The 71,875-nt window shown below is 43.4% G+C and overlaps 5 non-coding genes across 5 annotated transcripts; all 5 read right to left on the reverse strand.

The window, feature by feature from the left end:
- Positions 1-15,173: 15,173 nt before the first annotated feature.
- TRNAI-AAU (transfer RNA isoleucine (anticodon AAU)) lies at positions 15,174-15,247 on the reverse strand. Its single transcript has one exon. It is a non-coding gene; the product is annotated as a tRNA-Ile (tRNA).
- Positions 15,248-22,503: 7,256 nt separating this feature from the next.
- Positions 22,504-22,577, reverse strand: TRNAI-AAU (transfer RNA isoleucine (anticodon AAU)). Its single transcript has one exon. It is a non-coding gene; the product is annotated as a tRNA-Ile (tRNA).
- A 10,921-nt stretch (positions 22,578-33,498) lies between these two features.
- On the reverse strand, positions 33,499-33,572 carry TRNAI-AAU (transfer RNA isoleucine (anticodon AAU)). Its single transcript has one exon. It is a non-coding gene; the product is annotated as a tRNA-Ile (tRNA).
- A 7,255-nt stretch (positions 33,573-40,827) lies between these two features.
- On the reverse strand, positions 40,828-40,901 carry TRNAT-AGU (transfer RNA threonine (anticodon AGU)). The gene has a single exon. It is a non-coding gene; the product is annotated as a tRNA-Thr (tRNA).
- Positions 40,902-49,967: 9,066 nt separating this feature from the next.
- TRNAT-AGU (transfer RNA threonine (anticodon AGU)) lies at positions 49,968-50,041 on the reverse strand. The gene has a single exon. It is a non-coding gene; the product is annotated as a tRNA-Thr (tRNA).
- Between the last annotated feature and the right edge of the window lie 21,834 nt (positions 50,042-71,875).

Here is a 71,875-nt window from a genome sequence, read left to right on the forward strand (position 1 = left end):
GCCTTGTCTTTTGCTCAATTTGCCTTTGTGAGTTTTCTCTCAATCACTGTCGACTTCCTTTGATCTTTCTTTCTTCTTTCACTTCACCTTCGCCTTCAGTGTATCTTTCAGCCCTATTAAGAAACACACCCCCTTGTAGCGACTTCTATACTTCTGTCACCTAATTATTTTCCTATCCTTTGCCCTGTAACGTTGCTGATCCTAGCTATAGCATCACTATCCAGAATCTGTTCACCTGAGTTATGTTCCTCTTATCCCCACGCATCTAATAATCAGCTCTTGGTCTCCCTCCACCTCTCACGAGACATAGTCTGAGGCAGTGTCTCCATCTTGGAGAGACAATCCCTTGCACTTGTGTTGTTCTACTGGCGCTGCCGGCTTGAGCTTTGGTCAGCAGGCAGTGGCAAAAGAAGGACTAATGGAAAGTGAACGTATACTGGAGCAACAGAGTGTATAGATTTATAAGAGCGTGATTAAATGAGAAAAAAAGAGTTTAGTTGAGAGAAAAAATGCAACCTGGCACGTACGGGGATCGAACCCACGACCTTGGCGTCATTAGCACCACCCTCTAACCAACTGAGCTAACCGGCCATGAGTACTAAATATATCCTTTTTCCATGTAATGCAGATAGATAGAAGAGTTGGTCTCACTATCGCAATTCCTTCATACTTTTCTCCTTCCGCCCCCTGTCTGGATTACAATAACAAGAGCTGTGGAGTGCTGCACGCCAGCCTCAGTGCCTCTTCTTTCACTCAATCTCACTGTGTGCTGTGATATCTTTGTAACATCGCTTGTAGCCGGAAAAAAAGGAAAGGATGGATAGTATTTTTATTCTTTTACAACAAAACCCAAAATGCATCGGCTTGCTTGCTCATTAAGTTTACAAGGCCAGCTGCTTTTGAGATATTATAATTATAGTGGTTATTCGGCGTTGGAGGTAAGAGAGTTTTTTTTAGGTCTGGCCGTTCCTTCTGCTTCAAATTACTTGAGCTCATGTCAACAAAGTAACAACAAAACATAGCCAACGGTTCGTTGCTCAAGCCTTCCCTACTGCGCCTTCCCATGTCTCTCCTGCCGACCACAGTGCAGGAAATCTGAGTTTGCATTTGCGCGAAGAGACGTACAACACAAGAAGGTGCGCTTTCGTGCACCGGGCACCACCCGGCCTGTGCATTCCTCACTGTCGTGAGATCAGTTTACTCAGCAGAGCATGACGCTGCAATTGGTTAGTAGGGCAGGCCTGACCAGAATAGTATATTTGGGGTCATGTATTTGATTGCATTTTTAAAACAGTAACAGAACTTAACTGCAATGTTTAAATAGGTCTAGACATATTTAAACAGTGTCAATTTAATAGAAGAATTGTGGACAATTCAGAGGGGAGGCACCAATGTTTTTTTTTCCCATTGGGTGGATGCGACATTAAAGAGTTTGAAGACCACTGGTCTAAGTGGACACTAATATACCTGGATGCTCCTGAATTCCTCGCAACAGATGCCAGCAAACCTGGCTGGAGAGCTACTGTGTTGGACTGATCCTGTCGATTCAAGTGGTCTTTCCTAGAGAGTCGGAGGTCATGGAAATAGATGGAGTTGATGGTAATCTTCAGGGCTTTGAAGTTTTCCCATCATCATCTGTCTCAAAAAAATGTGCTAGTAAAGACAGATAATAAGGTAGCTGTCTTTTACATTAACCAACAGTGAAGCATGCATTCAAAATCCCTCAATGCAATAGCAGAACAATTGGGTTATTGGGCAGAGATCCACCTGTTGCACACGTCGGCAGTACACATCAAGGGCACCGACAATGTGATGGCAGACAGCTGGAGGTTTCCAAATTTGCTGGAGTTGACGTTATCCAGGTCGTTGTTTTGAGAGATATGCTGAGAGTTTGTGAAACCCTTTCTGGATCTCTTTTCAAACAAGGACAATGCTCATCTTTGTCGATTCTGATCCAGGCTTCCGGAACAAGGAGCCTAGGTAGTGGACGTATTGGTGATAAAGTGGCTGAGAAGTCTCCTTTATACATTCCCCCACTTTTTATTGATCCAGATGGTTCTCTTCAAGTCTCAGCAGGGGCGAGGGAACTTTATTCTTGTGGGCCCTTATTGGCCAGAGATGTCATGGTTTCCTCTTCTGAACCCTGGCTCTTCTACCTCATTGGGTACTGCTCAAGTGTGTCTCTCTCAGAACGTCGTCCCTGACCTTCTTGCTCCAACTCACTCTATCGCTTTGGAGGTTGAGAAGTCTGGACTGCTAGCAAAGGGTCTTTCCTCTTCCTTAGTGGAGTTAATTCAGCACTCCAGCAGGCCTTCTACTTCGAAGTCTTACTCAAAGAACTGGAAGTCTTTTGAGACGTGATGTTCTGCTCATGATCTTTTGGCACCTACCTGTAGTTTGTCTGCTATTTTGCATTTTCTTCTGAATGGGTTTCACTTGAATCTCTTTCCACTCTGAAAGCTCATTGCTTTGCGATACAGGTTTTTAGGGACTTTTCTGTACCTTCGAAGATGTTACAATCTTTGGTGTCTAGACTGTTCTGATCTTTTGTCAATTGTAAGACCAGTTGAAAAATCCCTTTTCTCCAACTCAGAATCTTCCTACTCTTTTATAGGCTTTGCAATTTTATCTCTTTGAGGATCTGGATACTGTACACATAAAGATTGTTTCCTATAAAGTTATTTTCCTATTTCCTATCACCTTGCTGAGAACAATTGGGGAGCTGGGAGCCTTAAAATGCTGTCCTCTCTTCATTTGATACTTTGGAAGATGGGGTAACTTTAAGGCCTAGCCTTACCTTTGCTGCAAAGGTTAAGTCTATTTTTGATAGATCTTAGGAAATAATTCTTCCTTCTTTCATTCCCTCTCCTTCCTCTCCGGAGGAACATTTGCTGAATACACTTGATGTTTAAAGAGCTCTTTTCATTTATGTCACCAGGCCTCTGCAGTTCAGGAAAACCAACTCCTTGTTTGTGACTTTTGGACAGCCTGGAAAAGACAAGAAGGTGACTTTTATGACTCTGAGTAGGTGGATTAAGTTGTCAATTTTTCTGGCTTTGCAAGGCTTTTTAGAATATCTTCCAGTTCAGGGATGGTCTACGAGAGGAATGGCCACCTCCTGGGTTGAATTCCAGTGGGTAACAATCTAGGAAATTCCTAGGGTGGCTACTTGGTCCTCAGAGCATACATTTGTCAAGCATTATGGCTTAATAATTTTTCTGTTTTGCATTTGAGTACCAATGTTTTGAACTCTACATTCCCCTTAGTCCATCTTGTCTTTGTCACAAACATTACATCCTGCCCACCTTCCCATCAGTCCTTTGGCAAGGGCTTGGCACCCTGGTTGGGTGCATGGGGCTAGCATTTAAGGATCTTCCTGTTCTTTCTTCCTGTTGGAAGGTGACATCACCTTACTTTGTAATGACTGTCACAAGGACGCAATGGACTAAGGCTAATGAAGATTACCAATAAGTAACCAACGCTTCACCACTCTTTCTGAATGTGCGTGGCTCATTCCGCAGGACTTCTTCTTTGTATAATTCCTGGATTTTCAGAAGCCCTTTGATGGCAGCACCCCCACACTGAAAATTGTTTCAGCACCACTGTACAAGGGTCAGTTGTCATGCTCATCTGCGGCCAAAATTTGCATTGAAGTAGTCTAACTCCCCAGGCCTTGCTTTTGCTCAATTTGCCTTTGTGAGTTTTCTCTCAATCACTGTCGACTTCCTTTGATCTTTCTTTCTTCTTTCACTTCACCTTCGCCTTCAGTGTATCTTTCGTACCCTTAAGAGACACACCCCCTTGTAGCCACTTCTATACTTCTGTCACCTAATTATTTTCCTATCCTTTGCCCTGTAACGTTGCTCATCCTAGCTATAGCATCACTATCCAGAATCTGTTCACCTGAGTTATGTTCCTCTTATCCCCACGCATCTAATAATCAGCTCTTGGTCTCCCTCCACCTCTCACGAGACATAGTCTGAGGCAGTGTCTCCATCTTGGAGAGACAATCCCTTGCACTTGTGTTGTTCTACTGGCGCTGCCGGCTTGAGCTTTGGTCAGCAGTGGCAAAAGAAGGACTAATGGAAAGTGAACGTATACTGGAGCAACAGAGTGTATGGATTTATAAGAGCTTGATTAAATGAGAAAAAAAGAGTTTAGTTGAGAGAAAAAATGCAACCTGGCCCGTACGGGGATCGAACCAGCGACCTTGGCGTTATTAGCAGCACGCTCTAACCAATTGAGCTAACCAGCCAGGAGTACTAATTATATCCTTTTTCCATGTAATGCAGATAGATAGAAGAGTTGGTCTCACTATCCCATTTCCTTCATACTTTTCTCCTTCCGCCCCCTGTCTGGATTACAATAACAAGAGCTGTGGAGTGCTGCACGCCAGCCTCAGTGTCTCTTCTTTCACTCAATCTCACTGTGTGCTGTGATATCTTTGTAACATCGCTTGTTGCCAGAAAAAAAGGAAAGGATGGATAGTATTTTTATTCTTTTACAACAAAACCCAAAATGCATCGGCTTGCTTGCTCATTAAGTTTACAAGGCCAGCTGCTTTTGAGATATTATAATTATAGTGGTTATTCGGCGTTGGAGGTAAGAGAGCTTTTTTTAGGTCTGGCCGTTCCTTCTGCTTCAAATTACTTGAGCTCATGTCAACAAAGTAACAACAAAACATAGCCAACGGTTCGTTGCTCAAGCCTTCCCTACTGCGCCTTCCCATGTCTCTCCTGCCGACCACAGTGCAGGAAATCTGAGTTTGCATTTGCGCGAAGAGACGTACAACACAAGAATGCGCGCTTTCGTGCGCTGGGCACCACCCGGCCTGTGCATTCCTCACTGTCGTGAGATCAGTTTACTCAGCAGAGCATGACGCTGCAATTGGTTAGTAGGGCAGGCCTGACCAGAATAGTATATTTGGGGTCATGTATTTGATTGCATTTTTAAAACAGTAATAGAACTTAACTGCAATGTTTAAATAGGTCTAGACATATTTAAACAGTGTCAATTTAATAGAAGAATTGTGGACAATTCAGAGGGGAGGCACCAATGTTTTTTTTCCCATTGGGTGGATGCGGCATTAAAGAGTTTGAAGACCACTGGTCTAAGTGGACACTAATACACCTGGATGCTCCTGAATTCCTCGCAACAGATGCCAGCAAACCTGGCTGGAGAGCTACTGTGTTGGACTGATCCTGTCGATTCAAGTGGTCTTTCCTAGAGAGTCGGAGGTCATGGAAATAGATGGAGTTGATGGTAATCTTCAAGTCTTTGAAGTTTTCCCATCATCATCTGTCTCAAGAAAATGTGCTAGCAAAGACAGAGAATAAGGTAGCTGTCTTTTACATTAACCAACAGTGAAGCATGCATTCAAAATCCCTCAATGCAATAGCAGAAGAATTGGGTTATTGGGCAGAGATCAACCTGTTGCACACGTCGACAGTACACATCAAGGGCACCGACAATGTGATGGCAGACAGCTGGAGGTTTCCAAATTTGCTGGAGTTGACGTTATCCAGGTCGTTGTTTTGAGAGATATGCCGAGAGTTTGTGAAACCCTTTCTGGATCTCTTTTCAAACAAGGACAATGCTCATCTTTGTCGATTCTGATCCAGGCTTCCGGAACAAGGAGCCTAGGTAGTGGACGTATTGGTGATAAAGTGGCTAAGAAGTCTCCTTTATACATTCCCCCACTTTTTATTGATCCAGATGGTTCTCTTCAAGTCTCAGCAGGGGGAGGGAACTTTATTCTTGTGGGCCCTTATTGGCCAGAGATGTCATGGTTTCCTCTTCTGAACCCCTGGCTCTTCTACCTCCTTGGGTACTGCTCAAGTGTGTCTCTCTCAGAACGTCGTCCCTGACCTTCTTGCTCCAACTCACTCTATCGCTTTGGAAGTTGAGAAGTCTGGACTGCTAGCAAAGGGTCTTTCATTTTCCTTAGTGGAGTTAATTCAGCACTCCAGCAGGCCTTCTACTTCGAAGTCTTACTCAAAGAACTGGAAGTCTTTTGAGACGTTATGTTGTGCTCATGATCTTTTGGCACCTACCTGTAGTTTGTCTGCTATTTTGCATTTTCTTCTGAATGGGTTTCACTTGAATCTCTTTCCACTCTGAAAGCTCATTGCTTTGCGATAAAGGTTTTTAGGGACTTTTCTGTACCTTCGTCGATGTTACAGTCTTTGGTGTCTAGACTGTTCTGATCTTTTGTCAATTGTAAGACCAGTTGAAAAATCCCTTTCTCCAACTCAGAATCTTCCTACTCTTTTATAGGCTTTGCAATTTTATCTCTTTGAGGATCTGGATACTGTAGACATAAAGATTGTTTCCTATAAAGTTATTTTCCTATTTCCTATCACCTTGCTGAGAACAATTGGTGAGCTGGGAGCCTTAAAATGCTGTCCTCTCTTCATTTGATACTTTGGAAGATGGGGTAACTTTAAGGCCTAGCCTTACCTTTGCTGCAAAGGTTAAGTCTATTTTTGATAGATCTTAGGAAATAATTCTTCCCTCTTTCATTCCCTCTCCTTCCTCTCCGGAGGAACATTTTCTGAATACACTTGATGTTTAAAGAGCTCTTTTCATTTATGTCACCAGGCCTCTGCAGTTCAGGAAAACCGACTCCTTGTTTGTGACTTTTGGACAGCCTGGAAAAGACAAGAAGGTGACTTTTATGACTCTGAGTAGGTGGATTAAGTTGTCAATTTTTCTGGCTTTGCAAGGCTTTTTAGAATATCTTCCAGTTCAGGGATGGTCTACGAGAGGAATGGCCACCTCCTGGGTTGAATTCCAGTGAGTAACAATCTAGGAAATTCCTAGGGTGGCTACTTGGTCCTCAGATCATACGTTTGTCAAGCATTAGGGCTTAATAATTTTTCTGTTTTGCATTTGAGTACCAATGTTTTGAACTCTGCATTACCCTTAGTCCATCTTGTCTTTGTCACAAACATTACATCCTGCCCACCCTCCCATCAGTCCTTTGGCAAGGGCTTGGCACCCAGGTTGGGTGCATGGGGCTAGCATTTAAGGATCCTCCTGTTCTTTCTTCCTGTTGGAAGGTGACATCACCTTACTTTGTAATGACTGTCACAAGGACGCAATGGACTAAGGCTAATGAAGATTACCAATAAGTAACCAACGCATCACCATTCTTTCTGAATGTGCGTGGCTCATTCCGCAGGACTTGTTCTTTGTATGATTCCTGGATTTTCAGAAGCCCTTTGATGGCAGCACCCCCACACTGAAAATTGTTTCAGCACCACTGTACAAGGGTCAGTTGTCATGCTCATCTGCGGAGTAAATTTGCATTGAAGTAGTCTAACTCCCCAGGCCTTGCCTTTTGCTCAATTTGCCTTTGTGAGTTTTCTCTCAATCACTGTCGACTTCCTTTGATCTTTCTTTCTTCTTTTACTTCACCTTCGCCTTCAGTGTATCTTTCGGCCCTCTTAAGAGACACACCCCTTGTAGCCACTTCTATACTTCTGTCACCTAATTATTTTCCTATCCTTTGCCCTGAAACGTTGCTGATCCTAGCTATAGCATCACTATCCAGAATCTGTTCACCTGAGTTATGTTCCTCTTATCCCCACGCATCTAATAATCAGCTCTTGGTCTCCCTCCACCTCTCACGAGACATTGTCTGAGGCAGTGTCTCCATCTTGGAGAGACAATCCCTTGCACTTGTGTTGTTCTACTGGCGCTGCCGGCTTGAGGTTTGGTCAGCAGTGGCAAAAGAAGGACTAATGGAAAGTGAACGTATACTGGAGCAACAGAGTGTATGGATTTATAAGAGCTTGATTAAATGAGAAAAAAAGAGATTAGTTGAGAGAAAAAATGCAACCTGGCCGGTATGGGGATGGAACCCGCGACCTTGGCGTTATTAGCACCACGCTCTAACCAACTGAGCTAATCAGCCATGAGTACTAAATGTATCCTTTTTCCATGTAATGCAGATAGATAGAAGAGTTGGTCTCACTATCGCAATTCCTTCATACTTTTCTCCTTCCGCCCCCTGTCTGGATTACAATAACAAGAGCTGTGGAGTGCTGCACGCCCGCCTCAGTGCCTCTTCTTTCACTCAATCTCACTGTGTGCTGTGATATCTTTGTAACATCGCTTGTTGCCGGAAAAAAAGGAAAGGATGGATAGTATTTTTATTCTTTTACAACAAAACCCAAAATGCATCGGCTTGCTTGCTCATTAAGTTTACAAGGCCAGCTGCTTTTGAGATATTATAATTATAGTGGTTATTCGGCGTTGGAGATAAGAGAGTTTTTTTTAGGTCTGGTCGTTCCTTCTGCTTCAAATTACTTGAGCTCATGTCAACAAAGTAACAACAAAACATAGCCAACGGTTCGTTGCTCAAGCCTTCTCCACTGCGCCTTCCCATGTCTCTCCTGCCGACCACAGTGCAGGAAATCTGAGTTTGCATTTGCGCGAAGAGACGTACAACACAAGAAGGCGCGCTTTCATGCGCCGGGCACCACCCGGCCTGTGCATTCCTCACTGTCGTGAGACCAGTTTACTCAGCAGAGCATGACGCTGCAATTGGTTAGTAGGGCAGGCCTGACCAGAATAGTATATTTGGGGTCATGTATTTGATTGCATTTTTAAAACAGTAACAGAACTTAACTGCAATGTTTAAATAGGTCTAGACATATTTAAACAGTTTCAAATTAATAGAAGAATTGTGGACAATTCAGAGGGGAGGCACCAATGTTTTTTTTCCCATTGGGTGGATGCGGCATTAAAGAGTTTGAAGACCACTGGTCTAAGTGGACACTAATACACCTGGATGCTCCTGAATTCCTCGCACCAGATGCCAGCAAACCTGGCTGGAGAGCTACTGTGTTGGACTGATCCTGTCGATTCAAGTGGTCTTTCCTAGAGAGTCGGAGGTCATGGAAATAGATGGAGTTGATGGTAATCTTCAAGGCTTTGAAGTTTTCCCATCATCATCTGTCTCAAAAAAATGTGCTAGTAAAGACAGAGAATAAGGTAGCTGTCTTTTACATTAACCAACAGTGAAGCATGCATTCAAAATCCCTCAATGCAATAGCAGAACAATTGGGTTATTGGGCAGAGATCAACCTGTTGCACACGTCGACAGTACACATCAAGGGCACCGACAATGTGATGGCAGACAGCTGGAGGTTTCCACATTTGCTGGAGTTGACGTTATCCAGGTCGTTGTTTTGAGAGATATGCCGAGAGTTTGTGAAACCCTTTCTGGATCTCTTTTCAAACAAGGACAATGCTCATCTTTGTCGATTCTGATCCAGGCTTCCGGAACAAGGAGCCTAGGTAGTGGACGTATTGGTGATAAAGTGGCTGAGAAGTCTCCTTTATACATTCCCCCACTTTTTATTGATCCAGATGGCTCTCTTCAAGTCTCAGCAGGGGCGAGGGAACTTTATTCTTGTGGGCCCTTATTGGCCAGAGATGTCATGGTTTCCTCTTCTGAACCCTGGCTCTTCTACCTCATTGGGTACTGCTCAAGTGTGTCTCTCTCAGAACGTCGTCCCTGACCTTCTTGCTCCAACTCACTCTATCGCTTTGGAGGTTGAGAAGTCTGGACTGCTAGCAAAGGGTCTTTCCTCTTCCTTAGTGGAGTTAATTCAGCACTCCAGCAGGCCTTCTACTTCGAAGTCTTACTCAAAGAACTGGAAGTCTTTTGAGACGTGATGTTCTGCTCATGATCTTTTGGCACCTACCTGTAGTTTGTCTGCTATTTTGCATTTTCTTCAAATGGGTTTCACTTCAATCTCTTTCCACTCTGAAAGCTCATTGCTTTGCGATAAAGGTTTTTAGGGACTTTTCTGTACCTTCGAAGATGTTACAATCTTTGGTGTCTAGACTGTTCTGATCTTTTGTCAATTGTAAGACCAGTTGAAAAATCCCTTTTCTCCAACTCAGAATCTTCCTACTCTTTTATAGGCTTTGCAATTTTATCTCTTTGAGGATCTGGATACTGTAGACATAAAGATTGTTTCCTATAAAGTTATTTTCCTATTTCCTATCACCTTGCTGAGAACAATTGGGGAGCTGGGAGCCTTAAAATGCTATCCTCTCTTCATTTGATTCTTAGGAAGATGGGGTAACTTTAAGGCCTAGCCTTACCTTTGCTGCAAAGGTTAAGTCTATTTTTGATAGATCTTAGGAAATAATTCTTCCTTCTTTCATTCCCTCTCCTTCCTCTCCGGAGGAACATTTGCTGAATACACTTGATGTTTAAAGAGCTCTTTTCATTTATGTCACCAGGCCTCTGCAGGTCAGGAAAACCGACTCCTTGTTTGTGACTTTTGGACAGCCTGGAAAAGACAAGAAGGTGACTTTTATGACTCTGAGTAGGTGGATTAAGTTGTAAATTTTTCTGGCTTTGCAAGGCTTTTTAGAATATCTTCCAGTTCAGGGATGGTCTACGAGAGGAATGGCCACCTCCTGGGTTGAATTCCAGTGAGTAACAACCTAGGAAATTCCTAGGGTGGCTACTTTGTCCTCAGAGCATACATTTGTCAAGCATTATGGCTTAATAATTTTTCTGTTTTGCATTTGAGTACCAATGTTTTGAACTCTGCATTACCCTTAGTCCATATTGTCTTTGTCACAAACATTACATCCTGCCCACCTTCCATTCAGTCCTTTGGCAAGGGCTTGGCACCCAGGTTGGGTGCATGGGGCTAGCATTTAAGGATCTTCCTGTTCTTTCTTCCTGTTGGAAGGTGACATAACCTTACTTTGTAATGACTGTCAAAAGGACGCAATGGACTAAGGCTAATGAAGATTACCAATAAGTAACCAACGCATCACCACTCTTTCTGAATGTGCGTGGCTCATTCCGCAGGACTTGTTCTTTGTATAATTCCTGGATTTTCAGAAGCCCTTTGATGGCAGCACCCCCACACTGAAAATTGTTTCAGCACCACTGTACAAGGGTCAGTTGTCATGCTCATCTGCGGCGTAAATTTGCATTGAAGTAGTCTAACTCCCCAGGCCTTGTCTTTTGCTCAATTTGCCTTTGTGAGTTTTCTCTCAATCACTGTCGACTTCCTTTGATCTTTCTTTCTTCTTTCACTTCACCTTCGCCTTCAGTGTATCTTTCGGCCCTCTTAAGAGACACACCCCCTTGTAGCCACTTCTATACTTCTGTCACCTAATTATTTTCCTATCCTTTGCCCTGTAACGTTGCTGATCCTAGCTATAGCATCACTATCCAGAATCTGTTCACCTGAGTTATGTTCCTCTTATCCCCACGCATCTAATAATCAGCTCTTGGTCTCCCTCCACCTCTCACGAGACATAGTCTGAGGCAGTGTCTCCATCTTGGAGAGACAATCCCTTGCACTTGTGTTGTTCTACTGGCGCTGCCGGCTTGAGCTTTGGTCAGCAGTGGCAAAAGAAGGACTAATGGAAAGTGAACGTATACTGGAGCAACAGAGTGTATGGATTTATAAGAGCTTTATTGAATGAGAAAAAAAGAGTTTAGTTGAGAGAAAAAATGCAACCTGGCCCATACGGGGATCGAACCCGCGACCTTGGCATTGATTAGCACCACGCTCTAACCAACTGAGCTAACCTGCCAGGAGTACTAAATATATCCTTTTTCCATGTAATGCAGATAGATAGAAGAGTTGGTCTCACTATCGCATTTCCTTCATACTTTTCTCCTTCCGCCCCCTGTCTGGATTACAATAACAAGAGCTGTGGAGTGCTGCACGCCAGCCTCAGTGCCTCTTCTTTCACTCAATCTCACTGTGTGCTGTGATATCTTTGTAACATCGCTTGTTGCCGGAAAAAAAGGAAAGGATGGATAGTATTTTTATTCTTTTACAACAAAACCCAAAATGCATCGGCTTGCTTGCTCATTAGGTTTACAAGGCCAGCTGCTTTTGAGATATTATAATTATAGTGGTTATTCGGCGTTGGAGGTAGGAGAGTTTTTTTTAGGTCTGGCCGATCCTTCTGCTTCAAATTACTTGAGCTCATGTCAACAAAGTAACAACAAAACATAGCCAACGGTTCGTTGCTCAAGCCTTCCCTACTGCGCCTTCCCATGTCTCTCCTGCCGACCACAGTGCAGGAAATCTGAGTTTGCATTTGCGCGAAGAGACGTACAACACAAGAAGGCACGCTTTCGTGCGCCGGGCACCACCCGGCCTGTGCATTCCTCACTGTCGTGAGATCAGTTTACTCAGCAGAGCATGACGCTGCAATTGGTTAGTAGGGCAGGCCTGACCAGAATAGTATATTTGGGGTCATGTATTTGATTGCTTTTTTAAAACAGTAACAGAACTTAACTGCAATGTTTAAATAGGTCTAGACATATTTAAACAGTGTCAATTTAATAGAAGAATTGTGAACAATTCAGAGGGGAGGCACCAATGTTTTTTTTCCCATTGGGTGGATGCGGCATTAAAGAGTTTGAAGACCACTGGTCTAAGTGGACACTAATACACCTGGATGCTCCTGAATTCCTCGCAACAGATGCCAGCAAACCTGGCTGGAGAGCTACTGTGTTGGACTGATCCTGTCGATTCAAGTGGTCTTTCCTAGAGAGTCGGAGGTCATGGAAATAGATGGAGTTGATGGTAATCTTCAAGGCTTTGAAGTTTTCCCATCATCATCTGTCTCAAAAAAATGTGCTAGTAAAGACAGAGAATAAGGTAGCTGTCTTTTACATTAACCAACAGTGAAGCATGCATTCAAAATCCCTCAATGCAATAGCAGAACAATTGGGTTATTGGGCAGAGATCAACCTGTTGCACACGTCGGCAGTACACATCAAGGGCACCGACAATGTGATGGCAGACAGCTGGAGGTTTCCAAATTTGCTGGAGTTGACGTTATCCAGGTCGTTGTTTTGAGAGATATGCCGAGAGTTTGTGAAACCCTTTCTGGATCTCTTTTCAAACAAGGACAATGCTCATCTTTGTCGATTCTGATCCAGGCTTCCGGAACAAGGAGCCTAGGTAGTGGACGTATTGGTGATAAAGTGGCTGAGAAGTCTCCTTTATACATTCCCCTACTTTTTATTGATCCAGATGGTTCTCTTCAAGTCTCAGCAGGGGCGAGGGAACTTTATTCTTGTGGGCCCTTATTGGCCAGAGATGTCATGGTTTCCTCTTCTGAACCCTGGCTCTTCTACCTCATTGGGTACTGCTCAAGTGTGTCTCTCTCAGAATGTCGTCCCTGACCTTCTTGCTCCAACTCACTCTATCGCTTTGGAGGTTGAGAAGTCTGGACTGCTAGCAAAGGGTCTTTCCTCTTCCTTAGTGGAGTTAATTCAGCACTCCAGCAGGCCTTCTACTTCGAAGTCTTACTCAAAGAACTGGAAGTCTTTTGAGACGTGATGTTCTGCTTATGATCTTTTGGCACCTACCTGTAGTTTGTCTGCTATTTTGCATTTTCTTCAAATGGGTTTCACTTCAATCTCTTTCCACTCTGAAAGCTCATTGCTTTGCGATAAAGGTTTTTAGGGACTTTTCTGTACCTTCGAAGATGTTACAATCTTTGGTGTCTAGACTGTTCTGATCTTTTGTCAATTGTAAGACCAGTTGAAAAATCCCTTTTCTCCAACTCAGAATCTTCCTACTCTTTTATAGGCTTTGCAATTTTATCTCTTTGAGGATCTGGATACTGTAGACATAAAGATTGTTTCCTATAAAGTTATTTTCCTATTTCCTATCACCTTGCTGAGAACAATAGGGGAGCTGGGAGCCTTAAAATGCTGTCCTCTCTTCATTTGATACTTTGGAAGATGGGGTAACTTTAAGGCCTAGCCTTACCTTTGCTGCAAAGGTTAAGTCTATTTTTGATAGATCTTAGGAAATAATTCTTCCTTCTTTCATTCCCTCTCCTTCCTCTCCGGAGGAACATTTGCTGAATACACTTGATGTTTAAAGAGCTCTTTTCATTTATGTCACCAGGCCTCTGCAGTTCAGGAAAACCGACTCCTTGTTTGTGACTTTTGGACAGCCTGGAAAAGACAAGAAGGTGACTTTTATGACTCTGAGTAGGTGGATTAAGTTGTCAATTTTTCTGGCTTTGCAAGGCTTTTTAGAATATCTTCCAGTTCAGGGATGGTCAACGAGAGGAATGGCCACCTCCTGGGTTGAATTCCAGTGAGTAACAATCTAGGAAATTCCTAGGGTGGCTACTTGGTCCTCAGAGCATACATTTGTCAAGCATTATGGCTTAATAATTTTTCTGTTTTGCATTTGAGTACCAATGTTTTGAACTCTGCATTACCCTTAGTCCATCTTGTCTTTGTCACAAACATTACATCCTGCCCACCTTCCCATCAGTCCTTTGGCAAGGGCTTGGCACCCAGGTTGGGTGCATGGGGCTAGAATTTAAGGATCTTCCTGTTTTTTCTTCCTGTTGGAAGGTGACATAACCTTACTTTGTAATGACTGTCAAAAGGACGCAATGGACTAAGGCTAATGAAGATTACCAATAAGTAACCAACGCATCACCACTCTTTCTGAATGTGCGTGGCTCATTCCGCAGGACTTGTTCTTTGTATAATTCCTGGATTTTCAGAAGCCCTTTGATGGCAGCACCCCCACACTGAAAATTGTTTCAGCACCACTGTACAAGGGTCAGTTGTCATGCTCATCTGCGGCGTAAATTTGCATTGAAGTAGTCTAACTCCCCAGGCCTTGTCTTTTGCTCAATTTGCCTTTGTGAGTTTTCTCTCAATCACTGTCGACTTCCTTTGATCTTTCTTTCTTCTTTCACTTCACCTTCGCCTTCAGTGTATCTTTCGGCCCTCTTAAGAGACACACCCCCTTGTAGCCACTTCTATACTTCTGTCACCTAATTATTTTCCTATCCTTTGCCCTGTAACGTTGCTGATCCTAGCTATAGCATCACTATCCAGAATCTGTTCACCTTAGTTATGTTCCTCTTATCCCCACGCATCTAATAATCAGCTCTTGGTCTCCCTCCACCTCTCACGAGACATAGTCTGAGGCAGTGTCTCCATCTTGGAGAGACAATCCCTTGCACTTGTGTTGTTCTACTGGCGCTGCCGGCTTGAGCTTTGGTCAGCAGTGGAAAAAGAAGGACTAATGGAAAGTGAACGTATACTGGAGCAACAGAGTGTATGGATTTATAAGAGCTTTATTAAATGAGAAAAAAAGAGTTTAGTTGAGAGAAAAAATGCAACCTGGCCCGTACGGGGATCGAACCCGCGACCTTGGCGTTATTAGCACCATGCTCTAACCAACTGAGCTAACCGGCCAGGAGTACTAAATATATCCTTTTTCCATGTAATGCAGATAGATAGAAGAGTTGGTCTCACTATCGCATTTCCTTCATACTTTTCTCCTTCCGCCCCCTGTCTGGATTACAATAACAAGAGCTGTGGAGTGCTGCACGCCAGCCTCAGTGCCTCTTCTTTCACTCAATCTCACTGTGTGCTGTGATATCTTTGTAACATCGCTTGTTGCCGGAAAAAAAGGAAAGGATGGATAGTATTTTTATTCTTTTACAACAAAACCCAAAATACATCGGCTTGCTTGCTCATTAAGTTTACAAGGCCAGCTGCTTTTGAGATATTATAATTATAGTGGTTATTCGGCGTTGGAGGTAAGAGAGTTTTTTTTAGGTCTGGCCGTTCCTTCTGCTTCAAATTACTTGAGCTCATGTCAACAAAGTAACAACAAAACATAGCCAACGGTTCGTTGCTCAAGCCTTCCCTACTGCACCTTCCCATGTCTCTCCTGCCGACCACAGTGCAGGAAATCTGAGTTTGCATTTGCGCGAAGAGACGTACAACACAAGAAGGCACGCTTTCGTGCGCCGGGCACCACCCGGCCTGTGCATTCCTCACTGTTGTGAGATCAGTTTACTCAGCAGAGCATGACGCTGCAATTGGTTAGTAGGGCAGGCCTGACCCGAATAGTATATTTGGGGTCATGTATTTGATTGCATTTTTAAAACAGTAACAGAACTTAACTGCAATGTTTAAATAGGTCCAGACATATTTAAACAGTGTCAATTTAATAGAAGAATTGTGGACAATTCAGAGGGGAGGCACCAATGCTTTTTTTTCCCATTGGGTGGATGCGGCATTAAAGAGTTTGAAGACCACTGGTCTAAGTGGACACTAATACACCTGGATGCTCCTGAATTACTCGCAACAGATGCCAGCAAACCTGGCTGGAGAGCTACTGTGTTGGACTGATCCTGTCGATTCAAGTGGTCTTTCCTAGAGAGTCGGAGGTCATGCAAATAGATGGAGTTGATGGTAATCTTCAAGGCTTTGAAGTTTTCCCATCATCATCTGTCTCAAAAAAATGTGCTAGTAAAGACAGAGAATAAGGTAGCTGTCTTTTACATTAACCAACAGTGAAGCATGCATTCAAAATCCCTCAATGCAATAGGAGAACAATTGGGTTATTGGGCAGAGATCAACCTGTTGCACACGTCGGCAGTACACATCAAGGGCACCGACAATGTGATGGCAGACAGCTGGAGGTTTCCAAATTTGCTGGAGTTGACGTTATCCAGGTCGTTGTTTTGAGAGATATGCCGAGAGTTTGTGAAACCCTTTCTGGATCTCTTTTCAAACAAGGACAATGCTCATCTTTGTCGATTCTGATCCAGGCTTCCGGAACAAGGAGCCTAGGTAGTGGACGTATTGGTGATAAAGTGGCTGAGAAGTCTCCTTTATACATTCCCCTACTTTTTATTGATCCAGATGGTTCTCTTCAAGTCTCAGCAGGGGCGAGGGAACTTTATTCTTGTGGGCCCTTATTGGCCAGAGATGTCATGGTTTCCTCTTCTGAACCCTGGCTCTTCTACCTCATTGGGTACTGCTCAAGTGTGTCTCTCTCAGAATGTCGTCCCTGACCTTCTTGCTCCAACTCACTCTATCGCTTTGGAGGTTGAGAAGTCTGGACTGCTAGCAAAGGGTCTTTCCTCTTCCTTAGTGGAGTTAATTCAGCACTCCAGCAGGCCTTCTACTTCGAAGTCTTACTCAAAGAACTGGAAGTCTTTTGAGACGTGATGTTCTGCTCATGATCTTTTGGCACCTACCTGTAGTTTGGCTGCTATTTTGCATTTTCTTCAAATGGGTTTCACTTCAATCTCTTTCCACTCTGAAAGCTCATTGCTTTGAGATAAAGGTTTTTAGGGACTTTTCTGTACCTTCGAAGATGTTACAATCTTTGGTGTCTAGACTGTTCTGATCTTTTGTCAATTGTAAGACCAGTTGAAAAATCCCTTTTCTCCAACTCAGAATCTTCCTACTCTTTTATAGGCTTTGCAATTTTATCTCTTTGAGGATCTGGATACTGTAGACATAAAGATTGTTTCCTATAAAGTTATTTTCCTATTTCCTATCACCTTGCTGAGAACAATTGGGGAGCTGGGAGCCTTAAAATGCTGTCCTCTCTTCATTTGATACTTTGGAAGATGGGGTAACTTTAAGGCCTAGCCTTACCTTTGCTGCAAAGGTTAAGTCTATTTTTGATAGATCTTAGGAAATAATTCTTCCTTCTTTCATTCCCTCTCCTTCCTCTCCGGAGGAACATTTGCTGAATACACTTGATGTTTAAAGAGCTCTTTTCATTTATGTCACCAGGCCTCTGCAGTTCAGGAAAACCGACTCCTTGTTTGTGACTTTTGGACAGCCTGGAAAAGACAAGAAGGTGACTTTTATGACTCTGAGTAGGTGGATTAAGTTGTCAATTTTTCTGGCTTTGCAAGGCTTTTTAGAATATCTTCCAGTTCAGGGATGGTCTACGAGAGGAATGGCCACCTCCTGGGTTGAATTCCAGTGAGTAACAATCTAGGAAATTCCTAGGGTGGCTACTTGGTCCTGAGAGCATACATTTGTCAAGCATTATGGCTTAATAATTTTTCTGTTTTGCATTTGAGTACCAATGTTTTGAACTCTGCATTACCCTTAGTCCATCTTGTCTTTGTCACAAACATTACATCCTGCCCACCTTCCCATCAGTCCTTTGGCAAGGGCTTGGCACCCAGGTTGGGTGCATGGGGCTAGCATTTAAGGATCTTCCTGTTCTTTCTTCCTGTTGGAAGGTGACATAACCTTACTTTGTAATGACTGTCAAAAGGACGCAATGGACTAAGGCTAATGAAGATTACCAATAAGTAACCAACGCATCACCACTCTTTCTGAATGTGCGTGGCTCATTCCGCAGGACTTGTTCTTTGTATAATTCCTGGATTTTCAGAAGCCCTTTGATGGCAGCACCCCCACACTGAAAATTGTTTCAGCACCACTGTACAAGGGTCAGTTGTCATGCTCATCTGCGGCGTAAATTTGCATTGAAGTAGTCTAACTCCCCAGGCCTTGTCTTTTGCTCAATTTGCCTTTGTGAGTTTTCTCTCAATCACTGTCGACTTCCTTTGATCTTTCTTTCTTCTTTCACTTCACCTTCGCCTTCAGTGTATCTTTCGGCCCTCTTAAGAGACACACCCCCTTGTAGCCACTTCTATACTTCTGTCACCTAATTATTTTCCTATCCTTTGCCCTGTAACGTTGCTGATCCTAGCTATAGCATCACTATCCAGAATCTGTTCACCTGAGTTATGTTCCTCTTATCCCCACGCATCTAATAATCAGCTCTTGGTCTCCCTCCACCTCTCACGAGACATAGTCTGAGGCAGTGTCTCCATCTTGGAGAGACAATCCCTTGCACTTGTGTTGTTCTACTGGCGCTGCCGGCTTGAGCTTTGGTCAGCAGTGGCAAAAGAAGGACTAATGGAAAGTGAACGTATACTGGAGCAACAGAGTGTATGGATTTATAAGAGCTTTATTGAATGAGAAAAAAAGAGTTTAGTTGAGAGAAAAAATGCAACCTGGCCCATACGGGGATCGAACCCGCGACCTTGGCATTGATTAGCACCACGCTCTAACCAACTGAGCTAACCTGCCAGGAGTACTAAATATATCCTTTTTCCATGTAATGCAGATAGATAGAAGAGTTGGTCTCACTATCGCATTTCCTTCATACTTTTCTCCTTCCTCCCCCTGTCTGGATTACAATAACAAGAGCTGTGGAGTGCTGCACGCCAGCCTCAGTGCCTCTTCTTTCACTCAATCTCACTGTGTGCTGTGATATCTTTGTAACATCGCTTGTTGCCGGAAAAAAAGGAAAGGATGGATAGTATTTTTATTCTTTTACAACAAAACCCAAAATGCATCGGCTTGCTTGCTCATTAGGTTTACAAGGCCAGCTGCTTTTGAGATATTATAATTATAGTGGTTATTCGGCGTTGGAGGTAGGAGAGTTTTTTTTAGGTCTGGCCGTTCCTTCTGCTTCAAATTACTTGAGCTCATGTCAACAAAGTAACAACAAAACATAGCCAACGGTTCGTTGCTCAAGCCTTCCCTACTGCGCCTTCCCATGTCTCTCCTGCCGACCACAGTGCAGGAAATCTGAGTTTGCATTTGCGCGAAGAGACGTACAACACAAGAAGGCACGCTTTCGTGCGCCGGGCACCACCCGGCCTGTGCATTCCTCACTGTCGTGAGATCAGTTTACTCAGCAGAGCATGACGCTGCAATTGGTTAGTAGGGCAGGCCTGACCAGAATAGTATATTTGGGGTCATGTATTTGATTGCTTTTTTAAAACAGTAACAGAACTTAACTGCAATGTTTAAATAGGTCTAGACATATTTAAACAGTGTCAATTTAATAGAAGAATTGTGAACAATTCAGAGGGGAGGCACCAATGTTTTTTTTCCCATTGGGTGGATGCGGCATTAAAGAGTTTGAAGACCACTGGTCTAAGTGGACACTAATACACCTGGATGCTCCTGAATTCCTCGCAACAGATGCCAGCAAACCTGGCTGGAGAGCTACTGTGTTGGACTGATCCTGTCGATTCAAGTGGTCTTTCCTAGAGAGTCGGAGGTCATGGAAATAGATGGAGTTGATAGTAATCTTCAAGGCTTTGAAGTTTTCCCATCATCATCTGTCTCAAAAAAATGTGCTAGTAAAGACAGAGAATAAGGTAGCTGTCTTTTACATTAACCAACAGTGAAGCATGCATTCAAAATCCCTCAATGCAATAGCAGAACAATTGGGTTATTGGGCAGAGATCAACCTGTTGCACACGTCGGCAGTACACATCAAGGGCACCGACAATGTGATGGCAGACAGCTGGAGGTTTCCAAATTTGCTGGAGTTGACGTTATCCAGGTCGTTGTTTTGAGAGATATGCCGAGAGTTTGTGAAACCCTTTCTGGATCTCTTTTCAAACAAGGACAATGCTCATCTTTGTCGATTCTGATCCAGGCTTCCGGAACAAGGAGCCTAGGTAGTGGACGTATTGGTGATAAAGTGGCTGAGAAGTCTCCTTTATACATTCCCCTACTTTTTATTGATCCAGATGGTTCTCTTCAAGTCTCAGCAGGGGCGAGGGAACTTTATTCTTGTGGGCCCTTATTGGCCAGAGATGTCATGGTTTCCTCTTCTGAACCCTGGCTCTTCTACCTCATTTGGTACTGCTCAAGTGTGTCTCTCTCAGAATGTCGTCCCTGACCTTCTTGCTCCAACTCACTCTATCGCTTTGGAGGTTGAGAAGTCTGGACTGCTAGCAAAGGGTCTTTCCTCTTCCTTAGTGGAGTTAATTCAGCACTCCAGCAGGCCTTCTACTTCGAAGTCTTACTCAAAGAACTGGAAGTCTTTTGAGACGTGATGTTCTGCTTATGATCTTTTGGCACCTACCTGTAGTTTGTCTGCTATTTTGCATTTTCTTCAAATGGGTTTCACTTCAATCTCTTTCCACTCTGAAAGCTCATTGCTTTGCGATAAAGGTTTTTAGGGACTTTTCTGTACCTTCGAAGATGTTACAATCTTTGGTGTCTAGACTGTTCTGATCTTTTGTCAATTGTAAGACCAGTTGAAAAATCCCTTTTCTCCAACTCAGAATCTTCCTACTCTTTTATAGGCTTTGCAATTTTATCTCTTTGAGGATCTGGATACTGTAGACATAAAGATTGTTTCCTATAAAGTTATTTTCCTATTTCCTATCACCTTGCTGAGAACAATAGGGGAGCTGGGAGCCTTAAAATGCTGTCCTCTCTTCATTTGATACTTTGGAAGATGGGGTAACTTTAAGGCCTAGCCTTACCTTTGCTGCAAAGGTTAAGTCTATTTTTGATAGATCTTAGGAAATAATTCTTCCTTCTTTCATTCCCTCTCCTTCCTCTCCGGAGGAACATTTGCTGAATACACTTGATGTTTAAAGAGCTCTTTTCATTTATGTCACCAGGCCTCTGCAGTTCAGGAAAACCGACTCCTTGTTTGTGACTTTTGGACAGCCTGGAAAAGACAAGAAGGTGACTTTTATGACTCTGAGTAGGTGGATTAAGTTGTCAATTTTTCTGGCTTTGCAAGGCTTTTTAGAATATCTTCCAGTTCAGGGATGGTCTACGAGAGGAATGGCCACCTCCTGGGTTGAATTCCAGTGAGTAACAATCTAGGAAATTCCTAGGGTGGCTACTTGGTCCTCAGAGCATACATTTGTCAAGCATTATGGCTTAATAATTTTTCTGTTTTGCATTTGAGTACCAATGTTTTGAACTCTGCATTACCCTTAGTCCATCTTGTCTTTGTCACAAACATTACATCCTGCCCACCTTCCCATCAGTCCTTTGGCAAGGGCTTGGCACCCAGGTTGGGTGCATGGGGCTAGCATTTAAGGATCTTCCTGTTCTTTCTTCCTGTTGGAAGGTGACATAACCTTACTTTGTAATGACTGTCAAAAGGACGCAATGGACTAAGGCTAATGAAGATTACCAATAAGTAACCAACGCATCACCACTCTTTCTGAATGTGCGTGGCTCATTCCGCAGGACTTGTTCTTTGTATAATTCCTGGATTTTCAGAAGCCCTTTGATGGCAGCACCCCCACACTGAAAATTGTTTCAGCACCACTGTACAAGGGTCAGTTGTCATGCTCATCTGCGGCGTAAATTTGCATTGAAGTAGTCTAACTCCCCAGGCCTTGTCTTTTGCTCAATTTGCCTTTGTGAGTTTTCTCTCAATCACTGTCGACTTCCTTTGATCTTTCTTTCTTCTTTCACTTCACCTTCGCCTTCAGTGTATCTTTCGGCCCTCTTAAGAGACACACCCCCTTGTAGCCACTTCTATACTTCTGTCACCTAATTATTTTCCTATCCTTTGCCCTGTAACGTTGCTGATCCTAGCTATAGCATCACTATCCAGAATCTGTTCACCTGAGTTATGTTCCTCTTATCCCCACGCATCTAATAATCAGCTCTTGGTCTCCCTCCACCTCTCACGAGACATAGTCTGAGGCAGTGTCTCCATCTTGGAGAGACAATCCCTTGCACTTGTGTTGTTCTACTGGCGCTGCCGGCTTGAGCTTTGGTCAGCAGTGGAAAAAGAAGGACTAATGGAAAGTGAACGTATACTGGAGCAACAGAGTGTATGGATTTATAAGAGCTTTATTGAATGAGAAAAAAAGAGTTTAGTTGAGAGAAAAAATGCAACCTGGCCCGTACGGGGATCGAACCCGCGACCTTGGCGTTATTAGCACCATGCTCTAACCAACTGAGCTAACCGGCCAGGAGTACTAAATATATCCTTTTTCCATGTAATGCAGATAGATAGAAGAGTTGGTCTCACTAGCGCATTTCCTTCATACTTTTCTCCTTCCGCCCCCTGTCTGGATTACAATAACAAGAGCTGTGGAGTGCTGCACGCCAGCCTCAGTGCCTCTTCTTTCACTCAATCTCACTGTGTGCTGTGATATCTTTGTAACATCGCTTGTTGCCGGAAAAAAAGGAAAGGATGGATAGTATTTTTATTCTTTTACAACAAAACCCAAAATGCATCGGCTTGCTTGCTCATTAAGTTTACAAGGCCAGCTGCTTTTGAGATATTATAATTATAGTGGTTATTCGGCGTTGGAGGTAAGAGAGTTTTTTTTAGGTCTGGCCGTTCCTTCTGCTTCAAATTACTTGAGCTCATGTCAACAAAGTAACAACAAAACATAGCCAACGGTTCGTTGCTCAAGCCTTCCCTACTGCACCTTCCCATGTCTCTCCTGCCGACCACAGTGCAGGAAATCTGAGTTTGCATTTGCGCGAAGAGACGTACAACACAAGAAGGCACGCTTTCGTGCGCCGGGCACCACCCGGCCTGTGCATTCCTCACTGTTGTGAGATCAGTTTACTCAGCAGAGCATGACGCTGCAATTGGTTAGTAGGGCAGGCCTGACCAGAATAGTATATTTGGGGTCATGTATTTGATTGCATTTTTAAAACAGTAACAGAACTTAACTGCAATGTTTAAATAGGTCCAGACATATTTAAACAGTGTCAATTTAATAGAAGAATTGTGGACAATTCAGAGGGGAGGCACCAATGCTTTTTTTTCCCATTGGGTGGATGCGGCATTAAAGAGTTTGAAGACCACTGGTCTAAGTGGACACTAATACACCTGGATGCTCCTGAATTACTCGCAACAGATGCCAGCAAACCTGGCTGGAGAGCTACTGTGTTGGACTGATCCTGTCGATTCAAGTGGTCTTTCCTAGAGAGTCGGAGGTCATGCAAATAGATGGAGTTGATGGTAATCTTCAAGGCTTTGAAGTTTTCCCATCATCATCTGTCTCAAAAAAATGTGCTAGTAAAGACAGAGAATAAGGTAGCTGTCTTTTACATTAACCAACAGTGAAGCATGCATTCAAAATCCCTCAATGCAATAGGAGAACAATTGGGTTATTGGGCAGAGATCAACCTGTTGCACACGTCGGCAGTACACATCAAGGGCACCGACAATGTGATGGCAGACAGCTGGAGGTTTCCAAATTTGCTGGAGTTGACGTTATCCAGGTCGTTGTTTTGAGAGATATGCCGAGAGTTTGTGAAACCCTTTCTGGATCTCTTTTCAAACAAGGACAATGCTCATCTTTGTCGACTCTGATCCAGGCTTCCGGAACAAGGAGCCTAGGTAGTGGACGTATTGGTGATAAAGTGGCTGAGAAGTCTCCTTTATACATTCCCCTACTTTTTATTGATCCAGATGGTTCTCTTCAAGTCTCAGCAGGGGCGAGGGAACTTTATTCTTGTGGGCCCTTATTGGCCAGAGATGTCATGGTTTCCTCTTCTGAACCCTGGCTCTTCTACCTCATTGGGTACTGCTCAAGTGTGTCTCTCTCAGAATGTCGTCCCTGACCTTCTTGCTCCAACTCACTCTATCGCTTTGGAGGTTGAGAAGTCTGGACTGCTAGCAAAGGGTCTTTCCTCTTCCTTAGTGGAGTTAATTCAGCACTCCAGCAGGCCTTCTACTTCGAAGTCTTACTCAAAGAACTGGAAGTCTTTTGAGACGTGATGTTCTGCTCATGATCTTTTGGCACCTACCTGTAGTTTGGCTGCTATTTTGCATTTTCTTCAAATGGGTTTCACTTCAATCTCTTTCCACTCTGAAAGCTCATTGCTTTGAGATAAAGGTTTTTAGGGACTTTTCTGTACCTTCGAAGATGTTACAATCTTTGGTGTCTAGACTGTTCTGATCTTTTGTCAATTGTAAGACCAGTTGAAAAATCCCTTTTCTCCAACTCAGAATCTTCCTACTCTTTTATAGGCTTTGCAATTTTATCTCTTTGAGGATCTGGATACTGTAGACATAAAGATTGTTTCCTATAAAGTTATTTTCCTATTTCCTATCACCTTGCTGAGAACAATTGGGGAGCTGGGAGCCTTAAAATGCTGTCCTCTCTTCATTTGATACTTTGGAAGATGGAGTAACTTGAAGGCCTAGCCTTACCTTTGCTGCAAAGGTTAAGTCTATTTTTGATAGATCTTAGGAAATAATTCTTCCTTCTTTCATTCCCTCTCCTTCCTCTCCGGAGGAACATTTGCTGAATACACTTGATGTTTAAAGAGCTCTTTTCATTTATGTCACCAGGCCTCTGCAGTTCAGGAAAACCGACTCCTTGTTTGTGACTTTTGGACAGCCTGGAAAAGACAAGAAGGTGACTTTTATGACTCTGAGTAGGTGGATTAAGTTGTCAATTTTTCTGGCTTTGCAAGGCTTTTTAGAATATCTTCCAGTTCAGGGATGGTCTACGAGAGGAATGGCCACCTCCTTGGTTGAATTCCAGTGAGTAACAATCTAGGAAATTCCTAGGGTGGCTACTTGGTCCTGAGAGCATACATTTGTCAAGCATTATGGCTTAATAATTTTTCTGTTTTGCATTTGAGTACCAATGTTTTGAACTCTGCATTACCCTTAGTCCATCTTGTCTTTGTCACAAACATTACATCCTGCCCACCTTCCCATCAGTCCTTTGGCAAGGGCTTGGCACCCAGGTTGGGTGCATGGGGCTAGCATTTAAGGATCTTCCTGTTCTTTCTTCCTGTTGGAAGGTGACATAACCTTACTTTGTAATGACTGTCAAAAGGACGCAATGGACTAAGGCTAATGAAGATTACCAATAAGTAACCAACGCATCACCACTCTTTCTGAATGTGCGTGGCTCATTCCGCAGGACTTGTTCTTTGTATAATTCCTGGATTTTCAGAAGCCCTTTGATGGCAGCACCCCCACACTGAAAATTGTTTCAGCACCACTGTACAAGGGTCAGTTGTCATGCTCATCTGCGGCGTAAATTTGCATTGAAGTAGTCTAACTCCCCAGGCCTTGTCTTTTGCTCAATTTGCCTTTGTGAGTTTTCTCTCAATCACTGTCGACTTCCTTTGATCTTTCTTTCTTCTTTCACTTCACCTTCGCCTTCAGTGTATCTTTCGGCCCTCTTAAGAGACACACCCCCTTGTAGCCACTTCTATACTTCTGTCACCTAATTATTTTCCTATCCTTTGCCCTGTAACGTTGCTGATCCTAGCTATAGCATCACTATCCAGAATCTGTTCACCTGAGTTATGTTCCTCTTATCCCCACGCATCTAATAATCAGCTCTTGGTCTCCCTCCACCTCTCACGAGACATAGTCTGAGGCAGTGTCTCCATCTTGGAGAGACAATCCCTTGCACTTGTGTTGTTCTACTGGCGCTGCCGGCTTGAGCTTTGGTCAGCAGTGGCAAAAGAAGGACTAATGGAAAGTGAACGTATACTGGAGCAACAGAGTGTATGGATTTATAAGAGCTTGATTAAATGAGAAAAAAAGAGTTTAGTTGAGAGAAAAAATGCAACCTGGCCCGTACGGGGATCGAACCCGCGACCTTGGCGTTATTAGCAGTACACTCTAACCAACTGAGCTAACCGGCCACGAGTACTAAATATATCCTTTTTCCATGTAATGCAGATAGATAGAAGAGTTGGTCTCACTATCGCATTTCCTTCATACTTTTCTCCTTCCGCCCCCTGTCTGGATTACAATAACAAGAGCTGTGGAGTGCTGCACGCCAGCCTCAGTACCTCTTCTTTCACTCAATCTCACTGTGTGCTGTGATATCTTTGTAACATCGCTTGTTGCCGGAAAAAAAGGAAAGGATGGATAGTATTTTTATTCTTTTACAACAAAACCCAAAATGCATCGGCTTGCTTGCTCATTAAGTTTACAAGGCCAGCTGCTTTTGAGATATTATAATTATAGTGGTTATTCGGCGTTGGAGGTAAGAGAGTTTTTTTTAGGTCTGGCCGTTCCTTCTGCTTCAAATTACTTGAGCTCATGTCAACAAAGTAACAACAAAACATAGCCAACGGTTCGTTGCTCAAGCCTTCCCTACTGCGCCTTCCCATGTCTCTCCTGCCGACCACAGTGCAGGAAATCTGAGTTTGCATTTGCGCGAAGAGACGTACAACACAAGAAGGCGCGCTTTCGTGCGCCGGGCACCACCCGGCATGTGCATTCCTCACTGTCGTGAGATCAGTTTACTCAGCAGAGCATGACGCTGCAATTGGTTAGTAGGGCAGGCCTGACCAGAATAGTATATTTGGGGTGATGTATTTGATTGCATTTTTAAAACAGTAACAGAACTTAACTGCAATGTTTAAATAGGTCTAGACATATTTAAACAGTGTCAATTTAATAGAAGAATTGTGGACAATTCAGAGGGGAGGCACCAATGTTTTTTTTCCCATTGGGTGGATGCGGCATTAAAGAGTTTGAAGACCACTGGTCTAAGTGGACACTAATACACCTGGATGCTCCTGAATTCCTCGCAACAGATGCCAGCAAACCTGGCTGGAGAGCTACTGTGTTGGACTGATCCTGTCGATTCAAGTGGTCTTTCCTAGAGAGTCGGAGGTCATGGAAATAGATGGAGTTGATGGTAATCTTCAAGGCTTTGAAGTTTTCCCATCATCATCTGTCTCAAAAAAATGTGCTAGTAAAGACAGAGAATAAGGTAGCTGTCTTTTACATTAACCAACAGTGAAGCATGCATTCAAAATCCCTCAATGCAATAGCAGAACAATTGGGTTATTGGGCAGAGATCAACCTGTTGCACACGTCGACAGTACACATCAAGGGCACCGACAATGTGATGGCAGACAGCTGGAGGTTTCCAAATTTGCTGGAGTTGACGTTATCCAGGTCGTTGTTTTGAGAGATATGCCGAGAGTTTGTGAAACCCTTTCTGGATCTCTTTTCAAACAAGGACAATGCTCATCTTTGTCGATTCTGATCCAGGCTTCCGGAACAAGGAGCCTAGGTAGTGGACGTATTGGTGATAAAGTGGCTGAGAAGTCTCCTTTATACATTCCCCCACTTTTTATTGATCCAGATGGTTCTCTTCAAGTCTCAGCAGGGGGAGGGAACTTTATTCTTGTGGGCCCTTATTGGCCAGAGATGTCATGGTTTCCTCTTCTGAACCCCTGGCTCTTCTACCTCCATGGGTACTGCTCAAGTGTGTCTCTCTCAGAACGTCGTCCCTGACCTTCTTGCTCCAACTCACTCTATCGCTTTGGAGGTTGAGAAGTCTGGACTGCTAGCAAAGGGTCTTTCCTTTTCCTTAGTGGAGTTAATTCAGCACTCCAGCAGGCCTTCTACTTCGAAGTCTTACTCAAAGAACTGGAAGTCTTTTGAGACGTGATGTTCTGCTCATGATCTTTTGGCACCTACCTGTAGTTTGTCTGCTATTTTGCATTTTCTTCTGAATGGGTTTCACTTGAATCTCTTTCCACTCTGAAAGCTCATTGCTTTGCGATAAAGGTTTTTAGGGACTTTTCTGTACCTTCGTCGATGTTACAGTCTTTGGTGTTTAGACTGTTCTGATCTTTTGTCAATTGTAAGACCAGTTGAAAAATCCCTTTCTCCAACTCAGAATCTTCCTACTCTTTTATAGGCTTTGCAATTTTATCTCTTTGAGGATCTGGATACTGTAGACATAAAGATTGTTTCCTATAAAGTTATTTTCCTATTTCCTATCACCTTGCTGAGAACAATTGGTGAGCTGGGAGCCTTAAAATGCTGTCCTCTCTTCATTTGATACTTTGGAAGATGGGGTAACTTTAAGGCCTAGCCTTACCTTTGCTGCAAAGGTTAAGTCTATTTTTGATAGATCTTAGGAAATAATTCTTCCTTCTTTCATTCCCTCTCCTTCCTCTCCGGAGGAACATTTTCTGAATACACTTGATGTTTAAAGAGCTCTTTTCTTTTATGTCACCAGGCCTCTGCAGTTCAGGAAAACCGACTCCTTGTTTGTGACTTTTGGACAGCCTGGAAAAGACAAGAAGGTGACTTTTATGACTCTGAGTAGGTGGATTAAGTTGTCAATTTTTCTGGCTTTGCAAGGCTTTTTAGAATATCTTCCAGTTCAGGGATGGTCTACGAGAGGAATGGCCACCTCCTGGGTTGAATTCCAGTGAGTAACAATCTAGGAAATTCCTAGGGTGGCTACTTGGTCCTCAGATCATACATTTGTCAAGCATTAGGGCTTAATAATTTTTCTGTTTTGCATTTGAGTACCAATGTTTTGAACTATGCATTACCCTTAGTCCATCTTGTCTTTGTCACAAACATTACATCCTGCCCACCCTCCCATCAGTCCTTTGGCAAGGGCTTGGCACCCAGGTTGGGTGCATGGGGCTAGCATTTAAGGATCCTCCTGTTCTTTCTTCCTGTTGGAAGGTGACATCACCTAACTTTGTAATGACTGTCACAAGGACGCAATGGACTAAGGCTAATGAAGATTACCAATAAGTAACCAACGCATCACCATTCTTTCTGAATGTGCGTGGCTCATTCCGCAGGACTTGTTCTTTGTATGATTCCTGGATTTTCGGAAGCCCTTTGATGGCAGCACCCCCACACTGAAAATTGTTTCAGCACCACTGTACAAGGGTCAGTTGTCATGCTCATCTGCGGCGTAAATTTGCATTGAAGTAGTCTAACTCCCCAGGCCTTGTCTTTTGATCAATTTGCCTTTGTGAGTTTTCTCTCAATCACTGTCGACTTCCTTTGATCTTTCTTTCTTCTTTTACTTCACCTTCGCCTTCAGTGTATCTTTCGTCCCTCTTAAGAGACACACCCCCTTGTAGCCACTTCTATACTTCTGTCACCTAATTATTTTCCTATCCTTTCCCCTGTAACGTTGCCGATCCTAGCTATAGCATCACTATCCAGAATCTGTTCACCTGAGTTATGTTCCTCTTATCCCCACGTATCTAATAATCAGCTCTTGGTCTCCCTCCACCTCTCACGAGACATAGTCTGAGGCAGTGTCTCCATCTTGGAGAGACAATCCCTTGCACTTGTGTTGTTCTACTGGCACTGCCGGCTTGAGCTTTGGTCAGCAGTGGCAAAAGAAGGACTAATGGAAAGTGAACGTATACTGGAGCAACAGAGTGTATGGATTTATAAGAGCTTGATTAAATGATAAAAAAAGAGTCTAGTTGAGAGAAAAAATGCAACCTGGCCCGTACGGGGATCAAACCCACAACCTTGGTGTTATTAGCAGCACACTCTAACCAACTGAGCTAACCGGCCATGAGTACTACAGATCTCCTTTTTCCATGAAATGCAGATAGATAGAAGAGTTGGTCTTACTATCGCAATTCCTTCATACTTTTCTCCTTCCGCCCCCTGTCTGGATTACAATAACAAGAGCTGTGGAGCGCTGCACGCCAGCCTCAGTGCCTCTTCTTTCACTCAATCTCACTGTGTGCTGTGATATCTTTGTAACATCGCTTGTTGCCGGAAAAAAAGGAAAGGATGGATAGTATTTTTATTCTTTTACAACAAAACCCAAAATGCATCGGCTTGCTTGCTCATTAAGTTTACAAGGCCAGCTGCTTTTGAGATATTATAATTATAGTGGTTATTCGGCGTTGGAGGTAAGAGAGTTTTTTTTAGGTCTGGCCGTTCCTTCTGCTTCAAATTACTGGAGCTCATGTCAACAAAGTAACAACAAAACATAGCCAACGGTTCGTTGCTCAAGCCTTCCCTACTGCGCCTTCCCATGTCTCTCCTGCCAACCACAGTGCAGGAAATCTGAGTTTGCATTTGCGCGAAGAGACGTACAACACAAGAAGGCGCGCTTTCGTGCGCCGGGCACCACCCGGCCTGTGCATTCCTCACTGTCGTGAGATCAGTTTACTCAGCAGAGCATGACGCTGCAATTGGTTAGTAGGGCAGGCCTGACCAGAATAGTATATTTGGGGTCATGTATTTGATTGCATTTTTAAAACAGTAACAGAACTTAACTGCAATGTTTAAATAGGTCTAGACATATTTAAACAGTGTCAATTTAATAGAAGAATTGTGGACAATTCAGAGGGGAGGCACCAATGTTTTTTTTTCCCATTGGGTGGATGCGGCATTAAAGAGTTTGAAGACCACTGGTCTAAGTGGACACTAATACACCTGGATGCTCCTGAATTCCTCGCAACAGATGCCAGCAAACCTGGCTGGAGAGCTACTGGGTTGGACTGATCCTGTCGATTAAAGTGGTCTTTCCTAGAGAGTCGGAGGTCATGGAAATAGATGGAGTTGATGGTAATCTTCAGGGCTTTGAAGTTTTCCCATCATCATCTGTCTCAAATAAATGTGCTAGTAAAGACAGAGAATAAGGTAGCTGTCTTTTACATTAACCAACAGTGAAGCATGCATTCAAAATCCCTCAATGCAATAGCAGAACAATTGGGTTATTGGGCAGAGATCAACCTGTTGCACACGTCGGCAGTACACATCAAGGGCACCGACAATGTGATGGCAGACAGCTGGAGGTTTCCAAATTTGCTGGAGTTGACGTTATCCAGGTCGTTGTTTTGAGAGATATGCCGAGAGTTTGTAAAACCCTTTCTGGATCTCTTTTCAAACAAGGACAATGCTCATCTTTGTCGATTCTGATCCAGGCTTCCGGAACAAGGAGCCTAGGTAGTGGACGAATTGGTGATAAAGTGGCTGAGAAGTCTCCTTTATACATTCCCCCACTTTTTATTGATCCAGATGGTTCTTTTCAAGTCTCAGCAGGGGGGGAGGGAACTTTATTCTTGTGGGCCCTTATTGGCCAGAGATGTCATGGTTTCCTCTTCTGAACCCCTGGCTCTTCTACCTCATTGGGTACTGCTCAAGTGTGTCTCTCTCAGAACGTCGTCCCTGACCTTCTTGCTCCAACTCACTCTATCGCTTTGGAGGTTGAAAAGTCTGGACTGCTAGCAAAGGGTCTTTCCTTTTCCTTAGTGGAGTTAATTCAGCACTCCAGCAGGCCTTCTACTTCGAAGTCTTACTCAAAGAACTGGAAGTCTTTTGAGACGTGATGTTCTGCTCATGATCTTTTGGCCCCTACCTGTAGTTTGTCTGCTATTTTGCATTTTCTTCTGAATGGGTTTCACTTGAATCTCTTTCCACTCTGAAAGCTCATTGCTTTGCGATAAAGGTTTTTAGGGACTTTTCTGTACCTTCGTCGATGTTACAGTCTTTGGTGTCTAGACTGTTCTGATCTTTTGTCAATTGTAAGACCAGTTGAAAAATCCCTTTCTCCAACTCAGAATCTTCCTACTCTTTTATAGGCTTTGCAATTTTATCTCTTTGAGGATCTGGATACTGTAGACATAAAGATTGTTTCCTATAAAGTTATTTTCCTATTTCCTATCACCTTGCTGAGAACAATTGGTGAGCTGGGAGCCTTAAAATGCTGTCCTCTCTTCATTTGATACTTTGGAAGATGGGGTAACTTTAAGGCCTAGCCTTACCTTTGCTGCAAAGGTTAAGTCTATTTTTGATAGATCTTAGGAAATAATTCTTCCTTCTTTCATTCCCTCTCCTTCCTCTCCGGAAGAACATTTTCTGAATACACTTGATGTTTAAAGAGCTCTTTTCATTTATGTCACCAGGCCTCTGCAGTTCAGGAAAACCGACTCCTTGTTTGTGACTTTTGGACCGCCTGGAAAAGACAAGAAGGTGACTTTTATGACTCTGAGTAGGTGGATTAAGTTGTCAATTTTTCTGGCTTTGCAAGGCTTTTTAGAATATCTTCCAGTTCAGGGATGGTCTACGAGACGAATGGCCACCTCCTGGGTTGAATTCCAGTGAGTAACAATCTAGGAAATTCCTAGGGTGGCTACTTAGTCCTCAGATCATACATTTGTCAAGCATTATGGCTTAATGTTTTTCTGTTTTGCATTTGAGTACCAATGTTTTGAACTCTGCATTACCCTTAGTCCATCTTGTCTTTGTCACAAACATTACATCCTGCCCACCTTCCCATCAGTCCTTTGGCAAGGGCTTGGCACCCAGGTTGGGTGCATGGGGCTAGCATTTAAGGATCCTCCTGTTCTTTCTTCCTGTTGGAAGGTGACATCACCTTACTTTGTAATGACTGTCACAAGGACGCCATGGACTAAGGCTAATGAAGATTACCAATAAGTAACCAACGCATCACCATTCTTTCTGAATGTGCGTGGCTCATTCCGCAGGACTTGTTCATTGTATGATTCCAGGATTTTCAGAAGCCCTTTGATGGCAGCACCCCCACACTGAAAATTGTTTCAGCACCACTGTACAAGGGTCAGTTGTCATGCTCATCTGCGGCGTAAATTTGCATTGAAGTAGTCTAACTCCCCAGGCCTTGTCTTTTGCTCAATTTGCCTTTGTGAGTTTTCTCTCAATCACTGTCGACTTCCTTTGATCTTTCTTTCTTCTTTTACTTCACCTTCGCCTTGAGTGTATCTTTCGGCCCTCTTAAGAGACACACCCCCTTGTAGCCACTTCTATACTTCTGTCACCTAATTATTTTCCTATCCTTTCACCTGTAACGTTGCCGATCCTAGCTATAGCATCACTATCCAGAATCTGTTCACCTGAGTTATGTTCCTCTTATCCCCACGCATCTAATAATCAGCTCTTGGTCTCCCTCCACCTCTCACGAGACATAGTCTGAGGCAGTGTCTCCATCTTGGAGAGACAATCCCTTGCACTTGTGTTGTTCTACTGGCGCTGCCGGCTTGAGCTTTGGTCAGCAGTGGCAAAAGAAGGACTAATGGAAAGTGAACGTATACTGGAGCAACAGAGTGTATGGATTTATAAGAGCTTTATTGAATGAGAAAAAAAGAGTTTAGTTGAGAGAAAAAATGCAACCTGGCCCGTACGGGGATCGAACCCGCGACCTTGGCGTTATTAGCACCACGCTCTAACCAACTGAGCTAACTGGCCAGGAGTACTAAATATCTCCTTTTGCCATGTAATGCAGATAGATAGAAGAGTTGGTCTCACTATCGCAATTCCTTCATACTTTTCTCCTTCCGCCCCCTGTCTGGATTACAATAACAAGAGCTGTGGAGTGCTGCTCGCCAGCCTCAGTGACTCTTCTTTCACTCAATCTCACTGTGTGCTGTGATATCTTTGTAACATCGCTTGTTGCCGGAAAAAAAGTAAAGGATGGATAGTATTTTTATTCTTTTACAACAAAACCCAAAATGCATCGGCTTGCTTGCTCATTAAGTTTACAAGGCCAGCTGCTTTTGAGATATTATAATTATAGTGGTTATTCGGCGTTGGAGGCAAGAGAGTTTTTTTTAGGTCTGGCCGTTCCTTCTGCTTCAAATTACTTGAGCTCATGTCAACAAAGTAACAACAAAACATAGCCAACGGTTCGTTGCTCAAGCCTTCCCTACTGCGCCTTCCCATGTCTCTCCTGCCGACCCCAGTGCAGGAAATCTGAGTTTGCATTTGCGCGAAGAGACGTACAACACAAGAAGGCGTGCTTTCGTGCGCCGGGCACCACCCGGCCTGTGCATTCCTCACTGTCGTGAGATCAGTTTACTCAGCAGAGCATGACGCTGCAATTGGTTAGTAGGGCAGGCCTGACCAGAATAGTATATTTGGGGTCATGTATTTGATTGCATTTTTAAAACAGTAACAGAACTTAACTGCAATGTTTAAATAGGTCTAGACATATTTAAACAGTGTCAATTTAATAGAAGAATTGTGGACAATTCAGAGGGGAGGCACCAATGTTTTTTTTCCCATTGGGTGGATGCGGCATTAAAGAGTTTGAAGACCACTGGTCTAAGTGGACACTAATACACCTGGATGCTCCTGAATTCCTCGCAACAGATGCCAGCAAACCTGGCTGGAGAGCTACTGTGTTGGACTGATCCTGTCGATTCAAGTGGTCTTTCCTAGAGAGTCGGAGGTCATGGAAATAGATGGAGTTGATGGTAATCTTCAAGGCTTTGAAGTTTTCCCATCATCATCTGTCTCAAAAAAATGTGCTAGTAAAGACAGAGAATAAGGTAGCTGTCTTTTACATTAACCAACAGTGAAGCATGCATTCAAAATCCCTCAATGCAATAGCAGAACGATTGGGTTATTGGGCAGAGATCAACCTGTTGCACAAGTCGGCAGTACACATCAAGGGCACTGACAATGTGATGGCAGACAGCTGGAGGTTTCCAAATTTGCTGGAGTTGACGTTATCCAGGTCGTTGTTTTGAGAGATATGCCGACAGTTTGTGAAACCCTTTCTGGATCTCTTTTCAAACAAGGACAATGCTCATCTTTGTCGATTCTAATCCAGGCTTCCGGAACAAGGAGCCTAGGTAGTGGACGTATTGGTGATAAAGTGGCTGAGAAGTCTCCTTTATACATTCCCCCACTTTTTATTGATCCAGATGGTTCTCTTCAAGTCTCAGCAGGGGCGAGGGAACTTTATTCTTGTGGGCCCTTATTGGCCAGAGATGTCATGGTTTCCTCTTCTGAACCCTGGCTCTTCTACCTCATTGGGTACTGCTCAAGTGTGTCTCTCTCAGAACGTCGTCCCTGACCTTCTTGCTCCAACTCACTCTATCGCTTTGGAGGTTGAGAAGTCTGGACTGCTAGCAAAGGGTCTTTCCTCTTCCTTAGTGGAGTTAATTCAGCACTCCAGCAGGCCTTCTACTTCGAAGTCTTACTCAAAGAACTAGAAGTCTTTTGAGACGTGATGTTCTGCTCATGATCTTTTGGCACCTACCTGTAGTTTGTCTGCTATTTTGCATTTTCTTCTGAATGGGTTTCACTTGAATCTCTTTCCACTCTGAAAGCTCATTGCTTTGCGATAAAGTTTTTTAGGGACTTTTCTGTACCTTCGAAGATGTTACAATCTTTGGTGTCTAGACTGTTCTGATCTTTTGTCAATTGTAAGACCAGTTGAAAAATCCCTTTTCTCCAACTCAGAATCTTCCTACTCTTTTATAGGCTTTGCAATTTTATCTCTTTGATGATCTGGATACTGTAGACATAAAGATAGTTTCCTATAAAGTTATTTTCCTATTTCCTATCACCTTGCTGAGAACAATTGGTGAGCTGGGAGCCTTAAAATGCTGTCCTCTCTTCATTTGATACTTTGGAAGATGGGGTAACTTTAAGGCCTAGCCTTACCTTTGCTGCAAAGGTTAAGTCTATTTTTGATAGATCTTAGGAAATAATTCTTCCTTCTTTCATTCCCTCTCCTTCCTCTCCGGAGGAACATTTTCTGAATACACTTGATGTTTAAAGAGCTCTTTTTATTTATGTCACCAGGCCTCTGCAGTTCAGGAAAACCGACTCCTTGTTTGTGACTTTTGGACAGCCTGGAAAAGACAAGAAGGTGACTTTTATGACTCTGAGTAGGTGGATTAAGTTGTCAATTTTTCTGGCTTTGCAAGGCTTTTTAGAATATCTTCCAGTTCAGGGATGGTCTACGAGGGGAATGGCCACCTCCTGGGTTGAATTCCAGTGAGTAACAATCTAGGAAATTCCTAGGGTGGCTACTTGGTCCTCAGATCATACATTTGTCAAGCATTAGGGCTTAATAATTTTTCTGTTTTGCATTTGAGTACCAATGTTTTGAACTCTGCATTACCCTTAGTCCATCTTGTCTTTGTCACAAACATTACATCCTGCCCACCTTCCCATCAGTCCTTTGGCAAGGGCTTGGCACCCAGGTTGGGTGCATGGGGCTAGCATTTAAGGATCCTCCTGTTCTTTCTTCCTGTTGGAAGGTGACATCACCTTACTTTGTAATGACTGTCACAAGGACGCCATGGACTAAGGCTAATGAAGATTACCAATAAGTAACCAACGCATCACCATTCTTTCTGAATGTGCGTGGCTCATTCCGCAGGACTTGTTCTTTTTATAATTCCTGGATTTTCAGAAGCCCTTTGATGGCAGCACCCCCACACTGAAAATTGTTTCAGCACCACTGTACAAGGGTCAGTTGTCATGCTCATCTGCGGCGTAAATTTGCATTGAAGTAGTCTAACTCCCCAGGCCTTGTCTTTTGCTCAATTTGCCTTTGTGAGTTTTCTCTCAATCACTGTCGACTTCCTTTGATCTTTCTTTCTTCTTTCACTTCACCTTCGCCTTCAGTGTATCTTTCGGTCCTCTTAAGAGACACACCCCCTTGTAGCCACTACTATACTTCTGTCACCTAATTATTTTCCTATCCTTTGCCCTGTAACGTTGCTGATCCTAGCAATAGCATCACTATCCAGAATCTGTTCACCTGAGTTATGTTCCTCTTATCCCCACGCATCTAATAATCAGCTCTTGGTCTCCCTCCACCTCTCACGAGACATAGTCTGAGGCAGTGTCTCCATCTTGGAGAGACAATCCCTTGCACTTGTGTTGTTCTACTGGCGCTGCCGGCTTGAGCTTTGGTCAGCAGTGGCAAAAGAAGGACTGATGGAAAGTGAACGTATACTGGAGCAACAGAGTGTATGGATTTATAAGAGCTTGATTAAATGAGAAAAAAAGAGTTTAGTTGAGAGAAAAAATGCAACCTGGCCCATACGGGGATCGAACCCGCAACCTTGGCGTTATTAGCAGCACGCTCTAACCAACTGAACTAACCGGCCATGAGTACTACAGATATCCTTTTTCCATGAAATGCAGATAGATAGAAGAGGTGGTCTTACTATCGCAATTCCTTCATACTATTCTCCTTCCGCCCCCTGTCTGGATTACAATAACAAGAGCTGTGGAGTGCTGCACGCCAGCCTCAGTGCCTCTTCTTTCACTCAATCTCACTGTGTGCTGTGATATCTTTGTAACATCGCTTGTTGCCGGAAAAAAAGGAAAGGATGGATAGTATTTTTATTCTTTTACAACAAAACCCAAAATGCATTGGCTTGCTTGGTCATTAAGTTTACAAGGCCAGCTGCTTTTGAGATATTATAATTATAGTGGTTATTCGGCGTTGGAGGTAAGAGAGTTTTTTTTAGGGCTGGCCGTTCCTTCTGCTTCAAATTACTTGAGCTCATGTCAACAAAGTAACAACAAAACATAGCCAACGGTTCGTTGCTCAAGCCTTCCCTACTTCGCCTTCCCATGTCTCTCCTGCCGACCACAGTGCAGGAAATCTGAGTTTGCATTTGCGCGAAGAGACGTACAACACAAGAAGGCGCGCTTTCGTGCGCCGGGCACCACCCGGCCTGTGCATTCCTCACTGTCGTGAGATCAGTTTACTCAGCAGAGCATGACGCTGCAATTGGTTAGTAGGGCAGGCCTGACCAGATTAGTATATTTGGGGTCATGTATTTGATTGCATTTTTAAAACAGTAACAGAACTTAACTGCAATGTTTAAATAGGTCTAGACATATTTAAACAGTGTCAATTTAATAGAAGAATTGTGGACAATTCAGAGGGGAGGCACCAATGTTTTTTTTCCCATTGGGTGGATGCGGCATTAAAGAGTTTGAAGACCACTGGTCTAAGTGGACACTAATACACCTGGGTGCTCCTGAATTCCTCGCAACAGATGCCAGCAAACCTGGCTGGAGAGCTACTGTGTTGGACTGATCCTGTCAATTCAAGTGGTCTTTCCTAGAGAGTCGGAGGTCATGGAAATAGATGGAGTTGATGGTAATAATCAGGGCTTTGAAGTTTTCCCATCATCATCTGTCTCAAAAAAATGTGCTAGTAAAGACAGAGAATAAGGTAGCTGTCTTTTACATTAACCAACAGTGAAGCATGCATTCAAAATCCCTCAATGCAATAGCAGAACAATTGGGTTATTGGGCAGAGATCAACCTGTTGCACACGTCGGCAGTACACATCAAGGGCACCGACAATGTGATGGCAGACAGCTGGAGGTTTCCAAATTTGCTGGAGTTGACGTTATCAAGGTCGTTGTTTTGAGAGATATGCCCACAGTTTGTGAAACCCTTTCTGGATCTCTTTTCAAACAAGGACAATGCTCATCTTTGTCGATTCTGATCCAGGCTTCCGGAACAAGGAGCCTAGGTAGTGGACGTATTGGTGATAAAGTGGCTGAGAAGTCTCCTTTATACATTCCCCCACTTTTTATTGATCCAGATGGTTCTCTTCAAGTCTCAGCAGGGGCGAGGGAACTTTATTCTTGTGGGCCCTTATTGGCCAGAGATGTCATGGTTTCCTCTTCTGAACCCTGGCTCTTCTACCTCATTGGGTACTGCTCAAGTGTGTCTCTCTCAGAACGTCGTCCCTGACCTTCTTGCTCCAACTCACTCTATCGCTTTGGAGGTTGAGAAGTCTGGACTGCTAGCAAAGGGTCTTTCCTCTTCCTTAGTGGAGTTAATTCAGCACTCCAGCAGGCCTTCTACTTCGAAGTCTTACTCAAAGAACTGGAAGTCTTTTGAGACGTGATGTTCTGCTCATGATCTTTTGGCACCTACCTGTAGTTTGTCTGCTATTTTGCATTTTCTTCTGAATGGGTTTCACTTGAATCTCTTTCCACTCTGAAAGCTCATTGCTTTGCGATAAACGTTTTTAGGGACTTTTCTGTACCTTCGAAGATGTTACAATCTTTGGTGTCTAGACTGTTCTGATCTTTTGTCAATTGTAAGACCAGTTGAAAAATCCCTTTTCTCCAACTCAGAATCTTCCTACTCTTTTATAGGCTTTGCAATTTTATCTCTTTGAGGATCTGGATACTGTAGACATAAAGATTGTTTCCTATAAAGTTATTTTCCTATTTCCTATCACCTTGCTGAGAACAATTGGGGAGCTGGGAGCCTTAAAATGCTGTCCTCTCTTCATTTGATACTTTGGAAGATGGGGTAACTTTAAGGCCTAGCCTTACCTTTGCTGCAAAGGTTAAGTCTATTTTTGATAGATCTTAGGAAATAATTCTTCCTTCTTTCATTCCCTCTCCTTCCTCTCCGGAGGAACATTTGCTGAATACACTTGATGTTTAAAGAGCTCTTTTCATTTATGTCACCAGGCCTCTGCAGTTCAGGAAAACCGACTCCTTGTTTGTGACTTTTGGACAGCCTGGAAAAGACAAGAAGGTGACTTTTATGACTCTGAGTAGGTGGATTAAGTTGTCAATTTTTCTGGCTTTGCAAGGCTTTTTAGAATATCTTCCAGTTCAGGGATGGTCTACGAGAGGAATGGCCACCTCCTGGGTTGAATTCCAGTGAGTAACAATCTAGGAAATTCCTAGGGTGGCTACTTGGTCCTCAGAGCATACATTTGTCAAGCATTATGGCGTAATACATTTTCTGTTTTGCATTTGAGTACCAATGTTTTGAACTCTGCATTCCCCTTAGTCCATCTTGTCTTTGTCACAAACATTACATCCTGCCCACCTTCCCATCAGTCCTTTGGCAAGGGCTTGGCACCCAGGTTGGGTGCATGGGGCTAGCATTTAAGGATCTTCCTGTTCTTTCTTCCTGTTGGAAGGTGACATCACCTTACTTTGTAATGACTGTCACAAGGATGCAATGGACTAAGGCTAATGAAGATTACCAATAAGTAACCAACGCATCACCACTCTTTCTGAATGTGCGTGGCTCATTCCGCAGGACTTCTTCTTTGTATAATTCCTGGATTTTCAGAAGCCCTTTGATGGCAGCACCCCCACACTGAAAATTGTTTCAGCACCACTGTACAAGGGTCAGTTGTCAAGCTCATCTGCGGCGTAAATTTGCATTGAAGTAGTCTAACTCCCCAGGCCTTGTCTTTTGCTCAATTTGCCTTTGTGAGTTTTCTCTCAATCACTGTCGACTTCCTTTGATCTTTCTTTCTTCTTTCACTTCACCTTCGCCTTCAGTGTATCTTTCGGCCCTCTTAAGAGACACACCCCCTTGTAGCCACTTCTATACTTCTGTCACCTAATTATTTTCCTATCCTTTCCCCTGTAACGTTGCCGATCCTAGCTATAGCATCACTATCCAGAATCTGTTTACCTGAGTTATGTTCCTCTTATCCCCACGCATCGAATAATCAGCTCTTGGTCTCCCTCCACCTCTCACGAGACATAGTCTGAGGCAGCGTCTCCATCTTGGAGAGACAATCCCTTGCACTTGTGTTGTTCTACTGGCGCTGCCGGCTTGAGCTTTGGTCAGCAGTGGCAAAAGAAGGACTAATGGAAAGTGAACGTATACTGGAGCAACAGAGTGTATGGATTTATAAGAGCTTGATTAAATGAGAAAAAAAGAGTTTAGTTGAGAGAAAAATGCAGCCTGGCCCATACGGGGATCGAACCCGCGACCTTGGCGTAACTAGCACCACGCTCTAACCAACTGAGCTAACCGGCCATGAGTACAAAAGATATCCTTTTTCCTTGTAATGCAGATAGATAGAAGAGTTGGTCTCACTATCGCAATTCCTTCATACTTTTCTCCTTCCGCCCCCTGTCTGGATTACAATAACAAGAGCTGTGGAGTGCTGCACGCAAGCCTCAGTGCCTCTTCTTTCACTCAATCTCACTGTGTGCTGTGATATCTTTGTAACATCGCTTGTTGCCGGAAAAAAAGGAACGGATAGATAGTATTTTTATTCTTTTACAACAAAACCCAAAATGCATCGGCTTGCTTGCTCATTAAGTTTACAAGGCCAGCTGCTTTTGAGATATTATAATTATAGTGGTTATTCGGCGTTGGAGGTAAGAGAGTTTTTTTTAGGTCTGGCCGTTCCTTCTGCTTCAAATTACTTGAGCTCATGTCAACAAAGTAACAACAAAACATAGCCAACGGTTCGTTGCTCAAGCCTTCCCTACTGCGCCTTCCCATGTCTCTCCTGCCGACCACAGTGCAGGAAATCTGAGTTTGCATTTGCGCGAAGAGACGTACAACACAAGAAGGCGCGCTTTCGTGCACCGGGCACCACCCGGCCTGTGCATTCCTCACTGTCGTGAGATCAGTTTACTCAGCAGAGGATGACGCTGCAATTGGTTAGTAGGGCAGGCCTGACCAGAATAGTATATTGGGGTCATGTATTTGATTGCATTTTTAAAACAGTAACAGAACTTAACTGCAATGTTTAAATAGGTCTAGACATATTTAAACAGTGTCAATTTAATAGAAGAATTGTGGACAATTCAGAGGGGAGGCACCAATGTTTTTTTTCCCATTGGGTGGATGCGGCATTAAAGAGTTTGAAGATAACTGGTCTAAGTGGACACTAATACACCTGGATGCTCCTGAATTCCTCGCAACAGATGCCAGCAAACCTGGCTGGAGAGCTACTGTGTTGGACTGATCCTGTCGATTCAAGTGGTCTTTCCTAGAGAGTCGGAGGTCATGGAAATAGATGGAGTTGATGGTAATCTTCAGGGCTTTGAAGTTTTCCCATCATCATCTGTCTCAAAAAAATGTGCTAGTAAAGACAGAGAATAAGGTAGCTGTCTTTTACATTAACCAACAGTGAAGCATGCATTCAAAATCCCTCAATGCAATAGCAGAACAATTGGGTTATTGGGCAGAGATCAACCTGTTGCACACTTCGGCAGTACACATCAAGGGCACCGACAATGTGATGGCAGACAGCTGGAGGTTTCCAAATTTGCTGGAGTTGACGTTATCCAGGTCGTTGTTTTGAGAGATATGCCGAGAGTTTGTGAAACCCTTTCTGGATCTCTTTTCAAACAAGGACAATGCGCATCTTTGTCGATTCTGATCCAGGCTTCCGGAACAAGGAGCCTAGGTAGTGGACGTATTGGTGATAAAGTGGCTGAGAAGTCTCCTTTATACATTCCCCCACTTTTTATTGATCCAGATGGTTCTCTTCAAGTCTCAGCAGGGGCGAGGGAACTTTATTCTTGTGGGCCCTTATTGGCCAGAGATGTCATGGTTTCCTCTTCTGAACCCTGGCTCTTCTACCTCATTGGGTACTGCTCAAGTGTGTCTCTCTCAGAACGTCGTCCCTGACCTTCTTGCTCCAACTCACTCTATCGCTTTGGAGGTTGAGAAGTCTGGACTGCTAGCAAAGGGTCTTTCCTCTTCCTTAGTGGAGTTAATTCAGCACTCCAGCAGGCCTTCTACTTCGAAGTCTTACTCAAAGAACTGGAAGTCTTTTGAGACGTGATGTTCTGCTCATGATCTTTTGGCACCTACCTGTAGTTTGTCTGCTATTTTGCATTTTCTTCTGAATGGGTTTCACTTGAATCTCTTTCCACTCTGAAAGCTCATTGCTTTGCGAAAAAAGGTTTTTAGGGACTTTTCTGTACCTTCGAAGATGTTACAATCTTTGGTGTCTAGACTGTTCTGATCTTTTGTCAATTGTAAGACCAGTTGAAAAATCCCTTTTCTCCAACTCAGAATCTTCCTACTCTTTTATAGGCTTTGCAATTTTATCTCTTTGAGGATCTGGATACTGTAGACATAAAGATTGTTTCCTAGAAAGTTATTTTCCTATTTACTATCACCTTGCTGAGAACAATTGGGGAGCTGGGAGCCTTAAAATGCTGTCCTCTCTTCATTTGATACTTTGGAAGATGGGGTAACTTTAAGGCCTAGCCTTACCTTTGCTGCAAAGGTTAAGTCTATTTTTGATAGATCTTAGGAAATAATTTTATTACAAGCACGGAGGCTCCTATTATGCTATCTTCTCTTGCTTTATTTTGAAATAGCAGCCAAGATAAACTACAAGTCCCAGCAGCCCAGCTGGGAAAAACTACAAAATATGTCATACAGTAAGTAACCAATCAGCATTGTAGGTAAGTATAAACATATTGGCTGAGAGCAACAAGTCCTCTTTTCTTGCTGCTCGCAGTCAAGATAAGTACTATCTTTCTACTCTGTGTTCATATGCTTTTATTGTGCTTGTTTAATACTTTCTTCTTATATACTGTTGATATATATGTTATTGTGTGCCTTTTTTTCCTTATCGGTTTATTTTTCATGTCCTTGGTTCAGAGAAACGCCGTTTTCTTTGTTTGTTAGCTTTTGCCTATCGCGCCCCAACGTTCTAAAGTGAACGCCTGGGGCACGCGCTGTGCTCGGCTGCGTCTTTCCTTTCAGACGCGAGCCGGCACAGCTTCTGACAGCGAGTCAGAACAGCTGACTCTCCTTTTTCCCTGACTTCGCGGCTTGCTGTCACGCTTTATTTAGCGCGACAGCTCTGAAACAACAACATTCTTCCACCTAATTTATCTTTAGATGGCAGGGCACGCTTCAATTAGCGCAACCATTTTCGGGGTTCTGGAGCCCCTAAAACAGACAGTAAACCGTTTTTTCTTGTTTTTCTCGTTTATTTAGCATTGTAGTTAATTTTTAATTCAATTTAATTTAATTTAATTGACATACAGTCTTTTATATTAGTTAATTCCATTGGAATTACTTAAACCCTTCCTTTATCATGGAACATTATTCTGAAGATGACGACGCTCAACAATTTAAAGAGGATTTGGATTCCTTTATTCAGGACTCAGTCCAGAAAGCGGTTTCCTCCTCTATTTCGGATTTTTCTAAAACATTTGAAGCTTCTATCAAACGTTTAATATCCTCGGCTACCCCTACCAAAAGGAAAAGAAAGGCTGATAAGGCAGATGTTAACCCTGACTCTCCGTCAAAAAACGTCCCTAATTTACCGTTTACCTCCACTATTTCCTTTCCCATACAGGTCACTAATTTGGGAGATACAGATGAGGATATGGGCGATTCTGAATCTGACAACGACACGGATAAGGATGATCCAGACACAATGATCTGGTCAGGGCCTGTGGAGAAGAGGCGTAAAACTTCTCTTAATGAATTGGGAGAGTCTTCTAAAGCTAAACCAAAAAGTTCCTTACTGGATTTTGCAGGTCAACCGATGTTTGACCCGTCCCTTATCCGTCATCCCAATTCCACTGAATGGACTCCCTGTGACCATGTTTCTGATTATGTTCTCAAAAATCTTCGTCAACCCTTAGACAAATTGGTACGCAATAGACTCAAATCCGAATGCCCTAGACCTTCCCTTCCCAACAACATTACTAATACTCCTGTCATTGATCCGAATATGATAATGTTCTTCACAAAATTTGGAAAAGACCACAAGAAAGGTGTTGACAGGGCATGGACCAACTGCCAGGACAGGTTGCTTGACCTCTCGGGCCCGCTCACCAGGATTCTAGATTTGGCAGAAGAAGCCAGAATGGAAGGAAAGAAAGTTGACCCAGTCATCCTTTCTAATTGGGCCCAACGGGCGATTTGTCTTCTCGGCAATACAAATGCCTCAATGGCGCAAGAAAGACGCAAAAGTTTGCTTCTAAAAATCGATCCCAAACTTAATACTCTCGCCGCCAAGGAGACGGGTCCAGAAGCCAACGGTTTGCTCTCTGGAGATTCTTTTATCAAAGAGCTCAGTAAATATGTGCAAACTTTTACCTCTATGGACAAGGCGCAGTCTTCTATGCAAAAGATTTTTCATTCCCGTGTTTTTGGGAGAGCCGGCAAAGGCAGGAGCCGCTTTGCCGGCCGATACACCCAGAGAGGTGCGGTCAACCAGACCAGAGGCTCCACTTCCTACCAACAAGAGTACAAACCACAGTTCTACCCTCAAAGGTATCGTTCCTTTAGACGAGGCTTCAGATCCAGAGGTTCGCAGAATTCAGGTAAGCGCTCCTCTTTGTGGTCCATTGTTGGTGGGAGGCCGGACGGCACTATTCATAACAAACTGGCAGTCTTTAACAGCAGATCCATGGGTCCTTCAGACAGTCACAGGCTATCATATAGAACTCTACTCTCCTCCTTTACAACATCATCCTCCAAAACCTCTACATTTTTCCAAACAACAAGACACTCTTCTTTCTCAAGAATCCATTCTCTAAGTCTCAAGCATGCGATAGAGCCATGTTCCCCTCATCCTTCAGGCTTCACCAGTACCCTTTTTTTGGTCCAAAAAAAGAACAAAAAATTTCGTCCGGTTATAAACCTCAAGTTTTTCAACAAATTTGTGGTTTATCACCATTTCAAGATGGAGACTATTCTCCATCTTCGAGATTCGTTATTAACAAACGATTGGATGGTTCGTTTAGACTTACAAGATGCTTACCTCTCCATTCCAGTTCATCATTCCTTCAGGAAATTTCTACAATTTCAGTGGAAGGACCAATTTTACCGCTTTACGTGTCTTCCTTTTGGCCTCTCTTCTGCTCCTTGGTGCTTCACCAAGGTATTAAAGCCAGTGATAACTCACCTAAGAGCACAAGGGGTTCGGATTATTGTTTACTTAGACGACTTTTTAATTCTTCACCAAGACAGATCTCTACTCACACAACAATTAGATATGTTGGTGTCCCTCCTTCAAAACTTAGGTTTTCTGATAAACAAGGACAAATCCAACCTCATTCCATCCCATCACATGGAATTTTTGGGTTTTCTCATAGACTCTACCAAGGCTACACTTCATCTTCCGGCTCAAAAGATTTCCCACATAAAGAAGGAAATACTTTCGGTTCTCCACAAATCTCAGCTTACAATCAAAGGTCTTGCCCGCATAATCGGCCTTTTAGCATCATCTATTCAAGCCATATTTCCAGGTCTCCTTCACTATCGAGCGCTGCAGCGCCTAAAAATCCGCCATCTCCGCGAAGGTTTCACATACGAGGACCTAATCCGGCTAGATCACGAATCCCGGACCGAACTCCAATGGTGGCTCGACCACCTAGACGCATGGAATGGCCGGGCAATATTCTCTACAGCTCCAGATCTTGTCTTAGAATCCGACGCAAGTCGGACTGGTTGGGGCGCGAGATGTGCTCAGTTCTCGACTGGAGGTTTATGGTCAAAAGAGGAGTCATCTCTGCATATAAACTGTTTAGAGATTCTTGCAGGTTCCTTTGCGATCCAAACCTTTGCCAAAGACAGGGCAAGTTGTTCTATTCTCCTCCGGATGGACAACCTTTCAGCAGTTCGATATATAAACCACCTTGGAGGTACTCGGTCAAAACCCCTCGCCTAACTAGCAAAAAGTCTTTGGGAATTTTGCCTTCAGAACCAGATTTCCCTACGAGCAGAATACCTTCCGGGAAACATGAATACGATCGCAGATTGGTGTTCCAGATACCTTCAGGACTCCAGCGATTGGCGTCTTCACCCTTCCATCTTCAACAAGCTTTCTTCCAGATTCGGTCCCTTCTCCGTCGACCTTTTTGCCTTGCGTTTAAACTCTCAACTCCCTCACTTCTACAGTTGGCTGCCAGATCCTTTGGCTTTGGCCACCAATGCTTTTCAACAGGACTGGTCCAATCAAACCAATTATGCGTTTCCTCCCTTCATAATGATTCCCAGAGTTTTGGCACAAGCCCGTCGTCAAGTCACCAAAGTTCTTTTGGTTACCCCCCTCTGGCAGGGTCAGCCTTGGTTTCCCTCAGCTCTCGAACTACTTGTAGATTTCCCGGTTCTTCTTCCAATTTTTTCCTCTCTTTTGATCAATCCACAGGGACAACCTCACGATTTGATACTCAATCACACTCTTCAGCTAGTCGCATGGATGGTTTCGGGTCTGCCTGGAGAACCCCAGGAATTTCGCAGGAAGCTGCAAGCTTCATACGTCAAGCCTGGGCTCCCGGCACTACCAAAGCTTACAAGTCAGCCTGGTCAATCTGGAATAATTGGTGTCTGGTCAGGGGTGCCGATCCCGTTTCAGCAGATGTAGTCCTGGTTGTTAACTTTTTAGCTTCCCTGGCAGCCCAGGGCAAGGCGTATAGAACAATCAACATGTACAGATCCGCCATTTCCGCGGAACATGACCGAGTCAATAATAAACCGATTGGCGAGCATCCTCTAATTTGTCAACTTTTGAAAGGGATACGCTTTACCAAACCCCCTTTACCGAAATACAATTCCATGTGGGATGTTAATCTTATCTTACAATTCCTTTTATCACTTCCCTCTAATTCCATTTTGTCGCTAAAGTTTCTTTCTGCTAAACTAACTATTCTCCTCTGTCTAGTATCTCTCAAACGTATTTCTGATGTTAGAGCCTTAGATGTAACCTCTGTACAGTATACTCCTCAAGGTGTTTTCTTTCAGGTTAGACGAAGAACAAAAACTAATTTAATGTCTGTTTTTTATCCTTATTTCCCGGATCAGCCTAATTTATGTGTAGGAACATTTTTGAAAGAATATATTTCAAGAACTAGAGATTTGAGAAGGTCCTCCAAAACTCAACTCCTTATCTCATTCAAATCCCCTCATAATCCTGTCACCTCCACTACTTTAGCTCGCTGGGTCAAATGGCTGATGGACCTAGCCGGGATTAACATATCCCTTTTTGGGGCCCATTCCACCAGAGGAGCTATGGCTTCCAAGGCCTATTGGGCAGGATTGAGTTTGGGCGACATTCTCAAATCAGCTGATTGGTCAAATGTCTCAACCTTTAGAACCTTTTATTGTAAGCCTGTTTCCCATGTAGCTAACGCTGTTATTTCTATGCTTTGAACTAGCATAATAGGAGCCTCCGTGCTTGTAATAAAATGGAGATTTTCTTAGCTTTAGTGAAGGAAAGTCTTGATTTTATTAAAACACGGAGGCGAGTATTATCCCACCGCTATTGTTCTTCTGTTTAAACCCTCCCTATATTCTCAGCAGGTACAGCTACCGCAAATAACCAAACATCCTAAGGCGCTTTCTCCTACCCATCAGCATACCTCGATGGACTTACCTGCCTTGGCACATGAGAGAACTCTACTTCAAGATCTTCTCATTCCGGATCTGGATCAAAAGACTATTCATATAATATATCGTTTTGAAGCTTTGTTTTCAATTCTATTGGCATGTGCTATTTTATTCCTGATTGTTCCTTTATTCAAAATGGCTTAACTGCTCTCCAAGAAAAGAGGACTTGTTGCTCTCAGCCAATATGTTTATACTTACCTACGATGCTGATTGGTTACTTACTGTATGACATATTTTGTAGTTTTTCCCAGCTGGGCTGCTGGGACTTGTAGTTTATCTTGGCTGCTATTTCAAAATAAAGCAAGAGAAGATAGCATAATACTCGCCTCTGTGTTTTAATAAAATCAAGACTTTCCTTCACTAAAGCTAAGAAAATCTCCATTCTTCCTTCTTTCATTCCCTCTCCTTCCTCTCCGGAGGAACATTTTCTGAATACACTTGATGTTTAAAGAGCTCTTTTTATTTATGTCACCAGGCCTCTGCAGTTCAGGAAAACCGACTCCTTGTTTGTGACTTTTGGACAGCCTGGAAAAGACAAGAAGGTGACTTTTATGACTCTGAGTAGGTGGATTAAGTTGTCAATTTTTCTGGCTTTGCAAGGCTTTTTAGAATATCTTCCAGTTCAGGGATGGTCTACGAGAGGAATGGCCACCTCCTGGGTTGAATTCCAGTGAGTAACAATCTAGGAAATTCCTAGGGTGGCTACTTGGTCCTCAGAGCATACATTTGTCAAGCATTATGGCTTAATAATTTTTCTGTTTTGCATTTGAGTACCAATGTTTTGAACTCTGCATTACCCTTAGTCCATCTTGTCTTTGTCACAAACATTACATCCTGCCCACCTTCCCATCAGTCCTTTGGCAAGGGCTTGGCACCCAGGTTGGGTGCATGGGGCTAGCATTTAAGGATCCTCCTGTTCTTTCTTCCTGTTGGAAGGTGACATCACCTTACTTTGTAATGACTGTCACAAGGACGCAATGGACTAAGGCTAATGAAGATTACCAATAAGTAACCAACGCATCACCACTCTTTCTGAATGTGCGTGGCTCATTCCGCAGGACTAGTTCTTTGTATAATTCCTGGATTTTCAGAAGCCCTTTGATGGCAGCACCCCCACACTGAAAATTGTTTCAGCACCACTGTACAAGGGTCAGTTGTCATGCTCATCTGCGGCGTAAATTTGCATTGAAGTAGTCTAACTCCCCAGGCCTTGTCTTTTGCTCAATTTGCCTTTGTGAGTTTTCTCTCAATCACTGTCGACTTCCTTTGATCTTTCTTTCTTCTTTCACTTCACCTTCGCCTTCAGTGTATCTTTCGGCCCTCTTAAGAGACACACCCCCTTGTAGCCACTTCTATACTTCTGTCACCTAATTATTTTCCTATCCTTTCCCCTGTAACGTTGCTGATCCTAGCTATAGCATCACTATCCAGAATCTGTTCACCTGAGTTATGTTCCTCTTATCCCCACACATCTAATAATCAGCTCTTGGTCTCCCTCCACCTCTCACGAGACATAGTCTGAGGCAGTGTTTCCATCTTGGAGAGACAATCCCTTGCACTTGTGTTGTTCTACTGGCGCTGCCGGCTTGAGCTTTGGTCAGCAGTGGCAAAAGAAGGACTAATGGAAAGTGAACGTATACTGGAGCAACAGAGTGTATGGATTTATAAGAGCTTGATTAAATGAGAAAAAAAGAGTTTAGTTGAGAGAAAAATGCAACCTGGCCCATACGGGGATCGAACCCGCGACCTTGGCGTAACTAGCACCACGCTCTAACCAACTGAGCTAACCGGCCATGAGTACTAAAGATATCCTTTTTCCTTGTAATGCAGATAGATAGAAGAGTTGGTCTCACTATCGCAATTCCTTCATACTTTTCTCCTTCCGCCCCCTGTCTGGATTACAATAACAAGAGCTGTGGAGTGCTGCACGCCAGCCTCAGTGCCTCTTCTTTCACTCAATCTCACTGTGTGCTGTGATATCTTTGTAACATCGCTTGTTGCCGGAAAAAAAGGAAAGGATAGATAGTATTTTTATTCTTTTACAACAAAACCCAAAATGCATCGGCTTGCTTGCTCATTAAGTTTACAAGGCCAGCTGCTTTTGAGATATTATAATTATAGTGGTTATTCGGCGTTGGAGGTAAGAGAGTTTTTTTTAGGTCTGGCCGTTCCTTCTGCTTCAAATTACTTGAGCTCATGTCAACAAAGTAACAACAAAACATAGCCAACGGTTCGTTGCTCAAGCCTTCCCTACTGCGCCTTCCCATGTCTCTCCTGCCGACCACAGTGCAGGAAATCTGAGTTTGCATTTGCGCGAAGAGACGTACAACACAAGAAGGCGCGCTTTCGTGCACCGGGCACCACCCGGCCTGTGCATTCCTCACTGTCGTGAGATCAGTTTACTCAGCAGAGCATGACGCTGCAATTGGTTAGTAGGGCAGGCCTGACCAGAATAGTATATTTGGGGTCATGTATTTGATTGCATTTTTAAAACAGTAACAGAACTTAACTGCAATGTTTAAATAGGTCTAGACATATTTAAACAGTGTCAATTTAATAGAAGAATTGTGGACAATTCAGAGGGGAGGCACCAATGTTTTTTTTTCCCATTGGGTGGATGCGGCATTAAAGAGTTTGAAGACCACTGGTCTAAGTGGACACTAATACACCTGGATGCTCCTGAATTCCTCGCAACAGATGCCAGCAAACCTGGCTGGAGAGCTACTGTGTTGGACTGATCCTGTCGATTCAAGTGGTCTTTCCTAGAGAGACGGTGGTCATGGAAATAGATGGAGTTGATGGTAATCTTCAGGGCTTTGAAGTTTTCCCATCATCATCTGTCTCAAAAAAATGTGCTAGTAAAGACAGAGAATAAGGTAGCTGTCTTTTACATTAACCAACAGTGAAGCATGCATTCAAAATCCCTCAATGCAATAGCAGAACAATTGGGTTATTGGGCAGAGATCAACCTGTTGCACACGTCGGCAGTACACATCAAGGGCACCGACAATGTGATGGCAGACAGCTGGAGGTTTCCAAATTTGCTGGAGTTGACGTTATCCAGGTCGTTGTTTTGAGAGATATGCCGAGAGTTTGTGAAACCCTTTCTGGATCTCTTTTCAAACAAGGACAATGCTCATCTTTGTCGATTCTGATCCAGGCTTCCGGAACAAGGAGCCTAGGTAGTGGACGTATTGGTGATAAAGTGGCTGAGAAGTCTCCTTTATACATTCCCCCACTTTTTATTGATCCAGATGGTTCTCTTCAAGTCTCAGCAGGGGCGAGGGAACTTTATTCTTGTGGGCCCTTATTGGCCAGAGATGTCATGGTTTCCTCTTCTGAACCCTGGCTCTTCTACCTCACTGGGTACTGCTCAAGTGTGTCTCTCTCAGAACGTCGTCCCTGACCTTCTTGCTCCAACTCACTCTATCGCTTTGGAGGTTGAGAAGTCTGGACTGCTAGCAAAGAGTCTTTCCTCTTCCTTAGTGGAGTTAATTCAGCACTCCAGCAGGCCTTCTAGTTCGAAGTCTTACTCAAAGAACTGGAAGTCTTTTGAGACGTGATGTTCTGCTCATGATCTTTTGGCACCTACCTGTAGTTTGTCTGCTATTTTGCATTTTCTTCTGAATGGGTTTCACTTGAATCTCTTTCCACTCTGAAAGCTCATTGCTTTGCGATAAAGGTTTTTAGGGACTTTTCTATACCTTCGTCGATGTTACAGTCTTTGGTGTCTAGACTGTTCTGATCTTTTGTCAATTGTAAGACCAGTTGAAAAATCCCTTTCTCCAACTCAGAATCTTCCTACTCTTTTATAGGCTTTGCAATTTTATCTCTTTGAGGATCTGGATACTGTAGACATAAAGATTGTTTCCTATAAAGTTATTTTCCTATTTCCTATCACCTTGCTGAGAACAATTGGGGAGCTGGGAGCCTTTAAATGCTGTCCTCTCTTCATTTGATACTTTGGAAGATGGGGTAACTTTAAGGTCTAGCCTTACCTTTGCTGCAAAGGTTAAGTCTATTTTTGATAGATCTTAGGAAATAATTTTTCCTTCTTTCATTCCCTCTCCTTCCTCTCTGGAGGAACATTTTCTGAATACACTTGATGTTTAAAGAGCTCTTTTCATTTATGTCACCAGGCCTCTGCAGTTCAGGAAAACCGACTCCTTGTTTGTGACTTTTGGACAGCCTGGAAAAGACAAGAAGGTGACTTTTATGACTCTGAGTAGGTGGATTAAGTTGTCAATTTTTCTGGCTTTGCAAGGCTTTTTAGAATATTTTCCAGTTCAGGGATGGCCTACGAGAGGAATGGCCACCTCCTGGGTTGAATTCCAGTGAGTAACAATCTAGGAAATTCCTAGGGTGGCTACTTTGTCCTCAGGTCATACATTTGTCAAGCATTATGGCTTAATAATTTTTCTGTTTTGCATTTGAGTACCAATGTTTTGAACTCTGCATTACCCTTAGTCCATCTTGTCTTTGTCACAAACATTACATCCTGCCCACCTTCCCATCAGTCCTTTGGCAAGGGCTTGGCACCCAGGTTGGGTGCATGGGGCTAGCATTTAAGGATCCTCCTGTTCTTTCTTCCTGTTGGAAGGTGACATCACCTTACTTTGTAATGACTGTCACAAGGACGCAATGGACTAAGGCTAATGAAGATTACCAATAAGTAACCAACGCATCACCATTCTTTTTGAATGTGCGTGGCTCATTCCGCAGGACTTGTTCTTTGTATGATTCCTGGATTTTCAGAAGCCCTTTGATGGCAGCACCCCCACACTGAAAATTGTTTCAGCACCACTGTACAAGGGTCAGTTGTCATGCTCATCTGCGGCGTAAATTTGCATTGAAGTAGTCTAACTCCCCAGGCCTTGTCTTTTGCTCAATTTGCCTTTCTGAGTTTTCTCTCAATCACTGTCGACTTCCTTTGATCTTTCTTTCTTCTTTTACTTCACCTTCGCCTTCGGTGTATCTTTAGGCCCTCTTAAGAGACACACCCCCTTGTAGCCACTTCTATACTTCTGTCACCTAATTATTTTCCTATCCTTTCCCCTGTAACGTTGCCGATCCTAGCTATAGCATCACTATCCAGAATCTGTTCACCTGAGTTATGTTCCTCTTATCCCCACGCATCTAATAATCAGCTCTTGGTCTCCCTCCACCTCTCACGAGACATAGTCTGAGGCAGTGTCTCCATCTTGGAGAGACAATCCCTTGCACTTGTGTTGTTCTACTGGCGCTGCCGGCTTGAGCTTTGGTCAGCAGTGGCAAAAGAAGGACTAATGGAAAGTGAACGTATACTGGAGCAACAGAGTGTATGGATTTATAAGAGCTTGATTAAATGAGAAAAAAAGAGTTTAGTTGAGAGAAAAAATGCAAACTGGCCCGTACGGGGATCGAACCCACGATCTTGGCGTTATTGGAACCATGCTCTAACCAACTGGGCTAACCCACCATGAGTACTTCAGATATTCTTTTTCCATGAAATGCAGATAGATATAAGAGTCGGTCTCTCTATCGCAATTCCTTCATACTTTTCTCCGTCCGCCCCCTGTCTGGATTACAATAACAAGAGCTGTGGAGTGCTGCACGCCAGCCTCAGTGCCTCTTCTTTCACTCAATCTCACTGTGTGCTGTGATATCTTTGTAACATCGCTTGTTGCCGGAAAAAAAGGAAAGGATGGATAGTATTTTTATTCTTTTACAACAAAACCCAAAATGCATCGGCTTGCTTGGTCATTAAGTTTACAAGGCCAGCTGCTTTTGAGATATTATAATTATAGTGGTTATTCGGCGTTGGAGGTAAGAGAGTTTTTTTTAGGTCTGGCCGTTCCTTCTGCTTCAAATTACTTGAGCTCATGTCAACAAAGTAACAACAAAACATAGCCAACGGTTCGTTGCTCAAGCCTTCCCTACTGCGCCTTCCCATGTCTCTCCTGCCGACCACAGTGCAGGAAATCTGAGTTTGCATTTGCGCGAAGAGACGTACAACACAAGAAGGCGCGCTTTCGTGCGCCAGGCACCACCCGGCCTATGCATTCCTCACTGTCGTGAGATCAGTTTACTCAGCAGAGCATGACGCTGCAATTGGTTAGTAGGGCAGGCCTGACCAGAATAGTATATTTGGGGTCATGTATTTGATTGCATTTTTAAAACAGTAACAGAACTTAACTGCAATGTTTAAATAGGTCTAGACATATTTAAACAGTGTCAATTTAATAGAAGAATTGTGGACAATTCAGAGGGGAGGCACCAATGTTTTTTTTTCCCATTGGGTGGATGCGGCATTAAAGAGTTTGAAGACCACTGGTCTAAGTGGACACTAATACACCTGGATGCTCCTGAATTCCTCGCAACAGATGCCAGCAAACCTGGCTGGAGAGCTACTGTGTTGGACTGATCCTGTCGATTCAAGTGGTCTTTCCTAGAGAGACGGTGGTCATGGAAATAGATGGAGTTGATGGTAATCTTCAGGGCTTTGAAGTTTTCCCATCATCATCTGTCTCAAAAAAATGTGCTAGTAAAGACAGAGAATAAGGTAGCTGTCTTTTACATTAACCAACAGTGAAGCATGCATTCAAAATCCCTCAATGCAATAGCAGAACAATTGGGTTATTGGGCAGAGATCAACCTGTTGCACACGTCGGCAGTACACATCAAGGGCACCGACAATGTGATGGCAGACAGCTGGAGGTTTCCAAATTTGCTGGAGTTGACGTTATCCAGGTCGTTGTTTTGAGAGATATGCCGAGAGTTTGTGAAACCCTTTCTGGATCTCTTTTCAAACAAGGACAATGCTCATCTTTGTCGATTCTGATCCAGGCTTCCGGAACAAGGAGCCTAGGTAGTGGACGTATTGGTGATAAAGTGGCTGAGAAGTCTCCTTTATACATTCCCCCACTTTTTATTGATCCAGATGGTTCTCTTCAAGTCTCAGCAGGGGGGAGGGAACTTTATTCTTGTGGGCCCTTATTGGCCAGAGATGTCATGGTTTCCTCTTCTGAACCCCTGGCTCTTCTACCTCCTTGGGTACTGCTCAAGTGTGTCTCTCTCAGAACGTCGTCCCTGACCTTCTTGCTCCAACTCACTCTATCGCTTTGGAGGTTGAGAAGTCTGGACTGCTAGCAAAGGGTCTTTCCTCTTCCTTAGTGGAGTTAATTCAGCACTCCAGCAGGCCTTCTACTTCGAAGTCTTACTCAAAGAACTGGAAGTCTTTAGAGACGTGATGTTCTGCTCATGATCTTTTGGCCCCTACCTGTAGTTTGTCTGCTATTTTGCATTTTCTTCTGAATGGGTTTCACTTGAATCTCTTTCCACTCTGAAAGCTCATTGCTTTGCGATAAAGGTTTTTAGGGACTTTTCTATACCTTCGTCGATGTTACAGTCTTTGGTGTCTAGACTGTTTTGATCTTTTGTCAATTGTAAGACCAGTTGAAAAATCCCTTTCTCCAACTCAGAATCTTCCTACTCTTTTATAGGCTTTGCAATTTTATCTCTTTGAGGATCTGGATACTGTAGACATAAAGATTGTTTCCTATAAAGTTATTTTCCTATTTCCTATCACCTTGCTGAGAACAATTGGGGAGCTGGGAGCCTTAAAAAGCTGTCCTCTCTTCATTTGATACTTTGGAAGATGGGGTAACTTTAAGGCCTAGCCTTACCTTTGCTGCAAAGGTTAAGTCTATTTTTGATAGATCTTAGGAAATAATTCTTCCTTCTTTCATTCCCTCTCCTTCCTCTCTGGAGGAACATTTTCTGAATACACTTGATGTTTAAAGAGCTCTTTTCATTTATGTCACCAGGCCTCTGCAGTTCAGGAAAACCGACTCCTTGTTTGTGACTTTTGGACAGCCTGGAAAAGACAAGAAGGTGACTTTTATGACTCTGAGTAGGTGGATTAAGTTGTCAATTTTTCTGGCTTTGCAAGGCTTTTTAGAATATCTTCCAGTTCAGGGATGGTCTACGAGAGGAATGGCCACCTCCTGGGTTGAATTCCAGTGAGTAACAATCTAGGAAATTCCTAGGGTGGCTACTTTGTCCTCAGATCATACATTTGTCAAGCATTATGGCTTAATAATTTTTCTGTTTTGCATTTGAGTACCAATGTTTTGAACTCTGCATTACCCTTAGTCCATCTTGTCTTTGTCACAAACATTACATCCTGCCCACCTTCCCATCAGTCCTTTGGCAAGGGCTTGGCACCCAGGTTGGGTGCATGGGGCTAGTATTTAAGGATCCTCCTGTTCTTTCTTCCTGTTGGAAGGTGACATCACCTTACTTTGTAATGACTGTCACAAGGACGCAATGGACTAAGGCTAATGAAGATTACCAATAAGTAACCAACGCATCACCATTCTTTCTGAATGTGCGTGGCTCATTCCGCAGGACTTGTTCTTTGTATGATTCCTGGATTTTCAGAAGCCCTTTGATGGCAGCACCCCCACACTGAAAATTGTTTCAGCACCACTGTACAAGGGTCAGTTGTCATGCTCATCTGCGGCGTAAATTTGCATTGAAGTAGTCTAACTCCCCAGGCCTTGTCTTTTGCTCAATTTGCCTTTGTCAGTTTTCTCTCAGTCACTGTCGACTTCCTTTGATCTTTCTTTCTTCTTTTACTTCACCTTCGCCTTCAGTGTATCTTTCGGCCCTCTTAAGAGACACACCCCCTTGTAGCCACTTCTATACTTCTGTCACCTAATTATTTTCCTATCCTTTCCCCTGTAACGTTGCCGATCCTAGCTATAGCATCACTATCCAGAATCTGTTCACCTGAGTTATGTTCCTCTTATCCCCACGCATCTAATAATCAGCTCTTGGTCTCCCTCCACCTCTCACGAGACATAGTCTGAGGCAGTGTCTCCATCTTGGAGAGACAATCCCTTGCACTTGTGTTGTTCTACTGGCGTTGCCGGCTTGAGCTTTGGTCAGCAGTGGCAAAAGAAGGACTAATGGAAAGTGAACGTATACTGGAGCAACAGAGTGTATGGATTTATAAGAGCTTAATTAAATGAGAAAAAAAGAGTTTAGTTGAGAGAAAAAATGCAAACGGGCACTTACGGGGATCGAACCCACGATCTTGGCGTTATTAGCACCATGCTCTAACCAACTGGGCTAACCCACCATGAGTACTACAGATATTCTTTTGCCATGAAATGCAGATAGATATAAGAGTCGGTCTCACTATCGCAATTCCTTCATACTTTTCTCCTTCCGCCCCCTGTCTGGATTACAATAACAAGAGCTGTGGAGTGCTGCACGCCAGCCTCAGTGCCTCTTCTTTCACTCAATCTCACCGTGTGCTGTGATATCTTTGTAACATCGCTTGTTGCCGGAAAAAAAGGAAAGGATGGATAGTATTTTTATTCTTTTACAACAAAACCCAAAATGCATCGGCTTGCTTGGTCATTAAGTTTACAAGGCCAGCTGCTTTTGAGATATTATAATTATAGTGGTTATTCGGCGTTGGAGGTAAGAGAGTTTTTTTTAGGTCTGGCCGTTCCTTCTGCTTCAAATTACTTGAGCTCATGTCAACAAAGTAACAACAAAACATAGCCAACGGTTCGTTGCTCAAGCCTTCCCCACTGCGCCTTCCCATGTCTCTATCGCCGACCACAGTGCAGGAAATCTGAGTTTGCATTTGCGCGAAGAGACGTACAACACAAGAAGGCGCGCTTTCGTGCGCCGGGCACCACCCGGCCTGTGCATTTCTCACTGTCGTGAGATCAGTTTACTCAGCAGAGCATGACGCTGCAATTGGTTAGTAGGCCAGGCCTGACCAGAATAGTATATTTGGGGTCATGTATTTGATTGCATTTTTAAAACAGTAACAGAACTTAACTGCAATGTTTAAATAGGTCTAGACATATTTAAACAGTGTCAATTTAATAGAAGAATTGTGGACAATTCAGAGGGGAGGCACCAATGTTTTTTTTTCCCATTGGGTGGATGCGGCATTAAAGAGTTTGAAGACCACTGGTCTAAGTGGACACTAATACACCTGGATGCTCCTGAATTCCTCGCAACAGATGCCAGCAAACCTGGCTGGAGAGCTACTGTGTTGGACTGATCCTGTCGATTCAAGTGGTCTTTCCTAGAGAGTCGCTGGTCATGGAAATAGATGGAGTTGATGGTAATCTTCAGGGCTTTGAAGTTTTCCCATCATCATCTGTCTCAAAAAAATGTGCTAGTAAAGACAGAGAATAAGGTAGCTGTCTTTTACATTAACCAACAGTGAAGCATGCATTCAAAATCCCTCAATGCAATAGCAGAACAATTGGGTTATTGGGCAGAGATCAACCTGTTGCACACGTCGGCAGTACACATCAAGGGCACCGACAATGTGATGGCAGACAGCTGGAGGTTTCCAAATTTGCTGGAGTTGACGTTATCCAGGTCGTTGTTTTGAGAGATATGCCGAGAGTTTGTGAAACCCTTTCTGGATCTCTTTTCAAACAAGGACAATGCTCATCTTTGTCGATTCTGATCCAGGCTTCCGGAACAAGGAGCCTAGGTAGTGGACGTATTGGTGATAAAGTGGCTGAGAAGTCTCCTTTATACATTCCCCCACTTTTTATTGATCCAGATGGTTCTCTTCAAGTCTAAGCAGGGGCGAGGGAACTTTATTCTTGTGGGCCCTTATTGGCCAGAGATGTCATGGTTTCCTCTTCTGAACCCTGGCTCTTCTACCTCACTGGGTACTGCTCAAGTGTGTCTCTCTCAGAACGTCGTCCCTGACCTTCTTGCTCCAACTCACTCTATCGCTTTGGAGGTTGAGAAGTCTGGACTGCTAGCAAAGGGTCTTTCCTCTTCCTTAGTGGAGTTAATTCAGCACTCCAGCAGGCCTTCTACTTCGAAGTCTTACTCAAAGAACTGGAAGTCTTTTGAGACGTGATGTTCTGCTCATGATCTTTTGGCACCTACCTGTAGTTTGTCTGCTATTTTGCATTTTCTTCTGAATGGGTTTCACTTGAATCTCTTTCCACTCTGAAAGCTCATTGCTTTGCGATAAAGGTTTTTAGGGACTTTTCTATACCTTCGTCGATGTTACAGTCTTTGGTGTCTAGACTGTTCTGATCTTTTGTCAATGGTAAGACCAGTTGAAAAATCCCTTTCTCCAACTCAGAATCTTCCTACTCTTTTATAGGCTTTGCAATTTTATCTCTTTGAGGATCTGGATACTGTAGACATAAAGATTGTTTCCTATAAAGTTATTTTCCTATTTCCTATCACCTTGCTGAGAACAATTGGGGAGCTGGGAGCCTTTAAATGATGTCCTCTCTTCATTTGATACTTTGGAAGATGGGGTAACTTTAAGGCCTAGCCTTACCTTTGCTGCAAAGGTTAAGTCTATTTTTGATAGATCTTAGGAAATAATTCTTCCTTCTTTCATTCCCTCTCCTTCCTCTCTGGAGGAACATTTTCTGAATACACTTGATGTTTAAAGAGCTCTTTTCATTTATGTCACCAGGCCTCTGCAGTTCAGGAAAACCGACTCCTTGTTTGTGACTTTTGGACAGCCTGGAAAAGACAAGAAGGTGACTTTTATGACTCTGAGTAGGTGGATTAAGTTGTCAATTTTTCTGGCTTTGCAAGGCTTTTTAGAATATTTTCCAGTTCAGGGATGGTCTACGAGAGGAATGGCCACCTCCTGGGTTGAATTCCAGTGAGTAACAATCTAGGAAATTCCTAGGGTGGCTACTTTGTCCTCAGATCATACATTTGTCAAGCATTATGGCTTAATAATTTTTCTGTTTTGCATTTGAGTACCAATGTTTTGAACTCTGCATTACCCTTAGTCCATCTTGTCTTTGTCACAAACATTACATCCTGCCCACCTTCCCATCAGTCCTTTGGCAAGGGCTTGGCACCCAGGTTGGGTGCATGGGGCTAGCATTTAAGGATCCTCCTGTTATTTCTTCCTGTTGGAAGGTGACATCACCTTACTTTGTAATGACTGTCACAAGGACGCAATGGACTAAGGCTAATGAAGATTACCAATAAGTAACCAACGCATCACCATTCTTTTTGAATGTGCGTGGCTCATTCCGCAGGACTTGTTCTTTGTATGATTCCTGGATTTTCAGAAGCCCTTTGATGGCAGCACCCCCACACTGAAAATTGTTTCAGCACCACTGTACAAGGGTCAGTTGTCATGCTCATCTGCGGCGTAAATTTGCATTGAAGTAGTCTAACTCCCCAGGCCTTGTCTTTTGCTCAATTTGCCTTTGTCAGTTTTCTCTCAATCACTGTCGACTTCCTTTGATCTTTCTTTCTTCTTTTACTTCACCTTCGCCTTCGGTGTATCTTTCGGCCCTCTTAAGAGACACACCCCCTTGTAGCCACTTCTATACTTCTGTCACCTAATTATTTTCCTATCCTTTCCCCTGTAACGTTGCCGATCCTAGCTATAGCATCACTATCCAGAATCTGTTCACCTGAGTTATGTTCTTCTTATCCCCACGCATCTAATAATCAGCTCTTGGTCTCCCTCCACCTCTCACGAGACATAGTCTGAGGCAGTGTCTCCATCTTGGAGAGACAATCCCTTGCACTTGTGTTGTTCTACTGGCGTTGCCGGCTTGAGCTTTGGTCAGCAGTGGCAAAAGAAGGACTAATGGAAAGTGAACGTATACTGGAGCAACAGAGTGTATGGATTTATAAGAGCTTAATTAAATGAGAAAAAAAGAGTTTAGTTGAGAGAAAAAATGCAAACGGGCACGTACGGGGATCGAACCCACGATCTTGGCGTTATTAGCACCATGCTCTAACCAACTGGGCTAACCCACCATGAGTACTACAGATATTCTTTTGCCATGAAATGCAGATAGATATAAGAGTCGGTCTCACTATCGCAATTCCTTCATACTTTTCTCCTTCCGCCCCCTGTCTGGATTACAATAACAAGAGCTGTGGAGTGCTGCACGCCAGCCTCAGTGCCTCTTCTTTCACTCAATCTCACTGTGTGCTGTGATATCTTTGTAACATCGCTTGTTGCCGGAAAAAAAGGAAAGGATGGATAGTATTTTTATTCTTTTACAACAAAACCCAAAATGCATCGGCTTGCTTGGTCATTAAGTTTACAAGGCCAGCTGCTTTTGAGATATTATAATTATAGCGGTTATTCGGCGTTGGAGGTAAGAGAGTTTTTTTTAGGTCTGGCCGTTCCTTCTGCTTCAAATTACTTGAGCTCATGTCAACAAAGTAACAACAAAACATAGCCAACGGTTCGTTGCTCAAGCATTCCCCACTGCGCCTTCCCATGTCTCTATCGCCGACCACAGTGCAGGAAATCTGAGTTTGCATTTGCGCGAAGAGACGTACAACACAAGAAGGCGCGCTTTCGTGCGCCGGGCACCACCCGGCCTGTGCATTTCTCACTGTCGTTTGATCAGTTTACTCAGCAGAGCATGACGCCGCAATTGGTTAGTAGGTCAGGCCTGACCAGAATAGTATATTTGGGGTCATGTATTTGATTGCATTTTTAAAACAGTAACAGAACTTAACTGCAATGTTTAAATAGGTCTAGACATATTTAAACAGTGTCAATTTAATAGAAGAATTGTGGACAATTCAGAGGGGAGGCACCAATGTTTTTTTTTCCCATTGGGTGGATGCGGCATTAAAGAGTTTGAAGACCACTGGTCTAAGTGGACACTAATACACCTGGATGCTCCTGAATTCCTCGCAACAGATGCCAGCAAACCTGGCTGGAGAGCTACTGTGTTGGACTGATCCTGTCGATTCAAGTGGTCTTTCCTAGAGAGTCGCTGGTCATGGAAATAGATGGAGTTGATGGTAATCTTCAGGGCTTTGAAGTTTTCCCATCATCATCTGTCTCAAAAAAATGTGCTAGTAAAGACAGAGAATAAGGTAGCTGTCTTTTACATTAACCAACAGTGAAGCATGCATTCAAAATCCCTCAATGCAATAGCAGAACAATTGGGTTATTGGGCAGAGATCAACCTGTTGCACACGTCGGCAGTACACATCAAGGGCACCGACAATGTGATGGCAGACAGCTGGAGGTTTCCAAATTTGCTGGAGTTGACGTTATCCAGGTCGTTGTTTTGAGAGATATGCCGAGAGTTTGTGAAACCCTTTCTGGATCTCTTTTCAAACAAGGACAATGCTCATCTTTGTCGATTCTGATCCAGGCTTCCGGAACAAGGAGCCTAGGTAGTGGACGTATTGGTGATAAAGTGGCTGAGAAGTCTCCTTTATACATTCCCCCACTTTTTATTGATCCAGATGGTTCTCTTCAAGTCTCAGCAGGGGCGAGGGAACTTTATTCTTGTGGGCCCTTATTGGCCAGAGATGTCATGGTTTCCTCTTCTGAACCCTGGCTCTTCTACCTCACTGGGTACTGCTCAAGTGTGTCTCTCTCAGAACGTCGTCCCTGCCCTTCTTGCTCCAACTCACTCTATCGCTTTGGAGGTTGAGAAGTCTGGACTGTTAGCAAAGAGTCTTTCCTCTTCCTTAGTGGAGTTAATTCAGCACTCCAGCAGGCCTTCTACTTCGAAGTCTTACTCAAAGAACTGGAAGTCTTTTGAGACGTGATGTTCTGCTCATGATCTTTTGGCACCTACCTGTAGTTTGTCTGCTATTTTGCATTTTCTTCTGAATGGGTTTCACTTGAATCTCTTTCCACTCTGAAAGCTCATTGCTTTGCGATAAAGGTTTTTAGGGACTTTTCTATACCTTCGTCGATGTTACAGTCTTTGGTGTCTAGACTGTTCTGATCTTTTGTCAATTGTAAGACCAGTTGAAAAATCCCTTTCTCCAACTCAGAATCTTCCTACTCTTTTATAGGCTTTGCAATTTTATCTCTTTGAGGATCTGGATACTGTAGACATAAAGATTGTTTCCTATAAAGTTATTTTCCTATTTCCTATCACCTTGCTGAGAACAATTGGGGAGCTGGGAGCCTTTAAATGCTGTCCTCTCTTCATTTGATACTTTGGAAGATGGGGTAACTTTAAGGCCTAGCCTTACCTTTGCTGCAAAGGTTAAGTCTATTTTTGATAGATCTTAGGAAATAATTCTTCCTTCTTTCATTCCCTCTCCTTCCTCTCTGGAGGAACATTTTCTGAATACACTTGATGTTTAAAGAGCTCTTTTCATTTATGTCACCAGGCCTCTGCAGTTCAGGAAAACCGACTCCTTGTTTGTGACTTTTGGACAGCCTGGAAAAGACAAGAAGGTGACTTTTATGACTCTGAGTAGGTGGATTAAGTTGTCAATTTTTCTGGCTTTGCAAGGCTTTTTAGAATATTTTCCAGTTCAGGGATGGCCTACGAGAGGAATGGCCACCTCCTGGGTTGAATTCCAGTGAGTAACAATCTAGGAAATTCCTAGGGTGGCTACTTTGTCCTCAGATCATACATTTGTCAAGCATTATGGCTTAATAATTTTTCTGTTTTGCATTTGAGTACCAATGTTTTGAACTCTGCATTACCCTTAGTCCATCTTGTCTTTGTCACAAACATTACATCCTGCCCACCTTCCCATCAGTCCTTTGGCAAGGGCTTGGCACCCAGGTTGGGTGCATGGGGCTAGCATTTAAGGATCCTCCTGTTCTTTCTTCCTGTTGGAAGGTGACATCACCTTACTTTGTAATGACTGTCACAAGGACGCAATGGACTAAGGCTAATGAAGATTACCAATAAGTAACCAACGCATCACCATTCTTTTTGAATGTGCGTGGCTCATTCCGCAGGACTTGTTCTTTGTATGATTCCTGGATTTTCAGGAGTCCCTTTGATGGCAGCACCCCCACACTGAAAATTGTTTCAGCACCACTGTACAAGGGTCAGTTGTCATGCTCATCTGCGGCGTAAATTTGCATTGAAGTAGTCTAACTCCCCAGGCCTTGTCTTTTGCTCAATATGCCTTTCTGAGTTTTCTCTCAATCACTGTCGACTTCCTTTGATCTTTCTTTCTTCTTTTACTTCACCTTCGCCTTCGGTGTATCTTTAGGCCCTCTTAAGAGACACTCCCCCTTGTAGCCACTTCTATACTTCTGTCACCTAATTATTTTCCTATCCTTTCCCCTGTAACGTTGCCGATCCTAGCTATAGCATCACTATCCAGAATCTGTTCACCTGAGTTATGTTCCTCTTATCCCCACGCATCTAATAATCAGCTCTTGGTCTCCCTCCACCTCTCACGAGACATAGTCTGAGGCAGTGTCTCCATCTTGGAGAGACAATCCCTTGCACTTGTGTTGTTCTACTGGCGCTGCCGGCTTGAGCTTTGGTCAGCAGTGGCAAAAGAAGGACTAATGGAAAGTGAACGTATACTGGAGCAACAGAGTGTATGGATTTATAAGAGCTTGATTAAATGAGAAAAAAAGAGTTTAGTTGAGAGAAAAAATGCAAACTGGCCCGTACGGGGATCGAACCCACGATCTTGGCGTTATTGGCACCATGCTCTAACCAACTGGGCTAACCCACCATGAGTACTTCAGATATTCTTTTTCCATGAAATGCAGATAGATATAAGAGTCGGTCTCACTATCGCAATTCCTTCATACTTTTCTCCGTCCGCCCCCTGTCTGGATTACAATAACAAGAGCTGTGGAGTGCTGCACGCCAGCCTCAGTGCCTCTTCTTTCTCTCAATCTCACTGTGTGCTGTGATATCTTTGTAACATCGCTTGATGCCGGAAAAAAAGGAAAGGATGGATAGTATTTTTATTCTTTTACAACAAAACCCAAAATGCATCGGCTTGCTTGGTCATTAAGTTTACAAGGCCAGCTGCTTTTGAGATATTATAATTATAGTGGTTATTCGGCGTTGGAGGTAAGAGAGTTTTTTTTAGGTCTGGCCGTTCCTTCTGCTTCAAATTACTTGAGCTCATGTCAACAAAGTAACAACAAAACATAGCCAACGGTTCGTTGCTCAAGCCTTCCCTACTGCGCCTTCCCATGTCTCTCCTGCCGACCACAGTGCAGGAAATCTGAGTTTGCATTTGCGCGAAGAGACGTACAACACAAGAAGGCGCGCTTTCGTGCGCCAGGCACCACCCCCGGCCTATGCATTCCTCACTGTCGTGAGATCAGTTTACTCAGCAGAGCATGACGCTGCAATTGGTTAGTAGGGCAGGCCTGACCAGAATAGTATATTTGGGGTCATGTATTTGATTGCATTTTTAAAACAGTAACAGAACTTAACTGGCAAATGTTTAAATAGGGTCTAGACATATTTAAACAGTGTCAATTTAATAGAAGAATTGTGGAACAATTCAGAGGGGAGGCACCAATGTTTTTTTTTCCCATTGGGTGGATGCGGCATTAAAGAGTTTGAAGACCACTGGTCTAAGTGGACAACTAATACACCTGGATGCTCCTGAATTCCTCGCAACAGATGCCAGCAAAACCTGGCTGGAGAGCTACTGTGTTGGACTGATCCTGTCGATTCAAGTGGTCTTTCCTAGAGAGACGGTGGTCATGGAAATAGATGGAGTTGATGGTAATCTTCAGGGCTTTGAAGTTTTTCCCATCATCATCTGTCTCAAAAAAATGTGCTAGTAAAGACAGAGAATAAGGGTAGCTGTCTTTTACATTAACCAATACAGTGAAGCATGCATTCAAAATCCCTCAATGCAATAGCAGAACAATTGGGTTATTGGGCAGAGATCAACCTGTTGCACACGTCGGCAGTACACATCAAGGGCACCGACAATGTGATGGCAGACAGCTGGATGTTTCCAAATTTGCTGGAGTTGACGTTATCCAGGTCGTTGTTTTGAGAGATATGCGAGAGTTTGTGAAACCCTTTCTGGATCTCTTTTCAAACAAGGACAATGCTCATCTTTGTCGATTCTGATCCAGGCTTCCGGAACAAGGAGCCTAGGTAGTGGACGTATTGTGTGATAAAGTGGCTGAGAAGTCTCCTTTATACATTCCCCCACTTTTATTGATCCAGATGGTTCTCTTCAAGTCTCAGCAGGGGGGAGGGAACTTTATTCTTGTGGGCCCTTATTGGCCAGAGATGTCATGGTTTCCTCTTCTGAACCCCTGGCTCTTCTACCTCCTTGGGTACTGCTCAAGTGTGTCTCTCTCAGAACGTCGTCCCTGACCTTCTTGCTCCAACTCACTCTATCGCTTTGGAGGTTGAGAAGTCTGGACTGCTAGCAAAGGGTCTTTCCTCTTCCTTAGTGGAGTTAATTCAGCACTCCAGCAGGCCTTCTACTTCGAAGTCTTACTCAAAGAACTGGAAGTCTTTAGAGACGTGATGTTCTGCTCATGATCTTTTGGCCCCTACCTGTAGTTTGTCTGCTATTTTGCATTTTCTTCTGAATGGGTTTCACTTGAATCTCTTTCCACTCTGAAAGCTCATTGCTTTGCGATAAAATAAAGGTTTTTAGGGACTTTTCTATACCTTCGTCGATGTTACAGTCTTTGGTGTCTAGACTGTTTTGATCTTTTGTCAATTGTAAGACCAGTTGAAAAATCCCTTTCTCCAACTCAGAATCTTCCTACTCATTTATAGGCTTTGCAATTTTATCTCTTTGAGGATCTGGATACTGTAGACATAAAGATTGTTTCCTATAAAGTTATTTTCCTATTTCCTATCACCTTGCTGAGAACAATTGGGGAGCTGGGAGCCTTAAAATGCTGTCCTCTCTTCATTTGATACTTTGGAAGATGGGGTAACTTTAAGGCCTAGCCTTACCTTTGCTGCAAAGGTTAAGTCTATTTTTGATAGATCTTAGGAAATAATTCTTCCTTCTTTCATTCCCTCTCCTTCCTCTCTGGAGGAACATTTTCTGAATACACTTGATGTTTAAAGAGCTCTTTTCATTTATGTCACCAGGCCTCTGCAGTTCAGGAAAACCGACTCCTTGTTTGTGACTTTTGGACAGCCTGGAAAAGACAAGAAGGTGACTTTTATGACTCTGAGTAGGTGGATTAAGTTGTCAATTTTTCTGGCTTTGCAAGGCTTTTTAGAATATCTTCCAGTTCAGGGATGGTCTACGAGAGGAATGGCCACCTCCTGGGTTGAATTCCAGTGAGTAACAATCTAGGAAATTCCTAGGGTGGCTACTTTGTCCTCAGATCATACATTTGTCAAGCATTATGGCTTAATAATTTTTCTGTTTTGCATTTGAGTACCAATGTTTTGAACTCTGCATTACCCTTAGTCCATCTTGTCTTTGTCACAAACATTACATCCTGCCCACCTTCCCATCAGTCCTTTGGCAAGGGCTTGGCACCCAGGTTGGGTGCATGGGGCTAGTATTTAAGGATCCTCCTGTTCTTTCTTCCTGTTGGAAGGTGACATCACCTTACTTTGTAATGACTGTCACAAGGACGCAATGGACTAAGGCTAATGAAGATTACCAATAAGTAACCAACGCATCACCATTCTTTCTGAATGTGCGTGGCTCATTCCGCAGGACTTGTTCTTTGTATGATTCCTGGATTTTCAGAAGCCCTTTGATGGCAGCACCCCCACACTGAAAATTGTTTCAGCACCACTGTACAAGGGTCAGTTGTCATGCTCATCTGCGGCGTAAATTTGCATTGAAGTAGTCTAACTCCCCAGGCCTTGTCTTTTGCTCAATTTGCCTTTGTCAGTTTTCTCTCAATCACTGTCGACTTCCTTTGATCTTTCTTTCTTCTTTTACTTCACCTTCGCCTTCAGTGTATCTTTCGGCCCTCTTAAGAGACACACCCCCTTGTAGCCACTTCTATACTTCTGTCACCTAATTATTTTCCTATCCTTTCCCCTGTAACGTTGCCGATCCTAGCTATAGCATCACTATCCAGAATCTGTTCACCTGAGTTATGTTCCTCTTATCCCCACGCATCTAATAATCAGCTCTTGGTCTCCCTCCACCTCTCACGAGACATAGTCTGAGGCAGTGTCTCCATCTTGGAGAGACAATCCCGTGCACTTGTGTTGTTCTACTGGCGTTGCCGGCTTGAGCTTTGGTCAGCAGTGGCAAAAGAAGGACTAATGGAAAGTGAACGTATACTGGAGCAACAGAGTGTATGGATTTATAAGAGCTTAATTAAATGAGAAAAAAAGAGTTTAGTTGAGAGAAAAAATGCAAACGGGCACGTACGGGGATCGAACCCACGATCTTGGCGTTATTAGCACCATGCTCTAACCAACTGGGCTAACCCACCATGAGTACTACAGATATTCTTTTGCCATGAAATGCAGATAGATATAAGAGTCGGTCTCACTATCGCAATTCCTTCATACTTTTCTCCTTCCGCCCCCTGTCTGGATTACAATAACAAGAGCTGTGGAGTGCTGCACGCCAGCCTCAGTGCCTCTTCTTTCACTCAATCTCACCGTGTGCTGTGATATCTTTGTAACATCGCTTGTTGCCGGAAAAAAAGGAAAGGATGGATAGTATTTTTATTCTTTTACAACAAAACCCAAAATGCATCGGCTTGCTTGGTCATTAAGTTTACAAGGCCAGCTGCTTTTGAGATATTATAATTATAGTGGTTATTCGGCGTTGGAGGTAAGAGAGTTTTTTTTAGGTCTGGCCGTTCCTTCTGCTTCAAATTACTTGAGCTCATGTCAACAAAGTAACAACAAAACATAGCCAACGGTTCGTTGCTCAAGCCTTCCCCACTGCGCCTTCCCATGTCTCTATCGCCGACCACAGTGCAGGAAATCTGAGTTTGCATTTGCGCGAAGAGACGTACAACACAAGAAGGCGCGCTTTCGTGCGCCGGGCACCACCCGGCCTGTGCATTTCTCACTGTCGTGAGATCAGTTTACTCAGCAGAGCATGACGCTGCAATTGGTTAGTAGGCCAGGCCTGACCAGAATAGTATATTTGGGGTCATGTATTTGATTGCATTTTTAAAACAGTAACAGAACTTAACTGCAATGTTTAAATAGGTCTAGACATATTTAAACAGTGTCAATTTAATAGAAGAATTGTGGACAATTCAGAGGGGAGGCACCAATGTTTTTTTTTCCCATTGGGTGGATGCGGCATTAAAGAGTTTGAAGACCACTGGTCTAAGTGGACACTAATACACCTGGATGCTCCTGAATTCCTCGCAACAGATGCCAGCAAACCTGGCTGGAGAGCTACTGTGTTGGACTGATCCTGTCGATTCAAGTGGTCTTTCCTAGAGAGTCGCTGGTCATGGAAATAGATGGAGTTGATGGTAATCTTCAGGGCTTTGAAGTTTTCCCATCATCATCTGTCTCAAAAAAATGTGCTAGTAAAGACAGAGAATAAGGTAGCTGTCTTTTACATTAACCAACAGTGAAGCATGCATTCAAAATCCCTCAATGCAATCGCAGAACAATTGGGTTATTGGGCAGAGATCAACCTGTTGCACACGTCGGCAGTACACATCAAGGGCACCGACAATGTGATGGCAGACAGCTGGAGGTTTCCAAATTTGCTGGAGTTGACGTTATCCAGGTCGTTGTTTTGAGAGATATGCCGAGAGTTTGTGAAACCCTTTCTGGATCTCTTTTCAAACAAGGACAATGCTCATCTTTGTCGATTCTGATCCAGGCTTCCGGAACAAGGAGCCTAGGTAGTGGACGTATTGGTGATAAAGTGGCTGAGAAGTCTCCTTTATACATTCCCCCACTTTTTATTGATCCAGATGGTTCTCTTCAAGTCTCAGCAGGGGCGAGGGAACTTTATTCTTGTGGGCCCTTATTGGCCAGAGATGTCATGGTTTCCTCTTCTGAACCCTGGCTCTTCTACCTCACTGGGTACTGCTCAAGTGTGTCTCTCTCAGAACGTCGTCCCTGACCTTCTTGCTCCAACTCACTCTATCGCTTTGGAGGTTGAGAAGTCTGGACTGCTAGCAAAGGGTCTTTCCTCTTCCTTAGTGGAGTTAATTCAGCACTCCAGCAGGCCTTCTACTTCGAAGTCTTACTCAAAGAACTGGAAGTCTTTTGAGACGTGATGTTCTGCTCATGATCTTTTGGCACCTACCTGTAGTTTGTCTGCTATTTTGCATTTTCTTCTGAATGGGTTTCACTTGAATCTCTTTCCACTCTGAAAGCTCATTGCTTTGCGATAAAGGTTTTTAGGGACTTTTCTATACCTTCGTCGATGTTACAGTCTTTGGTGTCTAGACTGTTCTGATCTTTTGTCAATGGTAAGACCAGTTGAAAAATCCCTTTCTCCAACTCAGAATCTTCCTACTCTTTTATAGGCTTTGCAATTTTATCTCTTTGAGGATCTGGATACTGTAGACATAAAGATTGTTTCCTATAAAGTTATTTTCCTATTTCCTATCACCTTGCTGAGAACAATTGGGGAGCTGGGAGCCTTTAAATGCTGTCCTCTCTTCATTTGATACTTTGGAAGATGGGGTAACTTTAAGGCCTAGCCTTACCTTTGCTGCAAAGGTTAAGTCTATTTTTGATAGATCTTAGGAAATAATTCTTCCTTCTTTCATTCCCTCTCCTTCCTCTCTGGAGGAACATTTTCTGAATACACTTGATGTTTAAAGAGCTCTTTTCATTTATGTCACCAGGCCTCTGCAGTTCAGGAAAACCGACTCCTTGTTTGTGACTTTTGGACAGCCTGGAAAAGACAAGAAGGTGACTTTTATGACTCTGAGTAGGTGGATTAAGTTGTCACTTTTTCTGGCTTTGCAAGGCTTTTTAGAATATTTTCCAGTTCAGGGATGGTCTACGAGAGGAATGGCCACCTCCTGGGTTGAATTCCAGTGAGTAACAATCTAGGAAATTCCTAGGGTGGCTACTTTGTCCTCAGATCATACATTTGTCAAGCATTATGGCTTAATAATTTTTCTGTTTTGCATTTGAGTACCAATGTTTTGAACTCTGCATTACCCTTAGTCCATCTTGTCTTTGTCACAAACATTACATCCTGCCCACCTTCCCATCAGTCCTTTGGCAAGGGCTTGGCACCCAGGTTGGGTGCATGGGGCTAGCATTTAAGGATCCTCCTGTTATTTCTTCCTGTTGGAAGGTGACATCACCTTACTTTGTAATGACTGTCACAAGGACGCAATGGACTAAGGCTAATGAAGATTACCAATAAGTAACCAACGCATCACCATTCTTTTTGAATGTGCGTGGCTCATTCCGCAGGACTTGTTCTTTGTATGATTCCTGGATTTTCAGAAGCCCTTTGATGGCAGCACCCCCACACTGAAAATTGTTTCAGCACCACTGTACAAGGGTCAGTTGTCATGCTCATCTGCGGCGTAAATTTGCATTGAAGTAGTCTAACTCCCCAGGCCTTGTCTTTTGCTCAATTTGCCTTTGTGAGTTTTCTCTCAATTACTGTCGACTTCCTTTGATCTTTCTTTCTTCTTTTACTTCACCTTCGCCTTCGGTGTATCTTTCGGCCCTCTTAAGAGACACACCCCCTTGTAGCCACTTCTATACTTCTGTCACCTAATTATTTTCCTATCCTTTCCCCTGTAACGTTGCCGATCCTAGCTATAGCATCACTATCCAGAATCTGTTCACCTGAGTTATGTTCCTCTTATCCCCACGCATCTAATAATCAGCTCTTGGTCTCCCTCCACCTCTCACGAGACATAGTCTGAGGCAGTGTCTCCATCTTGGAGAGACAATCCCTTGCACTTGTGTTGTTCTACTGGCGCTGCCGGCTTGAGCTTTGGTCAGCAGTGGCAAAAGAAGGAC

Source organism: Pleurodeles waltl, chromosome 12 (assembly GCF_031143425.1).
Source record: "Pleurodeles waltl isolate 20211129_DDA chromosome 12, aPleWal1.hap1.20221129, whole genome shotgun sequence".
NCBI classification, from domain to species: domain Eukaryota; kingdom Metazoa; phylum Chordata; class Amphibia; order Caudata; family Salamandridae; genus Pleurodeles; species Pleurodeles waltl.